This window comes from Coturnix japonica, chromosome 1 (assembly GCF_001577835.2).
Source record: "Coturnix japonica isolate 7356 chromosome 1, Coturnix japonica 2.1, whole genome shotgun sequence".
NCBI lineage: Eukaryota > Metazoa > Chordata > Aves > Galliformes > Phasianidae > Coturnix > Coturnix japonica.
This window is the reverse complement of record NC_029516.1, coordinates 68,439,271-68,510,280: the sequence shown is the minus strand read 5'-3', so window position 1 is coordinate 68,510,280 and position 71,010 is coordinate 68,439,271. Positions and strand designations below refer to the sequence as shown.

The 71,010-nt window shown below is 43.9% G+C and overlaps 3 protein-coding genes across 3 annotated transcripts in view; 2 read left to right on the top strand and 1 right to left on the bottom strand.

Moving 5' to 3' along the window:
* The window catches only part of LOC107318287 (solute carrier family 2, facilitated glucose transporter member 3), a 10,217-nt gene extending 7,039 nt beyond the window's left edge, over positions 1-3,178 (bottom strand). Inside the window, exons 1-2 of the mRNA XM_015871938.1 lie at positions 3,044-3,178; positions 677-772 (exon numbers count right to left, since the gene is read on the bottom strand). Of these exons, the coding sequence (XP_015727424.1) occupies positions 677-772; positions 3,044-3,055 (108 nt within the window). The 5' untranslated portion in view covers positions 3,056-3,178. The remainder of the gene's footprint in view (positions 1-676; positions 773-3,043) is intronic.
* Positions 3,179-33,310: 30,132 nt separating this feature from the next.
* On the top strand, positions 33,311-58,699 carry FOXJ2 (forkhead box J2). The gene is made up of 12 exons (XM_015871844.2): positions 33,311-33,886; positions 34,584-34,711; positions 47,891-48,243; positions 48,765-48,839; positions 50,208-50,276; positions 50,605-50,745; positions 51,195-51,393; positions 52,997-53,317; positions 53,866-53,967; positions 54,412-54,612; positions 55,506-55,604; positions 56,200-58,699. The coding sequence occupies exons 3-12, from the start codon at positions 47,911-47,913 to the stop codon at positions 56,286-56,288; spliced, it is 1,629 nt and encodes a 542-aa protein (XP_015727330.1). The 5' UTR covers positions 33,311-33,886; positions 34,584-34,711; positions 47,891-47,910; the 3' UTR covers positions 56,289-58,699.
* Positions 58,700-61,206: 2,507 nt separating this feature from the next.
* NECAP1 (NECAP endocytosis associated 1) lies at positions 61,207-68,978 on the top strand. The gene is made up of 8 exons (XM_015871879.2): positions 61,207-61,544; positions 63,693-63,793; positions 63,931-64,035; positions 64,414-64,495; positions 65,171-65,279; positions 65,364-65,550; positions 66,591-66,684; positions 66,809-68,978. Exons 1-8 carry the CDS (start codon positions 61,447-61,449, stop codon positions 66,855-66,857), a joined length of 825 nt encoding a protein of 274 aa, XP_015727365.1. The 5' UTR covers positions 61,207-61,446; the 3' UTR covers positions 66,858-68,978.
* The last annotated feature ends 2,032 nt before the right edge of the window (positions 68,979-71,010 follow it).

Genomic DNA, 71,010 nt, shown 5'->3' with positions numbered 1-71,010 from the left:
AGAAAAAACCATCTTAGTTACAAGAAAACTGCATTTCTCATTTTCTTCATCTCTTCTTTTTTTCTGATGGTTTACGCATAAGTTTTTTTTTTTTTTAAACAGACTATGAATTGACACTTAACAGAAAAAAAACCCACAAATGAGCAAGTGAGAAATATAGGGCCCTGAGAGAAACTAAAGCAACTGTAATCCCTACCAACCCCCTCAGCTTATCTCTGTACACTACTCTCTACACGTCTTGTCTGCCCCAGCTGGTTCATTCTGACTCAGAATATCCTTCTTCATCTCATGACCTGGTGCAACAGGCCAGAAGCCTTACTCAATTTGTAAGTTAGCAGCAGAATAGCACATAGCAGAAATTAAAACATGATAACTGAATTGTGTTTCCTCTCCTCTCGTGCCCTAAAGGGGCAGGGGGAAGATAAGGCTTACTAAGAAACAAAATGACAATCCCTGATGCAGTTGACCCCTTTCGTTCAGCTGAATTTTCAGTGAATTTTGATCATTCACTGTGATCTCTCTTCCCCATTAACTTTCCTGTCCTTTGAATGCCTTCTTTCCTTTAATTCAACCACCACAACCAAAACTATTTGCCTGACAGCTCCTGTCCTTTATGCTCTTTTCTTCCCCAACACATTTATACATTTTCCTCCCCAGCTCATTCCCCAACTCTCACCTTCTCTGGAGCATTAATGACACCGGTGTTGTACCCAAACTGAAGAGATCCAATGGCAGCAACAGAAACAGCATAGATTAGCGGAGCAGTAAGTTGCTGAATAAAAAAAAAAAAAAAGAAAATGCAATTATTTAGTTAATTGGGAGTTCACGCTTTCTACATAAGTTTCTCTTCAGCATAAATAGAAGACAACTGGGCCAACTGCAACCAAGAGCCTCCCTCACAGAAAAGGCTGTGCTGCCAGCATTCCTCATTTATTTTTCCTGCCACTGAGCCAATAGCAAATATTCAAAGCAAAGCACAGCTCCTGGAATATAAGTACATGTGAATCTTTCATATATATATTTTTAACTTAATAACTACTCAACACTGTAGAGGAAGCAGCTCTAACCTGCAGAAGTCCTTGGGACTGATAGACTTAACTGTCAGAGAAAAGCATCTGCTATTTCCCAGGGTTTTGTTTTGTTTTGGGGGGTGGGGAGGAGACAGCTGGCTTAAGCTTTGCAGACAAGGAGGTAGGAGGGCGAAAACAACTCCTTTCTGCTGCAGGAGCAATTAAAAGCTTTCAAAGTACAACAAGGCCTTCCAATTATTCTCCTAAGGCTGACAGGGGAGGATGAAGTACTCCATGGGGCCTGCTGCCACAGCTCCTCCAGGCTCTCATTTTCCAATTGGCTCCAGTAGGCTGTCAGTTTTCATGCTACCTGTACCAGACTTTCAGGAATGCAAGTGCTTCTGGCCAGTACAGCCCCACAAAGCTACCAGTTAGGCCTCAATAAGAAGAAAGTAAATTAATGCACCATTTCCCTCAGCTACATCTTTTAAATGTCTTGTGTTAAGGTCTCTTCCTGATAAGGTTAATGCTGGAGAAAAGGGATATATTCATATATTCCTGCATGGAGCAGATGATTCTCATGCTAAGATTCACAGCTGAACATACTCCAAACAAGGCAGGCCTTCTATCTGCCATCATGCAACCATTCCCTTTTTGGTACAAGAAATTCTGGCACAGAACCGACCTTCCAAAGCACCTCGATGTCACAATTAAGACATATTAAGCCCTTTCAAGACTCCAGGACTTATCCCCCTTAGCAGGTATAGCAGCAAAGTTCAGCTATCCACACTTCCAACACAGTATGTGACACAAAAGCATCCTTCCTTCCCCTCAGGGCCCCTGCTTGTAGTAGTCATAGCTGACCCTTTTCCTTTGGATGCAGCAGGAATTATAGGACACTTGCTTTGTGATCTTGCCTACGTGGTCCATACAGAAGCAAGTAATAACAAGGTTAATTCGTTCTCACCACCTCTCATACTCCATTTTCCTGACTAATGCCAGTTATCCAACTCCCATCCAGTCTCACACCGCCTAAGATATCACACGGCCTGAACCAGCCACTCCAGTGTGAGCCCACAGTTTACGTACTGACCATTTGTTAACCGCTAGCACAACACTTCTCAAAATGGAGACGCTCAGAAATAACACCACAGCACCCACCCCATGTAAAAGCCCAAGGTTGAGGCCTATACAGTGCTTAGATGCTCAAACACTCCTCCTCTCTGCCCACCAGCAGCATGAGGACCCAGCAGCAGCATCGAGCTAGCAACCGCTTTACTGGCAGCGACCTCAGCACGTAGCGTAACGTTTAAGGCCAGCTCGAGAAGCGTCTGCCGCTCTCCGCGAGGCTTTTGGTCAGCTCGTTCTCTCCTTGTGTCTCAGCTCTACCACACTCCCCCCATCGCCCGTTAACACAGGGGCGAGCACCAAGAGTAGAAACACCTCGGCGTCCTGCTCCAGGGCAGCGGCTCCGCTCCCTGGATGAGCCCAGACGCACTATAAAACCCAACAGTGCACAGGCCGAGAATCGATAAAGGCTCTCCCCCCGTTCTCTACAGTAGAAAAGGGAAAGGGCTCGTCTCTATTTCCCTCCAGAAACAGAGTGATCGTTTTAACATAAGCCGCAGCGCCGCCGACGAAACGCCTGTTTGAACAGCTCTCATTTTAGCATCACGGACCCGCTGCCGTTAACTCCGGGGCAATGACCACCACCCAGCCAACAAAAGGCACGCCGTGATCGAAGCTAATTAAGCACTAATGGCATCACACGCACCAAAACAGCTCAACGGCATGGCCTGCATCAAACCTTCCCCGATAAGCTCCCCGTCCTTCCATGATAGACAAGAGCCAGCCCCGCCACCGCATCTCCCCTCGCCATAAGCCGACAGCGGAGGTTAACGCTACGGCAATGAACCGCGACCATATTCCCCACACTACAGACGAGAGAGAGCCCAGCACCCCATGAAAACGACCCTCCCGGCACACTCAGGCAGCGGCCCCAGCTCTGCATCAGCTCCGGCCGCATCCCTCACCTTGTCAGCCATCGCCTCCTGCCAACGGCTCCGGTGAACGGCTCCGGCACCCGCACGCAGCCAACAGAGCCCAACCCGCACCCCGCCCACGAACACGCACCGCTACACCGTCTACGTAACAGCGAACCCAGCCCCCCCGGGCATCCGCCTTTTTATGAGCTGCTCTGGGTGGGGGACGGAGGAGGAGCCGGGGGGGGGGGAGTGGCCGAGGTGTGGGGGATGCGAGCCCTCGGTTCACCCCACGTCCAAGAGTTTTGGGGGATGTGCAGGATGGGATTTGGCTGAGGGAAGAGTGAGGGTGCGGGGCGGCTCCTGCGGGTCTGACGCTGCGCAAAGCATCAGCTGATGGTATCACGCACCGCTGGATTTGCGTGGAGAAGGTTGTTTTTGGAGCTAGAGTTAGAAACGCTCGGGCACGGGAACGAACACGAGAGCAAAGCAGAAGCGACGTAGGGTGCCGGTTCGGTCGTATTTTGTGGAGATTTCTGGATGTTTGGGTGGGGGTTTTTTTTGCTTTGTCATTTGTTTTGCTCATAGATATATATTAAATAAATAAATAAATAAATAAGCCATGGGGATAAAGCCTGGGGTGTGTCTTTGCAGCTGCTCTTAGTCCCATATTAGCACTCTCACCAATCGAACTGGCTCCTATGTTATAAATTCATTTGCAGCCCATCCTATAGGTTAAATAAATAAATAAATAAATGGAAACTGCCACGTCTCTACCAGGAGAGCAATGAAGAGCTGTACTTTTAATTCCAGACTATATATATCTGTATATATATGTGTGTGTGTGTGTGTTCTCAAACAACACGCATCTGCACTGAATTCATCAGCTTTCGGGCGCTCTGAGAATGGTAACAGCCCAGACGTGGGGAAGGGCTGTGAGGTTACAGTCAGAGGAAATTGTCATAATGTCATTGCCTTGCAATGGCAACGAAAATTATGCGGGGTGCGCTCATCATTTCACGGGCCTTTTTGTGGTGTTAAAATAATGACGCCACCAGGAGGGGAGGAAAAAAACAACAACAAAAAAAGCGCTGTTGTGTAAAAGGAAGCCTGCAAATTCCTCTTGCTTAGGTTACATGATAAAAGCTCATCTGCACTCCCGCAGAGGAGCACGGAGAGACAATGACGAGAGGGGATAAGACACAATAAAGCCCTGCCCGGATCCTCCTCGGCCCATCACCGGAGCTATTAGCACATCAAAGTCGCATCTCCACATGCCCAGAGGGGCAAAATGGCAGATGGGAAAGGAATTGAGGGCTCAGAGGAAATATCACCTGGCTGGGCCCCTCCCGGGGCTGCCCCATTGTCCAGGTGTGAAGCCCAACGCCCTGAGCCATGTCGGAGCTCCTTTCAGGTCGGGATGGGGACGCACGTTCCGCACGACTTACAATTAGGCAAAGAATCAGAAGTGGAAGAAGGGAATAATCTTGGTCATTTAGGGAGGAACAAGTGTGGGAAAGTGGGAAAATAAGGGGAAAATAAGGGGAAAATAAGGTCTTGTCCCATCTAAACCTCTGGCTGACCAGTGCCTTTCTCTCCACCTCACCAGCACAGTCTGTCACAGAATCACAGAATCACAGAATCACAGAATTACCCGGGTTGGAAGGGACCTCGAGGATCATGTAGTTCCAACCCCCCTGCCTAGCAGGGCCACCAAACATACACATTTACTAGATCAGGTTGCCCAGGGCCCTGTCCAACCTGGTCTTGAACACCTCCAAGGACGGGGCATCCACAACCTCACTGGGCAGCCTGTTCCAGGGCCTAACCACCCTTCTAGTAAAGAACTTTCCCCTAACATCCAACCTAAATCTTCCCTCCTTCAACTTAAAACCATTTCCCCTAGTCCTGCTATTATCAGCCCTTTCGAAGAGTTTACTCCCCTCCTGGGAGTAAGTTCCCTTCAGGTACTGAAAGGCTGCAATGAGGTCACCCCGCAACCTTCTCTTCTCCAGGCTGAACAAACCCAACTCCCTCAGCCTGTCCTCATAGGGGAGGACATAACATGCCATTAAATTGCATTTCTAACTCTTTTCCTAGGTGATGAACACTCCATTTGGGGAGCGTACATGGGAGCTTGAGTACTAGTCACTGCAGTAGGACTGTGGATCAGAGGGGCCCATGTGCCTGTGGTGAAAGGAGCTCAGGTGTGCAGGAAGCTGTAAGGCAATGAGTATAAAGGAGGAGCTGCTCCTTGGAAGGACCAGGAAAGTCTCAGACTGCTGCCAGAGAGGCCATTTGTGCCAGCAGCTGGAGTATGGATGAGGCTTCAGGTCTCAAATGATCAGGTGCCAGCCAAAGGGGAGACTGCGATTCAGGCACGGATTGAGCATCTGTATTTGTATATGTATGTAGGTTGCTCCAAAAGTAATACCTCCTTTCTTTCCATGAAAACTCCCCCCAACAGATACAAAGGGCACAATAACACTATTGGATAGAGCAAATTCTCAGCCACAAAACACGCTTTTTCAACACAGTCACCACAATCAGTTGTGCATTTTCACCTGTGGTGAATGAGCCTTCATGCTGTGCTTGTGAAAATCTGTGCCAGTGGAGGTGATCAGCTGTTGAAACGTACCACCCACTGTGCTCACATCCACTGTTTAGTTTCCATAAATACTCAGCAGGTGTTGATGAATGTCAACAGGTGCAATTTTTTCCCTTGTAGAGGAATTCAGTTCCTTCACATACTCACATACCAGACCGCCCTTCTACTGCCATCTGTCACATGGCAACAAAATGTAAAGGGATATTGGCAGGAAGGTTCAAACTATTCCCATACCAGCAACATCCACCTCTGACAGCATGGGCCAACGTAATAAAATAGGATTTTATTGAATATGCATTACTTTTGGAGCAGCCCTCACATTTATTTCCCACTGGTGGACAAACATGCTACTCAGTTTCAGGGGAATAGTGGGGATGTCAGGTTGAGGTGCTGTTTGTGACCATGTAAATGCTTGGTGTCTGTGGGGCGGTCACATATATAGGTATTTATGTGGTAAATATATCTCTTCATGTACATGTCACTACTGGGAACACAGGCCTGGTTGCATTTGGGACTGAGGAGCTGCGGACCCTTGCTTCTACCAGGCTGTCAGATCTAGCCCTAGCTCCCTAACACCCTCTACTAATCTTTGCTCACATTTATTTTCCTGTTCTCAGCTTATTTTCCACTTAATTGCAAGCATAACGAACTTCACCTTGAATCTGATTACATAGACGTCTCAATCTCTGGCATTAGCTCTGAATATATTCAATTACTGGTTAATCTGTGAAGTTGCTCTATTTGAAGAGAGTCTCAGCGTTTCCAAATTTCAGAGGAAAAAAAACCTGCTCAAATTGCATCACTCCTATTTTCTCCCTGGCCCACATGACTCAGTTGCAAGTGCTGGGAAATCCACATTCAAGATTACATTAATCTAATCATGAAGTTTGATTAAATTAGTTTAAATACATGTTTAGCTTCTAGTCCAACTTAGAAGCAATACAAGTTTAACTAAAAATTACATCTCTGACACAGGATGCAGAATAAACTGGGTGACAGTTTCTTATCTTTATAGAGCTGATGGAGTAAACAGCAGTAAAAAAGAGTCAGAAGCTGAAAATCCATCACAGAGAACCAAATTTCCCTATGAAATGTAGAGAAAATACCCCACCCTCCCATTTCAGTTGTTTTCTTCCAGTTATTCTCCTGGTACTGAAATACTTAGTTTTGAAGTTGGCATCACACTCTGTTCCTCTTAAATATCACTTTTAATTCTGTCCTTTGACACGTATCTACTTCCCACATTGTTTGTATGAAGATCATTTTCATAACTATCATCCTTTGAGTAGCTATGGGGGAAGTATCTTAACGCTTCCTTAGCAGAGATACCTGATACTGCACCAACTAAAACTACACACTTAATATGGTTGGGTTGGGTTTTTGTTTCTTTGTTGTTTTTTTTTTGTTGTTTTGTTTTGTTTTTTTTTTTTTGTTTTGTGTGTGTGTGTGTTGTTGTTTTATGTATGTGAATATAATCATAATATAATAGAATCATCAAGGTTGGAAAAGACCTCCAATTGCCATCTGTTCCAATTGTCCATTTACCACCAATATTTCCCCACTAAACCATGTGCATTAGTACATCTAAATGTTTCTTTAACACCTCCAGAGACTGTGACTCAACCACCACCCTGGGCGGCCCATTCCAGCACCTGACCACTGTTTCAGAGAATAAATTATTCCTAATATCCTATCTGAACTTCCCTTAGCACTTGAGGCCGTTCCCTCTAGTCCTATCTCTACTTAGGCTAGAGAAGAGACCGATCCCACACCTCACCACAACCTGCTTTTCAGATAGTTGTAAAGAGCAAGCGTATTAATTGCATGAAGATGGAGGCCCACTACAGGTTACTAGTTGTCAGGCAGCCATATTTTCAAGGAAAGGGCCAGGCAGAGCTTCATGCTGACTGCCCCAAAGTAGGATACACCAGTATTCTACCCATAGAACAATGTGAAGTGGGGAAGACTTGAGAAGCTTCATTTATTTTAGGTTTGGAACTCTCACATAACTAAAATGGTGCAATAAGTGAGCCTGTTCACTTTATCACAAGGGCTGGAGCTGTAAAGTAGTCCAGCCAGAAGCACCTTGCTTTGGCTTTTTGAGCATAGCAGTGGAGCTCCAACAGGCATGGCTCTCTCTGGCAAACACATTTCATATACACAAGGTCTTGGCTCAGAATGTACAATGAGAAGACATAGGATGCTGAGTGCTAAACAGTATTTTTTATATCATCCATGCCTCCACATCTTATTGGGAAAAGGAACTGATTAGCAGGAACTACTCAACTTAGCATTATTACACTTGCTGTGCAAGCAAGATCCTGGCAAAATAAATTCCACCTTAGCCTAGCAGCTTTGTCACTTCTGCTCAGTATTCAGTCAACTGGGAATGTTCCATTAAATTCTTTCCAGCCTCTTTTTCTCCTTAAGTTACTTACCATCCCTCTTTGTTCTGTATTCAAATTCCAAAGGATTGCGGTGAATCCTCTCATGTTTCTCTCTGTTTTGCCCGGAGAACAAATTCTTCGGAGATAAGAGGAGAATGAACAAGAATTATTATGCATCATTTGCCTTCAGAGATGATTTTGCGTTTTTCTATTGTGTTTCTAACAAATGCGTATTCAAAACAAAGGAGAGAGAAGAGCCTGCAGGGGCCAGGTGCATCCCCCACTAACCGGGAGTAACTTTCATTGTTGATAAGAGCTAAGAAAGGGTGGGAGAAAGAAGGAAAGATAAGAGGGAAAAACAAGATGATGGGTGAGGAATAGGTTGGTCTGGATGTTAAAAGAGTGAGAAGAGAGATAGAGAAGGGAGAGACAGAAGACAAACAGACAAAAAAACAATAAATGAAAATGCATAATAAGGTGAGAAAAAGAGAATTAAACAGATTAGAGGCACATAGCAGGGAAATAAAAGAGGAAATAAAGGAAAAGGCAGCAGCAGACTAGGAGAGAAAAAGGATAATAGCTGAGTTGATAGAAAAGGCAAGCACAAGCAGGCAAATCGTGGAATCACCATTGAGGAGAGCACAGCTTAGCACTCCCATTAATCCAAAGTCTCCTTTAACCTCTGCCTGAGGCTTCTTAAAACCTACCTAACTAACCTAGTCTGCTAATCAAATCATTACAGTCAAAAGCTTCTAATGCTTTAATGATAATTTGCAAAGGGGGAGTAACTTTTCAGGGGGAAAAATAAATAAATAAAATAAAAATAAATTTAAAAAAAGCCTGCAGAAACCAACGTGCAGGAGAGTAAATCATGAGTATCATAGCAATAGGAAAGCATACTAGGTTCAGTAGAGTGGTTGGGTTGGAGATCAAGTTATAAAGGCACCAGAAGAGGAATAGCAGGTGACAGATGAGTAAGTAATGGTTGCATTACTTACTCATTACAACAAGTTCAGTTGAGCCTTCTGCTGAGACCATTCCCTTCTTTTGTTGAGCACTGACCAGCAGCATAATGAGTGGGGCTTTTTTAATTAGTCTTCCCCAAAGTAATCCTTATTTCGTATTCTCAAGAAAATAGTATATTCAGAAGGGGGGAAGGAGAGGTAAGTTATTTCTTAATGAGAGACAGTTTTTCTGTGGAAGACATAAAAAGAAAACCTTTCAAGTCCATGCAGGACACTGAGCGAGCCCAAAAGAGAGATGACAGGAGGTTTGGTGTATTCTTCCTGCTTAAAGAGATGCAACACTGCAATAATACAGATACTATCCAGAAAGCATTTGCTTTCTCACAGCATTTTATGCCTAGCCTAGCCAATCCAGAAGTGCAGTAGATGCCAGGACATGCTGTCTGCTGGCACATAGAGCCAGTCTTGGCCCACGCACCGTGGCATGGGGTGGAGACATTTCAGCAGTGTAAGCCACTTATCTCTTGTCCCCATTTAGGCATACTTTGCACACCCCAACATTAGCAACAGCAAGCTATGCATACAGCCAGCACATACGCAGTATGCAGAGGCAAACCCACCCACTATGCACACACACTCCCCCACAATTACATGCATTAGACAAATACGTATATTAACACAGCAGCTCAGACACAAGCACACTCACATAACTAGGCCCAAGCAAAGCTCCAGATTCACAAATACTACAGCTGGAGACATTTCTCATCATGCCATATATTCTGCTCCCTAGTACATGGCCTGAATCACGTGGTTTTTCCCTGCAGTTCCATGCAGGGTTGTAGCCTGGGGGGGGGAGAGCGGGCACTGTAAAAACTGGCTCAGTCAAATCATGTGTAATTACAGTAGGGAGATTCACAAATAAATAAAGGAAATAAAGCCTTTAACCACTCTGCTCTGCAGCCTTGTTCACCTCACTACTGCTGTTTAAAATTAGCTGCTGTTGAACTGGCAGAGTTCAACTCAGAGAAGACAGGATTGACACAAACTCTCTTCTTTTACTGGGTATGTTTCACGCAGTGGCTAAGCCAGCTAGTGCACAAGGAGATGCTCTGACTTGCCCCATGGCAGTACTATCCCTTCCCCCACCCCATACAGCACCCTGTATTTGCTGCTCAGTGGCAATGAGTAGAAGCAGCAGCCTAAGTATCGTTACCAGCAGGATGGAAAAGGAGGTGATGTGAAGAGTACTCTAAAGCACAACACATTGCTCCTCTCCATGCACAGTGGACCAGGAAGAATAAGGGTAAACCACAACTAGGAAGAGCCACCTTAAATCACCAATCTAGCTCCACATTGCCAGCCACCAGGGAGAAAGTAGAAAGCATCATGGCACACAGTCCTTCCTTTCCACCCCAGCAATTCTGCCCTCCCATCCTGGATACCAGCAGCCTTGGGGTGGGCCTCTCCCTTGCATCGACTGCTTATGCTTCATTTGCCTTCCTTTTTGTTGCAAAACTCAAGCCACCAGCACAGCTGCTGGGCTTGCCCTGGCCCCACACATTTGGAGGAAGGCCTCCTTCCAGAGACAGCCTGTTTTCCTGCACCATGCTACGGTACCACAAAACCAGGACAAGGATAGGGAGCACACCCAAGCCTCCCCCACAGTGTGTGCACAAGGCTGGCTAGAGCAGCTTGGGATGAGCAGGATGCAGCCCCTGCAGGAGGGCTATGTGGTGCCCCAGTGGGTCACAGCCAACTTCCTCACTATCCAGTAATCCTGCCCTTTATTTTGTTCTGCTTATGCAAACCAGTCTGGCTCTTCTATTGCTCCCTCTAGATGCTCCTCACACTGGATGATTCATGCAGTCTGCCTGCCACTACTCACTTCCACTCCTACGCACGCATGTATCTGCTTGCCTGTCGTGTGTCCCCCCCTCCCTCCCCCCCATCTTCTTAAAAGTACCATGGTTACCTTCATCTTTCTGGCTGTGTGGGGGTGCTGAGTACACAACAGCCGCAGGGAGGGGGGGTGGGCAGGGGGTTCTCAGAGGTCTACATCACTCTTGTTTTTCTTTATAAAATATTCTGAGTTCTGACACAGATATTGTTGATATTGTACTACTGCATGGGGGGGCAAACTTGAGGCTGCTTAAGGATCTGTTGGATGAGGTCTCCTGGGAAGCTGTCCTTAGAGACAAAAGAGTGAAGCAAAGCTGGTGACTCTTTAAGGATGCCTTTCCAAGAGCACAAGAGCTCTCTGACCCCCAGTACTGTGGAAAACAGGCAGAGGAGGAAGTAAACCATGGTTCAGCAAGGACGTGCTTGTCAAATTGAGATAAAAGAAGGGCATATACAAGCAGTGGAAACAAGGATGTGTCGCTTAGGAAGAAAACAGGGATACTGTCCAGACATGCAGAGATGAGATTAGGAAAGCCAAGGCACAGATGGAACTGAACCTGACAGGGATGTTAATAAGAGCAAGCAGAGGTTCTACAGGGACATTGGTCAGAAGAGACAGGCCAAAGAGAATGTACCTCCTCTGATAAATGAGAAAGCATAACTGGCTACAAAAGATAGAGAGAAAGCTGAGGTATTCATAGTAGCTCATTGGAGTTCTTTGATTCAGTCTTCAGTGGCAACCAGGATTCTTATATTTCACATATATATTTCACATCTCACTACTTACTGGCTCTATGTCCAGGTAGAGACTGGTGACGAGTGGTGTTCTCCAAGGGTCTGTCTTGGGACCAGTACTCTTTAACATCTTTGTCAGTGACATACGTGATGGAATCTAGGGCACCCTCAGAAAGTTGCTGAGGGTGCACTTAATACCATTCTTTCTCATTTCTCAGGAAGCAGTTCATCCCAAGAAAGATTAAGGCAGGCAAGAATGCTAGGAGGTCTCCATGAATCAACAAGGAGCTCTTGGACTTACTTGGGTGCAAAAAGGAAGTGTATAGGGAGTGGAAGCAGGAACAGGTTACCTGGAAGGACTACAAAGATGCTGTCTGTGCAGTCAGGGATCAGGTTTGGCTGAACTCAGATAGAATTAAATCTAACCAGGAACATAAAGGGGAACAAGGAAAAATTCTACAGGTATATCAGTGATAAAAGGAAGGTCAGGGAAGATGTGGGCCCTCTCCAGAAGGAAACTGGAGATCTGGTCATGAGAGATATGGAGGTAGCTTATGTGCTTCAGTCTTCACTGGAAAGGGCTCTAGCCAAGCCGCTCAAGCTGCAGAAAGCAAAGATAAGAATGGGGAGAAGGAAGATCTGCCCATTCTATGTGAAGATCAGGCTCAAGACTATCTAAAGAATTTGAAGGTGCACAAGTTCATGGCATCTGACAAGACCCATCCACAGGTTCTGAGGGAACTGGTGGATGAAGTTGCCAAACCACAATCCATCATGCTTGGAAGGTCATGGCAATCTGGTGAAGTTCCCAGAGAAGGGGAAATATAACGCCCATTTTCAAGAAGGGACAAAAGGAAGATCTGGGCAACTACAAGCCAGTCAGTCTCACCTCTATGCTGGCAAGATCATGGAGAAGATCACCCTGAAGGCCGTACTGAGGTATAGTGGATATATATATATAGTGGTCTTTCAGTATGTGAAGGGAGCCTACAGGAAAGCTGGGAATTGACTTTTTAGAAGGGTATGTAGTGACTGGAGGAGAGGAGTTAGCTTTAAACTGGAAAGGGGTAGATTTAGACTAGATATTAGAAAGAAATTCTTTACTGTGAGAGTGGCAAGATGCTGGAACAGGTTGCCCAGAGAGAAGGTGGATGCCCCCTCCCTGGAGGCATTCAAGACCAATCTTAATGGGGCTTTGAGCAACCTGGTCTGGAGGGAGGAGTCCCTGCTGATAGCAAGGGAATTGTAACTGGATGATTTTAAAGGTCCCTTCCAATCCAAACAATGCTATGATTTTATTATATGATTCTATGTCACCAAGCCAAGCAATGCAGTTGTTATGGCAGAAGTTAGTGATGCCATCCATAGAGACATGGAGAAACCTGAAACGTGAGTCCATGTGAACCAACTGAGGTTCAACAAAGAAAAGTGCAAGGTTTTGCACTTGGATCAGGGTAATCCCAAGTGTGCACAGAGACTGGGAGAAGAACTGCTTGAGAGTAGCCTTGCCAAGAAGGACTTGGGGATTCTGGTAAGTGAGAAACTTAACATGAGTCAGCAGTGTGTACTTGCAGGCCAGAAGGCCAACTGTATCCTGGGCTGCATCAGAAAAGGAGTGGCTCCCAAAAAGTAAAGATGTGGAGCTTATGGAGATGGTCCAGAGGAGGGCCACAAAGATGATCAGAGGGCTGGAACATCTCTCCTATGAAAACAAGCTGAAGGAGTTGAGTTTGTTGAGTCTGGAGAACGGAAAGCTGCAGAGAGACTTCATTACAGCCTTTAAAGGGAGGTTATAAACAGGAGGGAAATAAACTTTACACACAGGTATGTAGGACAAGGGGGAGTGGTTTCATACTAAAGAAGGGAAGATTTAGATTAGATGTCAGGGGGAAGCTTTTCATTGAGAGAGTAGTGAGGTGCTGGAACAGGCTGCCCAGGGAGGTTGTGAATGCCCTGTCCCTGAAGGTGTTCGAGGCAAGGCTGGGTGAGGCCTTGGGCGACCTCTAATACTTGATCTAGATGTTGGCAACTCTGACTGAGAAGCTTCAGTTCTGAATTCTCTAGAGATAAAACATATTATATGACAACTAGGAGAAAACAAGCTCATAACTGCTCTTTGGCTTTTCCTATGTGATAGCAACAGTTCCACACCATCCACGCTACTTTTTACTACAGGAGCATCACTCTTGAAGTTCAGGGGTTTGGGAAAGGTTGTGCAGGTCTGTATCACATTGGAAACACCATCACATTTGGCTACGACTGCAATGCCTGAACAGACAGCTGGCAGGCAATGTGAATAAGCTGTCCATCCCACAGCTCCAGGTAGGGCTGAGGGGAATCCACCACATTTCTTTCCAGGAGTGAAAGAGCCTGGCCTCAGGTCAGTGCTTCTGCACAGATTTGTTCCAGTTTAATTGACCAGGTGGGAACAGGGTGCATTTTGTTTGCAAGAGATTATACTCCTGAATTAGCTCTCCTGCCAAGTCTCTTATCGTTCTGCAAACAATGTGTTTAAGGGGAAATGGACCTGGGAAAAAAGAGACTGAATGTATAAGGAAGACTGTAGATTCCTCTGCTGATGACACAGATAAGTAGAAGTTGCCATTCCCCAGCTTAGAAAGTAAACTAAAGAAATGAGATGGCATGTTCTTGGATAGCAAGGAGCCATAGTGGACTGTGTGCCGGCCAGACAGTTAACCCCAGCTAGTAAGAGAGCAGCAGCAGTGCTAAGGGAAAAGAGAGGTAAACCACCCACGGGGAAAGATAAAGAAAGACAAAGGGATCCCAACAACCTTTAAAGTTGTTCTCTTCAGCCAGCGGTCTTCGCCCTGAAGTAATGTATTTAAATATCAGTCATCTGCTTGCTACAAAGCCCTGTTCTGGGCTGTGCCGGAGGCCACATTGGCATCCTGTCTCTGTGCCTTGGTTTTACCATGTCGCGTTACCTTCCTCTAGCCAGCTTTTGGTTTCTTCCGCACTTGTGCCTTCCTCCTATCAGCCCGACTTTCATCTTTCTGTACACTCCCGTTCCTTCTGCGGTTACTGCTTCCCCCAGCTCTCCCTATCCTCACTCCTTCCCTCCTCCCTTGTCATAGCTCGCACTCCCTGCCTTTCTCCCACCCTCAGCTCCTGCCTCTGACGGCCCTCGGGGAAGGACGCTGTGGCCGGCTCAAGCGGGGGTGGGGAGCTGCTCTCCTCTGTCCTTGATCGCTGTCACCAGCCTTCGGGAGACAGGCGGTGGGGGGAGCCGGGCGCATCCCGTGCAGGCTCGCACGTCCTCTGCAGGCTGCGAGCCTTGGCGTGGTACAGCCCTGCGCTTGCAGCGCAGTAGAAGGGAGGCTGCAGGGCAGGGTGTTTGGGGGAAAGAGCTAGTGCTACGCCTGGAAGCATCAGAAATGGAATCATCAGGATTCAGGCGGCTGATATGATGAGCAGCGGTTTTTTTTACGCAGCTGGAGCATTTCCTGCGCGCTCAGTCACTCTGCAGAGACATCCCCATCACCTTCCATTCAGAAATACAGTAGTAATTAGGTGGTAGAAATAAAAGAAATGCCAAAAGAAGACCTAGATGAGTCTGAGCATGGGAACTTAGATGGTGGCAGATCATCAAGCTCCAAGGGATCACAGAACAGTATGTAAAGCACTTTAAAATATGTAAGAAATTGCACATTTTGCATCACGTATGCAAATACCCCATTTTGGACCCACTGTAGGACCCCATGGCCTTGATTCCAGGCTAAGATGCCAGAATGCTGAGCACTTCAGCATAAACACGTTCTCAGCACCTTAAATGAAAACAAACCCAGAAGACAATATGATTACTACAGATCCCAAAAAACAATAGTTAGGGGGACTGTAATACAAAAGGGCCTAGAGGAAATCTGTGACTTCCAGAACTCCTGAGGCTCTGTTACTCAGCACTGCTGAGAGCTGTCTCCCTCCAGAGGGGACTTGCAACCTATGTCTTTCTAACACACCCTCCTTACTTTTAAAAGAAAAAGAGGAATTTACTATATTTCCTCACTGAGAGAATAACTCTATGATTAGAGCAATACTGCAGAACCTGAGAACCATTTTAACCTTTTCCACTAACAGATCTTTCTTTCTATATTCAACATAGTCATAACGGATCCAGAAGTTGCTATTGAAGGACAAACCCACTCACCATACTATCATCTTCATAAGGTCTTCGGCTCTTCTTTAGGTCTCATAACTCTGTTTTAGTCCTTGAAATAAACTTATTATTCATCTAACACAATAAATTCAGCCTTGCATGTGGTAAAAAATGGGGTGAAGAAGAGAAGCCAAGATCACCTGCTTTCTGTACCCTTGCTAGGTAAGGTAGGGATCATGCTGCCCCGTGCTTGATTTGTAGCCCTTCTTTATCTTCTTCTTTACAGGGGGATGTGCCCCACTACCTAACCTAGAATTTGCTGTCACTAATTTATTAGGGCCTCCACCACTCCAGTTGCCTCCAGTATAAGAAAGTCTTCATAAGTAAGCTCTTCTAGAATAACACGTGCTGCATTTGATTTGGTGTCTGAAAGCAATGACAGAAATTTGCCTCTAGTGTATGACAGCCACTGTGTGGGTTTTTTCCAGGAACAAGTTTTTCAGGTGTAGTTGCCTTAACACTGTCTATATCTCCCTTTAGGCTCCTAAGACTCTCTACTGAAATCTGATTGCAACATAACAAGCACAGCAATACTCATTTCTATTAGAACAGGCAACTGAACAAAGCAGAGTGAACTGCAGCACTGAAGTGGGCCTGAGAACTTCTCTCTCAAGGAAGGAAGTGGTAGAATACAGACACTTACACTTACTGTCCAATTACATCCAGTGTCCTGTCACTACAGCTACCATGTAAGAATAATATATTTGTGAAAGAAAGAACAAGAATCATAACAATGATGAGAAGGAGAAAGAGAAACAAAGATGGACGGCTGATATAGAAATATTTCTTTTTCTAGCAGGCTATATTGTTTTGACTTTCATAAAGCAGCTGGGTAAAAGTTGCATGACAGTATAAGGGAAGGATACTCTTGCAGAGGTTTTGAGCAAAGTGAAGCAATTAGTGCAGCACTGAGAAATAGGGACAGAACATGGGCAGGACTCTGACTATTCACAGAGGGGCTTTCTCTTCAGTTGTTAAATTACTTCAGTGACTGGCTAACTTGGAGGTTTTCAGAGCTCCTTGGTCAAGAAATATCTCCTAAGTCATACTTAGCAATAGGTACAGGCTTTCTGCAGCTCTTTGTAAAGTCATAAAGGATGAAGGCACCACAGCCATTCACCCTAACCTATGTCAAGTGTTCAGGTTCTCCCGGGAATTTGGGACCCCAAGCCTAACCACCCTTAAGAGGTCTGAAAACTTATCAGATAACACATTCTTCAGCCTTTCAGAAGAATCACTGGATCAGAGAAGGTAGGACAATAAGCCAGTTATATGAGATCCTAAATCCTGAACTGACCTAAAAGTACAGTGAAGCTCAGAATCACTTAAATAATAGATTAATCTGCAACTGATTCCTAGTCAAGTGTTAATGCAAGATTTCTGGAAACATGTTAAACTGTGGGGTGAAATGCAGTGACGTGTGACCACTATTGCAGTGTCCACACAGCAGACTCAAGCCTGTCTGATTCCCATCACATTTTGTGCAAGGCTAAATGTAAGAACTGGAATTACTTCCCCATGGCAGCTACTCCCCTAATTGTTCCAGAGTTTACCCCCAGAGAGCTCAGAATAATGCAGAAACTAACAAATTAAACAACTGCTGACATGTCTTTCAGAGTGTGGAACCAGCCAGGCATGATTATAATACAACAAATTAGTGCTCCGAAAGGGCCCAGTTCAAAACACGATGTCACTGTAGAAAATGCTGTATATAAGCAGAAAGAGTTCGCCATGTCTTGAAGATTAATCTCAAGACCTACACAGATAAGAAAAAAGAATTAGTATCAGTTCCTCTTTGCTGGTATGAGAAACAGGTGAGGAGCATGTTTAGCCCAAGAGAAAATCTACAATAGAATTAAGCCAGACAGAATAGGAAGGAGACCGAGAGTGGTGCTTCACTATCTAGTCACTTCATGATCTTTCTCTGGATTAATAGCAGATACCATGACACCAACAGTTGTTACCTTTGCTAAACAGAGCTGCTACCAATGTATTTTCAGTGTGTTTCACATTCACCCTAGATTCCATGCTCCTTTACTTACTTGATGCCTCTGGCACAAAACAATAATGTGCTGGGAAGCAGAAAAGTTATGGATCATAAACCCAAACTTGCCTGCTGGAAACGTACAAAGCTGATACTATCTATGATTCTGTAATTTTTATCGGTAGAATACATGTCAATTTCTGTCCATCTAGCCCAGATTACAAGAAAGCTCCTTTTAAAGTTGCAGTCCATTTTTTTTCTGTGTGGATGATGTTTAGAAGGCTTTTTTGTTGCTTGTTTGTTTGTTTGTTGCTTAGATGGACTAGAAAATTGATGTTTCAGTAAGACCCCAAATAAGACATTCTTCCTAAGTCAAGGACATTCATTAACTGGTATAATGCACCAAAAGGAGTTTGGGTACAGACACTTCTGTACAACATCAAAATGTTGTGACTACCTATGTGAGCACAAGCATATTCTTACTTTTTACTGAGTGGAATAAGTATTGTTCAGTACTGTTTCCTAAACTGCTTTTAGCAGTAGACAACCTGTCAAAGAGAGGAAGAAATTATCACTGGAGAACATAGCACTGAGGAATATACGTCAAAAAATGCAAGCCATTCTTGCAGGGAAGCAGACCTGCTTCCCTCACAGGCACCTTCAAAGGGCTAAACTACTCATTGGTGGACTGTAGCATAGTAAAAGACCTGTCTTGGCCCCATAACAGAATGGTTACGACATGCTCAAATACTATACATCTTTTTCTGCCTCTAATTTCCAGAAGACAGCAGAGAGTTCAGTTTGGGTCCTCTGTTTTCTGGTGCACACACACACACACACAAGCAAACCAACAAACAAATAAAGGCTATTTAAATTCAAAGAGAGGTGTAGTTCACAATCACACACAGCTCACAGGCAATAAACTGTGCTGACATTTCTTGGCGGACACTAGTTTTTCCAGCCCCACTCTTCTTTTTCCCTCCTCTATCACATGCTCAGCTTGTAAACAGACTTAAAGTCGGACAAAACAAATTAAAATGTCTGAGACAGGTAATTCTATATGGAAAAAAACAACACTGATATGGGGACATCTTCCCCTCCAAATTCCTATCTGAGTCTGACTTGTAAGGCTATTCCTTATGTTCTACTGCAGGTATCCCCAGTGAATTAGCTTACACTTGCTTAGCCATTTTTGCACCTGTACAGTTCTGATATCCTTTATACAGGAAGGCACAATCAAAATAGGAGCAAGTGCATACTTACTTAGTGCCATGTTGAGCAGTGGGAGGAGGACATATGAGGCAAATGTGGATTTTATCAGTGGAGGAGGATCTCACAGTTGCCAGGATCTCAATCTGGCCCCTCTCCAGCTGAAAAGATGCTGCAACACCTGACAGTAATCAATGGCATTCATATACTGTGATCCCCTCACAATAAATTTTACAGTAGATTTGTTTTCAAAGAGAATGAAAGAATGTATGCCACCAGTCCTGTGATACCAAAGTCCTCCTTGGCTTCCGATTTCAACAGACCTGTATTATATCAATTCCTGTATTGAAACACACCGCTGTACTCATATCCACTGTTTGGTCTCCATCAGTCTTGATGAATGTCAGTGGGTGCCTTTTGTTCCACACAGAGGAATTCAGTGACACCCTTTTGCCTCATACACACTCCGGTGTCAGACACCATTTTGTCAGGCTGCCTCTCTGCTGCCATCTGTTGCAACAAAATGTAACACAACATTGGTGGGAAGGTTCAATCTCTACTACCACACTACCAACATCTAACTATTACGTCATGGGTCAACATACTAAAATAGCAGGCATTACTTTCAGAGCAGTACTCATAAAATATATATTACATAGAGAGAAACAAAAACATGAAGCTAGTGGGATATTTGACTTTGTTTTTGTTACATTAGTGCATCAATCTGGCTTGAAGGCACTGGTTGCAATTCTTTGTGAGTTATCAATGTATAAATATGTGTTTTTACAGGCTAAAAACGGCTTGGGGAGCAGGAAATTGATTAGCTAATAAGATCATTTTTATTTTCTATTAAAAAAAAATTGATTTGGAGATAGCACATAGCAGAGTAATTATCCCATTGAAACAGATACCACTTCCCCTCATAAATAAGTATGCCTAGATTCCATGACAACATGAGCAATTGTAGTCAGTAGGGCCTTAGAACAAAGGAACCTTCTTGGCATGTTAATATCTCTCCCAACAAAGTCAGCTTTGATTTGCCATCGCTTAGTGCTTTACTCAGAACACCACATTAACAACTGTAAACAGATATTACCACAAAAGTAGCAATTTATATTCCCAAGAGACAGGTCAGAGTGCCCTTGCCATATGACCCTTAGGTCAGTTGTGCCAGGAAACAGACTCCAGGCTTTCTATTCCTGTGGTCCTGCTACCCTCAGTTCCCCACCTCCACAACAACTGGAATTCCTTCCTCTGTCCTCCTCTACCTTAGCACCTCTGCAGCCTAAACTGAAAGAAAAGTAACGTGATTGAAACATGTAAATGGAACCACCAGCATCCCCTTCTTCCCTCATGTTCATGCATTGCCCCATGCCCATAACAGGTCTCATCTTCAAGTGTCTGTGCTACAGTCTGTACCCAGCACTGCCCAGCTCCTGCAGTTGTCCCTTTGTGCATTACACATATCCCTTGCATTTGCAGGTTTCCTTCCACATAATCTTTTCTCCATCCTCTTTTTCCTTTCCAGCATCATTTTTGTTCAACAACTCCCTTCTCCTCCATTTCCCTGGTTCAATCTATACTGAGATTAAGGTGTGATATTAGTTACACAGGATAACCCAATCATTTTACCAGTCTGAAAAGGACACAGTAGGCCAGTCTTAAATCATGACAAACAGATCAAGTTTGAATCTAAGAGACATTTTAAATCCTAATGTAGGCAAGAAACTTAAGTTTCTTTGCATTTCTCTTAGTTTCTATCAACTTCTGACTCATTCTTTCCAAGAGTCTCTCCTCAGTTTCATCCAGCTGTCCAGTTTCGTCCTTATTTTGATTTTTTCTTTTGCATGTATTTAAGTTACCATTTAATCACTTCTCATTCCAAGTTTATAACTTCTTTCTCAGAGACATAAAAAGAAAAAAAAAAAAGAAGAAAAAAAAAGAAGTACCAACAAAATACTTGCTTTGCAACTTAGACATGGGATAAGGTGAGGCCGGGTTCTGGGAAGAGTGCTGCTAATCGTATAGGAAACAAAAGAGAGATTAGAAAACAATGTTGGATTAAAACATGAAGGTAAAGGTCAGGCTGAGGCCTGACTCCACCTCCTCGGCAGCATCTTCAAGACAAGCGCAGGTGGCAGCATGAAGTGGCAGGTTCTAAGTAGAGAAGCACACTCCAGCATTCCACTCTACCAGCCACTGCCCATGGGGACCCAGAGGAGGTAAAGCTGAGGTTGCGGACCATGTCCATCCCACCCTGAATTACAGGGGAATTCTAACTCATGTAGCCCTTCAGTTTGTGTTACTAGTCACATTTTGATGTAGACTCACCAAATCTATTAACCATGTAGCTTTTTTTTTTTTTTTGTCTTAAAATGCATATCAATATAACACAACTTGCTCATCTCCTTATGGCACTTTGCACTTCCCTGCAGTGGCCTGGATTTTCTCTCTCACTGCTGTTAAAAAGGGGCAGAAGCTAAAACAAAATGATAAGTGAAAGCCCTAAAGGGCTGTATCATTTACAGAACAGCACATAAGCATATGCTCATGATGGGCTGTGGCTAATGTTAAATAACATGAAGAGAGTGATTTGTTTTGCTGCATCCCTTTGTGCTTACAGAAATACTGATGCATGATCTTGGTTTAACACACATGAATTGCTGCTTGGCCTGCTCTGCTTTGGACTGGGACAAGGAGTTGGCACTTGTGTGAGGAAATAGCCTGCTCCTGGACAGGAAGGGCACGGCAGGCAGGACCACTGCCACTCAGCACCAGAGGCTGCAGATGGCATGGATGGTTTATCACAGTGTTTGACTAATGGCTGGTTGCTTGCCAGGGATAAGTGAATGGCATGGCAGAAAGAGCAAATGGGTTCCCATAGCAACAGTCATCTGAGGTTAAAATGCTGACTGAGGCTGCCAGAGAAGATGAGATCTGATGAGAGGCTAAAGCCCGCAGCAGTGATGGAGTGACTCAGTCCATCAGCTCCGGGCTCCTGAGAAGCAAAGGCCCTAGATACACAGAATTACCCAGGGGCTCTCCCAAAGCCTGATCTGTCCTGAATGTCTGTCCTGAATCCACCTCCAGCTATTTCTGTTTCTGGGTCACCAAGAATACATCTGCATAGCCAGCAGAGGTTGATTGCAGTGTGGGCTGGCGTATCTACATTAGTCTTAATCACCAGCAAGGGCAGCACCAGGTAGGCTGCAGAGCATGCTGTGCTGCAGATTCTCAGAGAAAGTTGTGCTTGCCAGTCATCACTTTTTTAATGTCTGAGTAAAGATCTATGTCTGCTATGCCTAGCGACAACAAAATACCCTTTTTTCTTTTTTTTTTTTTTCTCTCAGGTGGGAGTGCAGAATTTGCAACCCTCCTGTAAATCTTCTATCCAGGAAAACAGTTGGATTTCAATGTGCCCCTGCAGAATCCTGCCACGTTAAAATAGATTTCTGTTGCCATCTGGTGGATATCCGAAGAGAACCTGGAAAACAGGGCTGAGTACAGAGTACAGATCACTTCCCTGCTCCTACTGGCAAAACACTATTTCTGATAGAGGTCAGGATGCCACTAGCCATCTTGGCCACCTGGGTGTTGTTGGCTGATGTTCAGGCAAGTGTCAACCAATCCCTCCAGGTCCATTTCCTCTACACAGTCTTCCAGTCCCTCTGCCCTAAACCTGTAGCGCTGCTTGGGGTTGTTGTGGCCAAAGTGCAGGACCTGGCACTTGGTCTTGTTGAACTTCATCATATTTAACATCTTCATTAGTGACCTGGATGATGGAGTAAAGTTCATCCTCAGCAAGTCTGCTGATGATATGAAGTTGGGATACATGGCTGAAATACCAGGTAGGCTGTACTGCCATTCAGCAGAATCTGGATAAACTGGTGGTTGGGTGGAGAGGAACTTAATGAGGTTCAACAAATGCAAGAGTAGATTCCTGCATCTGGGAAGAAATCACCACATGCATCAGTAAAGATTATGGGCTAACTTCCTAGAGAGAAGGACCTAGCGGTCCTGGTGGACAACAGGTTGTCCGTGAGCCAGCAGTGTGCCTTCGTGGTCAAGAAACCCAGTTGTATCCTGAGATGCATTATAAAGATCCTGGCCAGCAGGTCAAGGGAGGTGATCCTCCCCCTCTACCTTGCCCTGGTAAAACCACATCAGGAGTACTGTGCCCAGTACAAAAGACAGGGATCTCCCAGAAAGAATCCAACAGAGAGATACAAAGATGATAAAGGGCCTGGAGCATCTCTCAAACAAGAAAAGTAGGAGATGTCTGAGTCTGTTCAGCCTACACAAGTCTGAGAGGAGATCTGATCAATTGTATAAATATATAAAGTGCAGGAAGTAATGGAATGAGGCCTGACGCTTTTCAGTGGTTTGGAGGAACAGGTTAAGGAGCAACGGCCAAGAACTTCAACATAAAGAACAGTGTGAGTGACAGAGTACTGGAATACCCAGTGAGGTTGTAGAGTCTCCTTCTTTGGAGGTGAAAAGACTCACTTAGATACCTACATGTGCAGCCTTCTGTAGGGAATCTGCTTTAGTAGGAGCATTGGACTTGGTGATCTCTACAGCTCCCTTCCAACTCCTGTAGTTCTGTGATTATCAAAGATGAAGTACAGAAAGAGTAAAATTTCATTAAAAAAAATCTTATGAGCACCTTGAAAACTCACTGAGAATGACTAACGCTGCCATCAAATCAGACTGATGCATTAATTTCACAGAAACAAGGTCCTACTGGTTTTATGTTTCTGTTGCTCATTTTCTTAATGTTTTAATAAAAATATTAAAAAGTTTTGTCCCTTTCCTAAATTTCTTTCAAGACTATTATTACGACTGATATTAAATGTATATGGAGCACTTCTAAGAGTTTTAATCTTTTACTATTAACTCTGATGCCTGCTTCAGGATGCAACAGCATGAACTGCTCATTAGTCTGAGCTCTTGCGATCAGCTTTATATCCTGTCAGCATCTTCACACCATCTCCTTTTGAAGTGGTAGACAGACTGTTAATCAGACTTAGTGGACTTCGGTGTCTCTGTAGTGCAAGGGCTCTTTGAAAAGAGACTTCAGGTAGTTCTGCATTCAGTGTTTCACAGCAGTTTCTGTCCATTCTTACAGGTAGAGTTTTCATAGCTGCCAGTCCTGAGATGTGAAAACATAACTTTCCCTCCTTAGCAACACTGCCTAATGTAGGGACCTAAATTTTAATACACAAAACAGGATTTTCTTTTAAAGACAGCTACTTGATCTGAGTTATTCACCAAAACTAACTGAAACTTAAGAACATAATTCTGTCAATTCAAAACAGGAAGTAGCAGTATCTTTCAGAACTATTTTAACTCCATAGATCTAACAAGAAAAACAGTAAAAATTAATTCAGTCAAGTTGGAAGACAGAATATACTTAAGCAAGTTAACTGCTGAGTAAGAAGGTTATCTTTTAATATATAACTTGTCAGAGGATAATCACTTTGTAATTTGGTTACATACACAATGATATAGCATCTGTAACAGCAGCTCAGCAGGCTTTAGGGCCCAAGCGTTTCCTATTTAGTATCAGTTTGTCTAACTATTGAAATGACTCACTTGCGAGCACTTCTTAATTCTTAATGAAGTAGCATTAAGTAATCCTTGAGATTCAAGAAATTATAATTATCATGGAAACATTTTCTTATGGGAAACTTTTTAGAGGTTTCACATTGAAGGAAAAGCAGTATTAATCAAAAATGCATGTGAAACATTCAGTACATTCACTGACATCCCTGCAATTTCACTCTCCCTGAGAAAGTTCCTCCATCCCCAGCAGCCTGCTGTTCTTGCAGTCTTATGGGGTCATTTAAGGGCTGACTACCATTATGGCAGGATCTCTTTCTCTAGAGATTGCTCCTGTGTGCAGTTTACTGCAAACCTTCAACATCAGTAAGCATTTTCCATTTATCGTGGATTATCGTTCTATCACGATTATCTTTCATATGAAATGTCTGTTTAACCCCTGTTTACCTACTGACTGTGAAATTGTATGATTGTATGCTATTGTTTAAAAATGATAAGAACTGCTTGTAATTGAATCTGCTGTACCGATTCTGTGCCACTTAACATCTGATTATGCCATGAACCATCATGTTGCTATACAAGGACTGCTTTTCTGGCTTGACCTCCCACATCTGTGAACAGTCAGTCTATTAACAGGAGTCTCTCTGCTTTTTGTAGTCTGCTAGAGCAGTGTTATCAACTAAAAATAAGAACAGGCAATGAGGTGGGTAATGAGAGGAAATCTCACCATGAAATTTAGATAATGCAACCTGAATAGCCATGGAGTACTGCATACCTCCCTCCTGTGAAATAGGCAACAGTCCTATTTCACAGTCCTCTGAAATAGGCAACAGAAGATGAGCTGGTTTGCTCGCTATTATTTCAGTTGTTTGTCCTCTGCACTTACAAATAAGCTGAGCTAAAATCTCTAACTGTGGTGTAATGGATTTCCTGGGCTGCTGTGGCAAAAACACCCATTCCAGAACCAGGAGAGGATCCCACAGTGCTATAACCCATAGCATCAATATTGCATATGGATAGTCTCTATGATTTACAACTGCCACTTGTACCAGCTCCTTATCCATTTTGCGGCTAGTGTAGGATGCAGTGATTTTTGAGCTTACATCTGCAAGTGCTTTTTTGGCATCATGAGTCAATTTTCTGGGTGCAGTAACATCAGCATTCCCGGTCAACAAGTGAAACAAAGGATACAGGTCTTCATTTGCCATGCCACAGATATTTTTGATCCAGTTAATGTCTCCTACCAATTGCTGTACATCACTCAGGGTCTGAATTTGATCTTTTATCAGCAACTTCCATGGTGTTACTGTGGCCTGTGTGATTTTCCATCCCACTTATTTCCATGGTGGCTCTTTTTGCCCCTTTTCAGGCACAATTTGTATCCCAATTTCTGTGAGCACTTGCTCCATTTCTTGAATTAGTTTTTCTTTATCTGAATGCTGACATGCTACTAAGATATCATCCATATAATGCTAAATTAAACAGTTTACCCAGCATACTCAGAAAGGAGCCAGAGCTGCAGCCACAAACAACTGATACGCTGTAGGAGAGTTTTTCATACCTTGAGGCAGCACACTCCAATAATACTGTCACATTGGCTCAGCTTTGTTGATAGATGGTATTGAGAAAGCATAGTTAGGTGCGTCTGCTAGGTGCAATGAAATTGTGAAAAAATGGTCTTTAAGATGAATTACTAAGATATCCCAGACTTGCAGAATCATTGTAGGTGATGGTAAACCTGGCTGTAGTGCCCCCATGTCCTCTGTAACTTCATTTACCCTGTTAAGATCATGTAACAAATGCCACTTTATGTTTTTCGTAGGTATTACAAATACTGGAGTGTTCCAGGGGCTAGTTGTTGGCACAATATATCCCTTATCTAGTTGTTCTTGAACTAAGGTGTTAAGAATGACGACCTTTTCCTCTGTTAGCAGCCACCAATCCATCCACATGGGCTTATCTGTTTTCCATGAGAGTTTTAAGGTCATCCTTTCATCAATGGCCACCCCAAAAAAGGTGGATTCCAATGCTGATCTTCCACTGTACATCCATTACTGATAAACACACCCCACTGGGATAGCACAACTTTCCTCAACAGATTCAATGGTACTTTAGCTACATATGGCTGTACTGTGCAACGGGTTCAGCCTGGTCCATCGCAGACTAAAAGCGCTTCACTGCGTGAGACAGAGGGTGATGAGCCTCCAATCCCCAATAACCCACAGGTGGCTGCCAACAAAGGCCAGTCCTTCATCCATTCTGCTTTTGCTATAATAGTTATGTCAGCCCCTGTGTCTATAAGAAAGGATCCCATTCACTCATCTCCTACCTCTGGGTTGAAAAATTTTACTTTCAGGGATGGGTGATAGAGATTAATGTCCATAATCCAGTACAGCTCAGGAACCGCTGTGGAGTCAAAAGTCCCTTGGTATCACAACTGATTATCCAGTGGTGGAACAGCAGACCAAAATGGAATGAGCTGTGCAATTCTGCTACCTTGTGGAATGTTTACAGGTGGATTTGGTGCCCACAACATTATCTCCATTTGTCCTTCAAAGTCTGAGTCTATTATAACAGGCAGCACAAGAACTCCCATTATAGTAGTAGAGGAATGACCAATTAATAGTGCACCTAAACCATGTCCCAGAGGTTCCTTCATAGTAGACAGAACACACTGTACAGATGTATCCCGTAATCTCTACATCTGTCCTGAGGTTCACACCAGCAGTGTGAACTTCCTGAAGTGCTGGTGGAGCTGCCATCCAGGCACCCTGGGATGACGCTATTTGTGTCTTGGCGTGGCAAGTCAGTGCTTTGCAGCACATTTCCCAGCCCCTCATGAGGGGAACCATTTTGATGGTATTTCGAAAAACATTTTTCTGTGCTGTGTCCTTCCTTTTTACAGCGTGCACATATCTTTCTCTGTCCTGTCTTGGGTCTTGTTTGTGTAAGAAATTCCTTTTTCTACACTGAGCTCTATGATGACCTTGTTTCCCGCAGTTGTAACAATTTTGGCCTATACACAGAGCTGCTGCAAAAGCATCAGCTGACATTGACATAGAGTGCTCTGTTGATCCGACTGCATTACAAGCTTCAATCATATCAACTCTAGTAGCATTTCAAGGTACATTTACAATCAACATTAGCATTTTCAACTACTAATTTTGTAAGAATGGCATCTTTTGCTTCATCATCAGATATCTGTTTATTCAAAGCGTCTCTGAGCCTATCAATAAACTGCATGTATGGCTCTCCATTGCTTTGTTTAACTTGTGTAAAAGACTGCATTTTCTTTCCCTCTTCCAGCAAACGTAACAACTCCTTAAGAGCAAAATGTGCTGAAGTATGCAGCGCATCTACCAGCAATTGTGCCAGCTCCCGTAGGTCACTAAATGAAGGTGTTCCTCACTAAATGAAGGTGTTCCTAACATTTCACCTGCCCCTACATGCTGTAGTTGGTCTCCTTCAGGTCTGCTTAAAGTACATAGCACCTCAGTAGTACACAAATGCTACCACTGATCTCTCCATAACAATTTTTGCATGGGTGTTACTAACAACCCTACTAGCTGTTCACAGTCCCATGGGGTCCATATCACAGCCCCAAAGATATTCTCCAGTGAAGTCTGTGTAAAAGGAGTAGAAAGGCCATGACCTGTAATTGCTTTCCTTACTTCTTTAATCAGGTCCCAATGAAACAGAGACCAGGCATGTTTGTTAGGCCTTACTGATAATGATAAAGCTTGAAGGGGTAGAACCTCACCTTCAGCAGTTGCTGCCTGCTGAACTTGTTGCCATCTATTCTGCAGATCTCGTGATCCACCCAGATACTGCTTTTTCTGATATCCCTTCTCTCTAGGCTTGCTGTTCTTCACAGCTGTGGCCCCCAAAGCATTCAGTGGCCAGGTGTCATCACAGGGAAGAAATGAATCAGGTTCATTTTCACCAGAATCAGTCTTTTCCAGCCACACTGGCTGCAAACAGCTCAGTTTGAGAAGAAGTCACTATTATAAGGGATTTGGGTTTACAGTCTCTGTGACCTGGGGCAAAGGTAATGATGGTGCAGTAGGCTTTGATTGCTCCTGCTAGCCTTTACTTGATAACTGCTCATCTAATACTTTTCCTGCAGCAGATGCAACCATTTGCTCAGCTCATAAAGCAAGGATGCTCATGTAAAATGTGCCACACAGGTCCTACTTCTACTGCTTGCTGATCCCCTTTGCCTATAGCCCAGCTCTCTGCCATGCTTCAGGATCACATGCAGTAGCAGTGGCAGCCTTTATAAGTTCAACAGCCCATAGAACAACCTGCTCCAAACCACATTAAAGCGCAATTGTAGCTGACAGGACAGCGGGCCGCTTGGTTCGATTAGACCACACACTTCCTCCCGCCCCATCGTGGCAGTGACATGCGCACCGAGGCTCATGGATGGCGGCCGCCCTCTCCACGCATGCACCGCTCTTGTCACGAAGGACGAGCGGACCCGCCTCAGGTCGCACAGCGAACGGGAAGCCATGAGCCGCAGGCAGGAAGTGACCCCGCTGCGCAATACAAACAGCCCCGTACTGATGGCGCACCGCCCGGCTCTGTTCGGACGGCGGCGCGGCCCTTTGTGTGTCATCCGATCGATGAGCTGGAGCAGAGCGATAACAGCTCCCTGCCTTCCTGCCCGGCCTTCCCTCGGGCCGTGACCGGCTGACAAAGCAAATTGCTCGGCCCTTGATGGATGAACGCGGGGGCCAATCAGAGGGAGAGCTGCGGGTTTGCCTTACCCCGCCTCCCTCCGCTCAGCTACGGCACCGAGGCGCTAACGGAGGGTGCGGGTAAAGGCACGGCGCCGGGTGCCCACAGCGGCTGCCTCCCCTCCGCCGCTCCCGGGCTCGGTGACACCCCGCGGGCGGTGCGTTCTCGCCCGTGGCTGCTGCCCGTGGGATGCGACACGGGGCGGGGCTGCACGACTGCGGCGCGGAGAGCGGTGGCGCCTCTCGCTCTTAAGGTGGCACCAGTGTGAGGTGGTGTCGCCATCCCACCGCGGGTTGTCAGAGCGTGACATCACAGAATCACAGTTAGCAAGGTTGGAAAAGACCTAGAAGATCATCTAGTCCAACCATCACCAATACTTCCCGGCTAAATCATATTCCTCAACACAACATTCAGACATTTCTTGAACACTCCCATGGTCGGTGACTCCACCACCTCCCTGGGCAGTGCATTCCAATGTCTGACTACCCTTTCTGAGAAGAAAACATGTATTTAAAGCGCTTGATTCTAAACCCCTGGCTCTTAATTGCTTAAGACCCAACATTTTTTCCTTAAAAAAACAAAAGGTGTACATGTCATTTCTACAAAATGCTATGGAAAAGGTTCAAGATAGCAAGGTAACACTAGCTGTAAAAGTATATTCCTATTTATATTTACATACCAAAATACCAGAACTTCTATTAAGGCGTGGTTTTGAAAAAGGAAACAGCCCTCAGGGATGTTAGAATGCTGTTCTGCTAGATGGCATGTTATGCATTACTAGATTGCTGAGGTGTGTGCTTGTTACTGGTTGTAAATGGAAGGAATGGAAATCTAGCCACGATGGGAAAGATAATTCCTTTCCAAATATCCTAAGTTTCATTGTTGTAATTGCAAAGAACCAAAGCCACCTCCTGTACTTTCACAGACATCAGAAGTGCCAACCATCCCTGATCCATCTGTCAAGATTTATAGTGATATAATAGAATCATAGAATGGCATGGGTGGAAAAGGACCATAATGATCATCTAGTTTTAAACCCCCCTGCCATGGGCAGGGACACCAACCAAGCCCAGGCTACACAGAGCTACATCCAGCCTGGCCTTGAATGTCTCCATGGACATGGCATCCACAACCTTCTCAGGCAACCTGTTCCAGTGCATCACCACCCTCTGTATGAAAAACCTCCTCCTAATATCTAACCTAAACCTCTCCTAGCTTAGTTTAAAACCATTCCTCCCCGTTCTATCACTGTCCACCCTCAGATACAGTCTTTCCCCTTCCTGCTTATATGTTCCCTTCAAATATTAGAAAGCCACAATGAGGTCTCCCCAGAGCCTTCTCTAAGCTAAACAAGCCCAGTTCCCTCAACCTTTATTCACAGAAGAGGTGCTTCAGCCCTCTGATCATCTTAATGGTGCTCCTCTGAACCGATTCCAAGAACTCTGTGTCTTTCTTGTGTTGGGGGCCCCTGGCCTGGACACAGTACTGTAGATGGGGCCTCACAAGAGCTGAGTAGAGGGAAACAATCACCTCCCTCTCCCTGCTGACTTCTCCTCTTTTAATGCAGCCCGGGATATAGTTGGCTGTCCAGGCTGCAAGCACACACGGCTGGCTCATGTCCAGCTTCTCATTTACCAGGACCCCCAAGACCTTCTCCACAGGGCTGCTCTCAAGGAGATCTTCCCCCAGTTTGTGTAAATAGCTGGAATTGTCCTGTCCCAAGTGCAGCACCTGAACTTGGCTTTTGAATCTTATTAAGTTTTCATGGGCTCACTTCTCCAGCCTGTCTATGTCCCTCTGGATGGCTTCTCTTCTATCCAGTGTATCAACTGCACCGCTCAGCTTGGTGTCATCTGCAAACTTGCTGAGGATGCACTTGATGCCATCATCTATGTCACTGATGAAGATGTTGAAGAGCACTGATCCCAAGACCAACTCTTGAGGAACACTGCTTGTGACTGGCCTCCACCCTGACACAGAAGCATTAATCATAACCCTGTGGCTGTGGCCAGCTAACCATTTCTTAATCCACTGGACAGTCTATCCTTCAAATCTCCAATTGAGAGAGAAGGATGCAGTAAGGGACCATGTCAAAGCATTTGCAGAAGTCCAGATAGATGACATCCGTCACCTTTCCCCTGTCCACGGATGCCATCAGTCCATCATATAAGGCCACCAGATTGGTCAGACACAATCTGCCCTTGGTGAAGCTATGCTGGCTGTCTCAGATTGCCTCTTTCTCTCGTATGTGCCTTAACATAGATTCTAGGAGGATCTGCTCCATGATTGTCCCAGGCACAGAAGTGAGCCTCAGCTTGTAGTTCCCTGGGTCTTCCTTTCTTCTCTCATCAGGGCTTCCCAGCAAAACAGTGCTTCTGTCTTGTCTCTTGAGTAATGAGGAGCCAATGTACAATATGGACATAGATCCTATATAGAGGAGGACTGTAGGGCTTGGTATGGAAATAGCAGAGTGTAATGAATAACACCTAGCTCTAAGAGGTGTCCTAAGGAATGGATGCCCAACCTTTTGGCTTATCTGGGCCGCACTGAGTGAAAAATTTTCTTGGACTGCATGTATGTAGGTTGTTCTCATATTTATTGCCATGGAAACTGTGAAAGATAAAATGAGCTCAGTAACTCTGCTTGATAGAGCAAATTTGCAGTTACAAAACAATATTTTCCAACATACCATCATTAACCATGCATTTGCAGCAGCAATGAATGAGAACTTGCATGCCATGCTCATCAAAACCTGCGCCAGTAGAGGTGACCCACTGTTGCCTCTGCTGAAATGCACCACCTACTGTCTCACTGTGCTCACATTCACTGTTTGGTCTCCATTAACTTTCAACATCAATGAATGTCAATGAGTGCTTTTATTTCCACATGGAGGAATTCAATGACATACTTCTGCTTCATACACACTTCCATGTCAGACGCCATTCTGTCAAACTTCCCTTGTGCTTCCATCTGTTGCATGGCAACAGAATCTAAAGGAATATTGTTAGGATAGTTCAGCCACTACTGCCGTTCTGCCAACATCCACCTCTGACATCGTGGGCCAACATAATAAAATAGGAGGCATTACTTCTGGAAGCAGTATGTCTCACAGCAGTCCCTCTACCATTGAACAGTTCTCATATTGCAGTTCAAGGAAGATAAAATCTACTCAGAAAATGCAGTGTTTCCCCTACTCATGCTTAATGTCTCCATGCCTTATAGCAGAGTCAGCGTTCAGAGAAATGCAAATATGAAACTAGCCATGGAAAGAAGAGATTATAAAATACAGTGAATCTTTCACGTAAGGCATGGAACCTGAGTCTGCTACATGTTTGTACGTTTCAGATGTCTGAGTGGTAGTGGTCTGCCTACATCACTGGCCTTTGATTAAGGGGGATCCCATACAATGGCTGTTCTTTCTCCCACATGTATTGTGGAGTATTTGCCCTATTATATGATTTACTTCACTGGAAAGTCTCCTTTAATTTTCTAGAATAATGGGCAGTTGTCTTACTCTGTGTCTCCAAAATGAGCTTTTCTGCCAAAAAGATGCTGGGGAGTGGCCCACCCCAGGCAGCAGGTCATTTGCCAGAGGTGTGGGGGCTGTGAAGGCGAGTGGCTGGTGACTGTTTAGAAGCAGTGTCAGGTGGGTGGGATGAGTCGTGTCCTAAAGCTGGAGCAGATGAACACTGTCTGGGTGAGTGACAGTTATGCAGGGGCCTCAACAGCTGTCCCAGCAGGCTGGGAGATGCAACAAGAAGTAGTGTCAGTGTCCCAAGGGCCTATAGGGTCCAAAAACCTACAGGTATCTCTGGGGCAAAGCAAGGCCCTGGGGTGGAACGGCGATGTTGGAGTAGTTTGGGTTGCCAGCGGGTGCCCGTGTCCCTGTCCTGTGAGCGTGCATCCAGGCTTCTCGGGCCAAACTATGCACACAGTTCTCCACGGACACCGAGTGTGGGCGCGCACACAGCGGCCGCAGCAGCCCCAGCCCGGCGCCTCCTTAACCCGGGGAGGCGGGGGTGGCAGCGGCTGAGGGGAGCTGAGGGAGGCGGAGCGGAGGCCGGGGAGGAGTCGGGGCCTGCAGTGGAGCCGCAGCCCGGAGCAGCAGCTGCGGGAGCGGTGGGGCCTGGAGAGACTCAGCGCCATTCGGCTGGGGCCCCCCGGAGCCCGGGGAGCCCTCTGGGGACGAAGCTGAGGCGCAGCAGAAGGCGGCGGAGGCAATTGCTCTGTTTCGCGAGCCGCTGTGGCCTCCCGTGGTAGCCGGGCCCGGGCAAGAGGAGCTGGGGCCTGGGGGGAAGCCAGGGACGGCCTCCGGGCAGCCGGGGTGGGGGAACACCCCCGTATTCCGCTGGGGTGGGGGAGAGACTGCCCGCCTGCTCCATCCGTAGCCGGGAGGGAAGCACCTGGTCGGGCAGCCCTGCTCGCAGCCGGAGCACCCGGTGGGCCCTTGTCGAGGGTGGACCTGCCGGCCCCTTCCACGTTAACTAGCTAAGGGGAACCTAGCAGTGGCTCCCAACCCCGCTAACTAGCTGAGGGTGGGCACAGGGCACAGCTGCAAATCCCGATAGAGAAGCAAATCTACTCTAACCTCGAAGTGGAAGAGAACCTCCTGGAGATCCTTTGATACCTATGTAAGTGAGAGGGATCCTCATTTCCCCAGTTTTTGAGGTTTGCAAGAATAACCGTGACTACCTACTCCCCCTTACTTCGGAGCTGCTGGGTGAGGGGATTCTTTCCTCAAGAGAGGAGCCAGCCCTTAATAGCCTCTTCCCTAGATCAGATAGTAAGCAGGGAGCCTCTACAGAAGAATCTTCAAATGCTCAAGGGAGGCAGTTTCCAAAATAGAAATAAGCAGGAGCTCCAGATAATTACCAGATAATTTTAATTATTTACATCTGGTCAGTAGACGGCAGAGAAAGTAAAACAAGGGAGAGAAAGCACAACCAGATTTGGATACTCCTTTTTCCCCTTGCTGTCTGCCACTGTTTTTACACAGTTTTTGCTGATATTGTCTACAGAACTGACAAAAATTCTTTCAGAGAAAAAGATCTGCCCACCCTTAAGGACAAGGTGCGCCTACAGGAAAAAGAAGAGAGACTTCCAGGTAGGGAGATTATTTAAGATCAATATCCCCAGCCTGGCAGCCAGTGAGGAAAAGACAAGGCTTTCTCCCCAGGGAGACAGTAGTTAGCTGCCAAAAGTGAGAGGATCTCCATCCAGGGATAAAAACAGCAGTTTCAGGGGAGTGAAGATCCCGAGCAGATTGTTTTAATACTCAAGATTCTGGTTTCGTTCACAATCCCCTTGCTCTCAAAATATTTCTTGAAGAAGCTCTTGGAATAGCTGTCAACAAGACTCTCTGAGGATGGCTCTCAGAGAAGAAGTGTGAAGAACAGCACCCCCAGAAATCAACAGTGAAGATAATCTGCCTCCCTCTGAAAAATCTTCCAGACAAAGTGAGTGACTACATTGTATTGCCTCCTATTTGTATCTGACCTTCTCTTTTAAGTGTTATCCTTATTTCCAATGTCTCTTTTCTCACTGTATCTGCTATTATTATTTTTTATTATTATTATTTTTTATTATTATTATTTTTTATTATTATTATTTTTTCCTCTCCTTTCTGAACTTCTCTCAAGCCTTTTTGTGTGGGTTTTTCTCATTTGGCAATCTTTTACACTACATGGAATTGATCTGATTCTTTCATTGTTTAGTCTTCTTGGATACCTTAACCCTAATCAATTGTAAGAAACCTTTGTCCTCTCCCTTACACTTGTTGGCAATGCTGTATTCATCCTAGGCCTTTAATCATCACCAGCCATTTAGGTGTCTTTGAGAAGGGTGATGTTTTTAAACAACACAAGACATTCTGTAGACAGGAATGGTGAGTAGTAGTACTGGTGTTCAAGGTTGTGCTCATGGGGTTGGAGCATCAGTTCTCCATCTGTGTACTACAATGTGGATTACTATGGGAATGAAGTAAATATGGGCTGCAAACTACTATGCTTGGAAGCTGGACATACAGATCTCAGAGGTAGTACTTTGGGATACTTGTCCTATTGTACCTAGAGACTGCAGGATGAGTTCTGGTATGATTGCCCTTGAGAGTGGGTTCTGTTGGGCTTGGGGCCTAGGAATAATGCTAGTGGAACCTGATCTGAAAGCCAAACCAAGCCATTCTGTAGTCTTCCTGTGTGTTTTATGCTGTGTTTGGGAGCTAGGAATGTGAATGGTAATGCTGATGCTGTGGTGAGCCAAGCAGGTTGCTTTCTGTAGATGAAACAGTTAATTTCAGTCTCAAATTAATATTCTGACACTGAAGTGATTTCCTAAAAAAAAAACAAGTTTAAGAGAATATTCATCTCAAATGAAACCACAGCAGATTCCTGTGGGAGAAGAATTGAGTCTAAGGGTATCTCACCTGAGATATTTATGTTTGTGTTCTGCAGTGAGGAAATCCAAGATCAAAGGGCACTTGACCAGGACAGGACAGGAACCCTTTCAGAATCTATTTGGGATCACCGTGGTTAACAGGGAGTCCATGAAGAAAGAACTTGGTGTAATTTGTCAGTAAGATCAAACTGAAAATGCCTCCAGGTTCATCCAAAGTGATTCCCAATCTATGCTAAAAATTTTGACAGTTATCCTTAGCTTGAGAAGATGCCCCTTTCTGAGGGAGGACTGAATCAAGAAGCGTATGTATATTTTGTGGATATTGTTAGATGCTCTCCTACCTGTTGTCCTGCAGTTATGCAATCAACCTGTTTTGAGTACAGTGTTATCTAGTGCAAGGAAAGAGATAACTAGGGCATTTTTGGCCTTTGTACATTGAGGGGGGGGGGGGGATTAACAGACTTGTCATACTCTGGAGGTTAATTTACCTTGCTCTACATTCATCATCACAGTAATGACTTGAAGTTTTTCAAGTGCTTTTGGCTCTGATGGGTGCCAGAGCACTTTACAGAATGTATATGTGCCAGACTTAGGAAAATTTGCTCTCTCAATGATTATTTTTTTTTTCTTGTATATAAAATGCTTTTTTTCTCTCTTGGTTATGATGTTAAAGATTTTTTTATTTTCTGTCAGAGCTTTAATTATTCATGACAGACATCCAGGGTTGAAAGTCATATGCATTATTATAATTGTTTGCTATTTATTTGTTAATTGCTGACAGGGCATTCAGTGCTGACTCACATACACAAACTTAAGACAATCTCTGCAATGAAAATTTCACAGTCTAAAAGACAACAGTACTGAAGTCAGGATATACTGATACATTCAAAGAAGGAGGTGATTTTTAGAGAACATAGATTTTGACAGTGTTGGTATATGCATCAGATGTTTATCACTGCCTTAAATGTAGCTTTTTCTGAGGTGGAGTACTGCAGCTTTTCTGCGTCATTTATTTTTTTTACAAAAGTATCTAAAAGAAAAATGATTAATATGGTTTATTGAAATAGAAGTGCAAGGTACTGTACAGAAGCATTTGTCTGAAAGTGCTATGTCATTGAGAGTTTACATTAAGAATATTAAACATGAACACATAGATTAGACTTCTAAAGCCAACGCTTAGATACATAAGTAATAGATACATAGTAAATTCTCATGTGTAAGTGCTTCAGCAGAAGCAACGAAGATATCAGTATTTTAGTACGGAGACTTTTAGATGTGTGTATGGATTTGTACATATAAATTTGATCATTCATATATCCAAAAGTTGACTTTATAGTGGAAGCAGTATAGTTCTGCCCAGTGTGCGCTCTATCTGTCTTTGAGAACTGAGTGTATGTCAGGTCCTAAGATAAAAATGAAATAAGAAAGTCTGGAGAGTTGTGGGGAAAGGATTACATTACTGAAGGGTTAGAAAGTTGCATTAATATTTTAGTATGTATTCTGTAAGTTCCTTGGATTTTGTCTTGAAAGTGTGTAGGGTCAAATCAGAAGTCAGAGAGCTTCAACTGAAACAGAATAAACAGTTTAAGGGGTTTTAATAATACTTCCCTATCCAATAGGATTTTGACAAATGCAGTACTTTTTTTTTTCTTTCCCCCCTCCCCCAAAAAATAGATCTTAATGCTGCTTGTGTCTCTGGAGCAGTTTTTTTCTTTATCTAGAGGTGCTGGTATCTTTGCATCCTCCCCTAAATGTCAGCTGACCTTTATGTAGTGGGAAATTCAGTCTGTGTCACAGTTTGGATCTTTGGCCCTTCAAGTGTCAGAAGGGAAATATGATTAATGGCAACTGTGATATGGACAGTTGTCCCTCAAGAGCAAGGCTGAGATGATTATCTCATTTTACACAGTTGTCAGACAGGAATTGCATCTCTGTCATTAGCAACCAAAAGATGAAATGCTTTTGGACTCATTTTCCCATTTGCTTTTCCCAGTCTTAACTGTAACTGGTGGTGTTGAGATAGAACTCTGTGTTTTGTAGTACTCAATTTGCAGAAACTGTTGCTTTATGATGCGTTGAAATTAAGACTTTAATTTAAAAAGGAAATCTTTCTAGCACTTCTGGTCTGGAAGACATCTTTGAAAATGAGACTTGTGTCCAGGTTAATGGACAGCCTAGTATTGCTACCTATTCTGCTGTTGATATGTCCTGCTTTCTTCTAAAGGATATATGATGAATGTTAAAATCTCCTGTGTACTTCTCTCTCCTTAGTTTTTCATATTACAGTGCAGCCTGTGTTACTGAGAGGAGGCAAAGAATGCTGCCATGTGTTTTCACAGTTAACGAATTGGAAAATGTTCAGTTTACGTTTGAAAAGAAACATGGAATATTGAAACGTTCTCAGTATTTCCGAAGGCCTTGCAACAGACTTCAGGACCCATTTACTGTGGTGGCCTGTAGTGTTTTACCAATATTTGGGTTGTTTTATCCTTCTGTCTTTGACTGGTCTTGTCCCCTACCCCATCCTAAAACAAACGCTAGAGTTAGTATCTCAGAGGTAGAAGGTGTATGGATTTTGCAAGCTGCTGACCGCTGCGAACCCTTTCCCAAACCTCATTGCTGGCTTCTTTTCATCATGCCGTAGTCAGATTTTTCTTCAGCATTAAGGCCCAGCATGCTTTCACCCTTCCTACTTCTTTAATCTCATTTCCTCCTGCACCCCACAGTTCCTCCCAGTTCTCTCTGTCCCGCTCTTTGTATCTTATTTTCCTTACTGTCCCTTTGTCATTCTGTCCCGTGGTTCCATAAACCAAAAATGCATCTTGTCTCTTTATAAAGCAAGCATTTCTAAGATGCTTTATTGTCAGCAGTTCTTTCTTTACCTATTTTGTAGGCCTTATTTCTACACCTGCATTTTGACCTGTTTGGCTTTAATTAGATAATATACTTGTGGACACAAAGCATTGTGGGTGGTTAGTTGGTTTTTGTTTGTTTCTTTGTCAGCAGCTAAGTCAAGAAGCCTGCTTTTATACAAATACGAAATAAAAGGAATTTTCTTCCTCTGAAGATATGCCGGTCATTCATGCTGGAGAATGACTCTTTGTATTAGACCTGTTGGTTCTCCCGCCTTATCTTCTCCACTTCCTCAAGAATAACTAGTTTTTAGCTGGTTAGAATGGAAAAGCCCTTGCATTTACAATCCTTGAATGCTCCCAGCATATCAGGATCTTGGTTTTGAATTGAGGTAGAATAGAAACTGAGTAATGAGGGAGAGATGAGGAGTGAGAACTTTTATATCTTGAGGAAAAAGTATTTGCTTTTTTTTTTTTTAAACATCTCCAATTCAGAATTTTTTATGCTCCTTACTGTGTAAAGGCTGTGGGTGATTATAGTGGAAATATGTATTAACTGTTTAAAGTTCAAATTTGAACAACTGGGAAAGATTCTAAACTTTTTGCGGTGACAGAGGCATGAAGTTTCAGAATTCTCAGTTTCTCCTCCTAGTAGGAAAAAACAGTTTCCCTCTCTATCAGGAACTTGCAGAGAAAATGAACAAAACTTTTAAAAGCAATTTCAGAGCTGCTTATTTTATCTCTACCTGAAAGCAGGCAAGATTTGAATGTGGGGAACTGGTCTGGGAGACCTACATTCTTTGCATGGTTCTGGTGCTCCTTTGCTGGCTGACCTTGGGCTGTGCTCTTCTCCTTGCAGGATTTATTCATATAAGAATTGGGTATCGATCATTTTTAATAGTTCCGAAGTATTAGAAACACTTCATAAATGTGGGTGTTATTTTCAGTAGTGTTCTTCCTGTTAATTTCCTTAATTACAGTGTGAAATTGAACTCAAAGACTCTGTATGCTGCTTTCCTTGGCATTAAGAAGCAGTGAAAGTATGATGCTTAACTCATTTTTGTTTCATGGAAGGACCTAAACCGCCAGAACTAAAGGGTGACAGATCCTGTACTATGTCTGTAGCCCAGATCTGTTTTTAAAGTTGAGTTCAGTATAGGTATCTTGACTCCCTTTAAGTGTCTCCTAAGATCTCTAATTTCCTTTTCTTGGCCAGATCTCAGAGTCTCTATTTCATCTTCATCCTTCTTGGCTTCCCTGCTGTTTTTGACACTTGATCATGCCCAGTCTTGAAATCTTGTCCTCCCTTGACTTTTGTGTTTGTATTTTACTAGTTTCCCTGTAACTATTCTAGTCATTCATTCAGTTATTTCTGCGCTAGGCTATTTACCTTATTCCATTTTGTTTTCATAAGTTAGACATAAAAACCCAGATCTGGCGTGTTCTCCTTGCTTTTCTTCCTGCCAGTGATATTATATTATGTATCTCAGTATACCACCTTAATGTCTTTTTTTATTTTATTTTACTTTATTTTATTTATTTTATTTTTTTGGATAAAGCAATTTGCTGTTAGTTTAAAACTACTGAGGCTGTATGGGAACTGTTGAATCACAGCCTGAACCTTTGATTGACCACCTGAGGCAAGCACTGAGTCAGCTGTGGGAGCACAGGTGAAGGCAGTTCAGCTGTGTGACCAGAAGGGGTGGAGCCTGGCTGCACCTCTTCTAGACCCCATTTAAGGGCTGATTGCCACTGGCAAGTGATCTCTTTCTGTAGATTGCTCTTGGTGTTTTCCCTGCAAGCCTACATAGATCTCCATTTTCTATTTATTTCTGATTATCCCTTTCCAATGCGATAATCTTTCTAGCTTTACAATCTGTGGATATCAATCTGATAACACCTTTCTGTATGTTTGTTGACTGTACAACTATACAGAGGCTAAGATGGAACTCCGGAAATCTCCCTTAAGATTTCCCTTTATTTCTTGCTTTCTTTTTTTGTGAGCCTCTGTAACTGAACCACAGCTGGGCACATGCTTTCTCTGAGTTACACTCTTCTTGTATAGGACAGGGTCTCATCCTCTAGTTTTACGGCCTTGATCTGCTGCTTCTTTCTTACTCTCATTGGGTAACCCTTCATGCTTTTCTCTTTTTTTGCTGTCTCAGTTAATTAAACCTGTTCTTGCTGGCCTCTGAACAACTGTTACCAGCCTTGAGTCTTGTCAAAAAGACAATTGCTGAAGTAAATTTCTTGGCCTTTTTTCTCAACAAGTTGCCATCTCTCTTTTCCTCTCTGTTCAGCCCATTGGCAAGCACTTACCACATCAGCTTTTTATACCTATTCTGAGGGGCTTTCCAGATATGTCTCTCCTCTGTCGGCTGCAGTCTTTTACTGTATTGTCAATTTCCTCTCCAGCAATGCAGGCATGATACTTTGCTTTTCCATTTCTTCCATGATCATCCCTTCGCATTCTTCCTTAGTTGACTCATACCTTGATACATGTAGGAAAATTGCCAGCCACTAGAGGTCAGGATTATTGGATACCACTTGTTGACATACTGAAAAATTACTAAAAAGGGTGTAATGGTAGTAGGTAATTTTGGGGCTATCTGTAGTGTGTACCTTCTGGCCAGGTTGTATTTGGCTAATCTACACTTGATACCAATTGTCTTTGTGAATTCAATACACTTTTACTGCTTAGTGGCCATTGCCACAAGTGGAACAGAATGGGTTGTGGTTGTTGTCAGCAACTGTTGCAAAATTAATATGGAATAGTGTTATTTTTTTAAGTTGTTCAGTTTTTGTGGAAGATATCTAACTACTTGCAATCTGACTTGCCGTTTTTGTATGCCTGGCTGGCATTCATTTAACCCAGGGTGCCCTCTTATGTATAAAGTTCTTGTGTTCAAACAAGGTGCTGCCACGAGGCTGGGGTAAATACCTTCTCTTAAATACAGTTTATCTACAATTGACTTCTGTTTTTCCAAGGGGAAATTTCATTCTAGATACGTGGTTTTAAATCTGAGTTATTCAAGAAACAATAACCAATACCTTCCTCAGCATAGGGCTGATTGACGTCAATGTTATTCACTGCCAACTATTTATCTTGCCTACCTAAAATATTGCATAGTGGGTCTGAAGGAGGAGGGATGCTGTAGAGATTCTGCTGTGGTGATGTTTTTTTTTTTTAATGCTTCAGTGTACCTGGTTTGCTTTGTGCTTCAAATCTGTTATTTTGGGTAATGTTATAATGGGAAATTGGGTTTAAAATTAGAATAAATCATTTGCGGTGGTCTTATTACAAATGAAGCAGCTTTCAGCTCAGAAGTATTTTAGGTATACCAGTATTCTTAATATCATTTGCTATTTCTTTTGACAGGCATTACATATCCCCTACTCTCACTTGCACAGCAGCATAAATAAGGACTCTAGTCATAATTTTGAACACATTTTCACACTGAGGTTTCTCTGAATTTCTACAGAACGTTTATTTAACAAACAACAAAAATCCTTTTACTAGTTCATCTTATTGCCCTGGCAGATTATAATACTAACTATACTTGATTTTAGCCTTACATGCATGTAAAGACTCTGTCTTCCTTGACATCAGGATGCTTTGAATATTGGCCATAATGCCATCTATTAATAAGCTTAAACATGTAGTTTGAGTTTTGTAAACTGGATTTATGCAGAACTAGTACACAGTGCTTTCGGAATTGGATCCTGACGTACTTCTGGCACAGGGGTCTTGGTGATCCTAAATTCAGAATGCATTACTTATGCACCTTTCATAAAGTGAAACGTGCTGTTATGACATTTATGTCATTAGAATCTGTTAAAAGAAACTTGTATTTTTTTCTCCTCCTGGACTTAGCATGAAACTCATTTTGTTGAGATTTGTTTGCTAAAGGAAAACCATATCTCTAAAACAATATGATTATAACAGAACCATTAGTTCAGTGATATGTAGTGGGCAATACAGAAACAAAAAGATTTTGTCTCCCTCTAATGTTTCAGTACCATCTTAGTGTAGTGTTGTATCGTTTAGCAAATTTCCTGCTCAGAATGTCTTTGTTACTGTATTATCTGTGTTCTTTTACATGCATTAAACATTGAAAGCTTTTTGATCTTGCACGTTAAATAGTTACGTATTGAGTCAGATGACTAAAATTATGATTCATATTCATATGAATTGTCATATTCATATATATACATGTATATGTGCATATGAATATATATATGTGAATTAATATATATGCTGTGCTTTTAGATTACTTCCTTTGGTTGAAGTATTTAAGCATATATTTTTTTCCTTTGGTTCATGACCACTGAACTGCATATGCTGTATTGCCATCTCTCCAATCCATTAATTTATTGGGAATAAATTATTAGTATATTAGTTTAACTCTTCTGTTACTGTGGAGGTTTGTTTGTTTTTTCCCTCTTCTCTCCTTTTTCTATTGGTATTAGAGTACAGGTTTCTTGCATTTGTAATTTGCACGAGTACTTCCAAATGGTCTTTTCCCATCAAAGCAGAAGCTGTCTATTTTTCCATGTATTCTTGTGTGTTACCTTCTTTCTTAATTTCTGAGGCAGTTTACTTTAATGGACATCCTTCTTGCTATTCTGTTTCAGCAAAGTACTCAGCTGCTGCTTTTTTTGCCTGTTTATTAGCTCAGTACACCAGAAGCTGGTTTTCTCTCTGGCTGTACCAGATGGATATTGTCATTTAGATCACTGGATCTCTGCTTTAGACACCTAAATACAAGTGACCTTATTTTTACAGGTGTTCTTCAGCAATATGTCTCACTACTTAGTTGTCTGTTCTGCGTATCTTCCTTCTCAAAGTTTATGTTCAGAAATTGGAGTCTCCTTTGAATGTTTTGACAGTAGTGTTTCATTGGGTTCGAATAGCAGGAGGAAGAAAAAGCAACGGGGAAAATAAATACAGGGAAATAAATTTACAAGTCTAGTATAGAACATGAATGTTCTGTAGGTTGTACACAATGTAGTTTCACTTGTTTTACTTTCCTACCTCAGTTGTAATTGATTCTGAATGGACGGTCTTACAGAATATTTTTGGTTGGAAGTGTTTATGGACTGCATTGAGTATGAACCTTAGAGTGCTGTTCCTTTAGATCCTTTTCAGTTCTGATATGTAAGTAATAGTGTTACTGGGTAAGAGCTGACTGTTAAGCATTCACAAAGCAGCAAGGTAGACAAAGTGCGGATTTTCTCAGTCAGCAGCAGGTATAGTGTGATGTGATAGACCAAAAGATGGCTTACGTTCTCAGTGTGAGGTTTAATTTACTACTAGCGAATATTCAAAATAAGGCAGTAGCTTTACTGAAAAGCTGTAGTGAAGTATTATTGATCTAAAGGGAATTAGTAGTTATTAACAGGTAGGCAGTGCTAGGATTTTCTTTAATATACTTCCATTATAAATCAGACAGATTCTTGTGTGTTTAACTATAGATTTGAATTGGTACTTGGGTGGCACGTTTGCATCTCCAGTCTGTCTTAAATTTGGGCTGTACTGGAATTAGTACTTGAGAAATGAAGACTCCAGTCAATTTCCAGCTGTTGATGGTGTTTACAACTGCCAACCTTATTGAAGGTTATTAAAATCAGCCAGTGCATAAACAAATACCATTTAGTTCTGTACATGTAAAGTGTTTCTATTGATCCATTAAGTAGTGTCCAGCTGGTATACTGCCTGATTAGGTGAATGAGATATGTAGCAGACATTACACTAAGTGTAATGTGATAGTAAGTATTCTTTTAAATAACAGTGTGGCACATTAAACCAAATTATTTTTGTAATGATTATGTTCTGGAATTGCCTTCCACAGAGGAAATTTTTTTTTTTGTACATTTGCAACTCCATTTTCATTCAACATAAATACATTTTTCAAATGGAATGTATAGAGTTGCAATCAGATATTCAACTCTAAAATCTGATTGTGTCTTTTTACCAGAATTTTATGAGAGAAATATCCTTTGATTCACAGTCATTCTTTATTCATGCCATCGCTGTTGGCAGTACGTGCATTTGTGAGCAGCTGCTGTCAAGGATGAAGCACGAGAGAAGTAAAATTTGATGGAAGAAAATCTCTAATGAGCACCTTGAGAACTCGCAAAATGGTTGCAACCACTGCCATCAAATGGGGCTGGTGCTTTGGTTTCACAAAAACAAGGTCCAATATCCCACTAGTTTTAATTTTGTTGCTCTCTCTCTTTTTTTTTTAACCATTTTAATAAAAAATATCAAACATTAAAATATTTTGTTGCTTATATAAACTATAGCTATATAATATATTTTGGAACAGTTCTCATAAAATATATAATAAAAGTGGTGCCTCCTTTTTTGTTTTGTTGGCCTGTGATGGCAGAGGAACTTCTAAATTATTATTTAAGCTTTGAGGATTTTGTTTTCTTGTCAAATTGTTTTATAAACCAGGGAATGAAAAGAATTGGAGTTTTAGTGTGGATGTAATAGGACCCAGATTTAACCTGATTGTCTCCTTGAAAAAGCTGTACTTGGAGGCCACAATGAGGTCTCTCTGAAGCTTTCTCCAATCTAAGCTAGCCCAGCTCTCAACCTTTTTTCATGGGAGAGGTGCTTCAGCCCTCTGATCTCTATCACCCTCCTCTAGACCTCCACGGCTTCCCATCCTTCTTGCGCTGATGGCCCCAGTCTTCAGGAGGGCAGAGTAGAGGGAAACAGTCTCCCTTGCCCTTCTGGCCACCCTACTTTTGGTGCAACCCAGGGTAGATACAGTTGGCCCTCCAAGCTGCAAGCACGTGTTATTGTCTTGTGTCGAGCTTTTTGCCCACCAGGACCCTCAAGTCCTTTTCCATTGGGCTGCTCTGAGTTCTCCAGGTCTGTGCATGTATTTGTGATTGTCGTGACCCAAGTGTAATACCTTGCACTTAGCCTTGGTGAGCCTCATTTCTTTCTCATATGCTTACTTTTCAAGCCTGATCTGGTCCTTTCAAATAACATCCTTTACATCTTGTTACAGATACTGTAGTGCTGCAATTTAACTTCTCAGTCTGTGCTTGCATTGGAGTGTGAATTATAACATTAGCTGTGCAGTTAGGATTTGTTTTCTGAGCCCAGAAAACTTCTGGTGGAAGACAAGTTGATGATGAGCCAGCAGTGTGCCCTGGTGGCCAAGAAAGCCAGTGGGATCCTGGGATGCAATAAAGGGAGTGTAATCAGCAGGACAAGGGAGGCGATTCTCCCTTCTACTCTGCACTGGTGAGGCCTCATCTGGAATATTGTGTCTAGTTCTGAGCACCACTAATACAAAAAAAGACAGGGATCTAGTCACCTCTAGACATATTAAAGACCTGCATGGATGTCTAACTTTGCAGTCTGCTGTAGGGGGAATGGACTTGATGATCTCTAGAGGTCTCTTCCAGCCCATGCAGTTCTGTGATTCCTCTTTTCTCAGCACTTGTGAGGCTGCATCCAGTTCTGGGATCCCCAGTATAGGAAGGACATGGGCACAGGGGAGAGGGTCTAACAAAGAGCCACCAAGATGATGAAGGGTGCTTCTTATATGTAGAAGCTGAGAGAGCTGGGGCTGTTCAACCTGGAGAAGGTTTGGGGGATCTCATCAGTGTCTCTAAATACCTGAAGGTTGAGTTCAGAGATGACAGAGCCCGGCTCTTCTTGGAGCTGCCTGGGCGTGATTTTGGGCACCCTACTGTGGTAGTTTGGAGCAGATGGACTCAGCCCTGCTAACCTCAGACATTCTATAATTCTATATAACGCATGTGGTTGTAGGGGAAGAATGAGGAGCTGCTGGGTCCATCCACACTGTGTTATTGACAAATATCTATTTTTAGAACTAATATCTATTTGTTACTCGTGCAGATGGGTGTCTCCCTGTTCCATTGATTTGCTGAGTGATGGGCTGGGTGGGAGGTGTTGTGTAAAGAATCTTTCAGAAGTGGAATATGTTGATATTAGTCTTCTCTCTCCTAGATGTGTGTACACAGGTAATTTGTTACGTGATGGTGTACTTAAGTGTATGCATGTGCTTAGGAATTTAACTTCTGTGTGTACAAGCATGCAGTGCTATGTATAGTATTGTCCAGTTCTCTAAGAAGGTTAATTTCCAAAGTGGAAGATGCAAAACTTGCAGCCTTTTAAGACTTTATTCTGCTGTTTATTTAAAGATGATGTGCAGAACAGTGCAGATTTGGGCTGTGAAAACTAACTCAGTCCAAACCTGAAGGGATAGCTCCTCACATAGCAATGCAGCCAATTGCAAGTAAGAATAATGACATTTATGATGCCATGACTACTACAAAAGACAGCATACAAGCTTGTGTACTGAGTGTGCAAACATATACATGTTTGTACTATTAAATATTTTCTTCTTGTAAAAATAATTAAAATAGAAAGTGCTGGATACAAGTGCTAGTCATGTTGGACAGATGCATCTTATTTTATGAGGGAAACGTGTAATATTTATGAGAGGACAAGATCATGAGTCCGTTTCTGTCTTGTGCATGAGTTTGGATAAGGAAGTTTTTCTTGTGTCTCAGATTTGGGGAAAACAGTTTCTTGTTATATTGTGAATTCAATAATAATGATAGGTATATTTAAGACAAATTGGTTGTAGTAGGCAAAAGTTTAACAATTACAAGCTTAATATAGTCTGCATCTACCTCAACACGGTAGATGTAATTATCTATATATAGTATTATGCATAATCTTGGTGTTTTAAATGATATACATAATCCTGACTGCAAGGAATAGTATTAATTATAATGTTGCCTGATGTAAAAAACAAAACAAACAAACAAAAAACACCAAAAAATAGTTTTGGTCTTAGAGAGAAATTAATTTCTCCCAAATTAAGATGGTCACAATCCTGACTTCTCCAGAAGAACTTAATTAAATCATTAGATTCATCGTTGTTTGGATATGGTGTGAAGGAGTGTTACGATTCTCCTCTTACCTGATGCAGAAAACCTGCTGGATTATAACGTAAGGTCTCAAAGCTGTGTTGCATAGATAGTAAAGGAGTGAATGTGATACAGCTGCAGAAGATGGTCCTCTTCCTGTATATAAATCTTGGTTGTTCAACTGGGAACAGTTGTGATGCTGTGGATAAGGCTGTACAAGCACTTATCATCAGCACTTTCCTAGCTATTATCAGCAAGGACGGCCCTCCAGAGGATGCGGAGGTAGGCCTTTTTTTTGAGGATTGTATTTGGCTGTTAATAAGGTATATCAAACAGGATGGTCTTCACTCTGGTGTTTTCTAATAGGGGAAGAAGCAGAAGAGGAACGCAAATGTGTGTTTCTGTTCTTATGGTTCATCTTGATTGTATCCCTAGAGATCCCTTTCTCCTTCTGTCTCCTTACAGATACAGCTGCTTCCAGTATCATGGCCTCTGACCTGGAAAGCAGCCTCACATCCATAGACTGGCTCCCACAACTTACTTTAAGAGCTACTATTGAAAAACTAGGGGGTTCCTCGCAAGCAGGACCTCCAGGGGCTGCCCGAAAGTGTCCTCCGGGCTCACCAACAGATCCCAATGCTACTCTCAGTAAGGATGAGGCTGCAGTGCATCAAGATGGCAAGCCACGTTACAGCTATGCCACCCTGATCACATATGCAATCAACTCATCCCCTGCCAAGAAGATGACACTTAGTGAGATTTACCGTTGGATCTGTGACAACTTTCCCTACTACAAAAATGCTGGTATTGGTTGGAAGGTAAGGACTTTCATAGCTAAAGTGCTCTTTTCTGTCTAATAAATGGACTTTATTTTCTTTTTTTTTGGTGCCAAATATGCTCACTGAGCAAAATAAAAAGAAACAGATGTGAAAATAAGATGACCAGAGAAGAAATGAACTGAGATGGAAGTCCCATTTTCTCTGGGATTTTTGTTGTATGTATGTGGCAGCCCTGTAAGTAGGACCCTGGGGAAAGGAGGGGGCAAAAAACAGTAAGAGAAAAATCACCACCCACAAAACCCATATCACTACCAACCTCTGCATAACACTGATGGTATTTTTATAATACCTTCTGTATAGGCATAGATGGTTCGGCTGAATGTTACTCAGCCTGATATATTTCTCTGATTTCCTCAGCTTCTGTTCTGCCCTACTGTGGGTATATGTAGTGCATTTGAGTACAAACCACCCTTTAGTTTTCTTCACCCCTTCTTGAACATACACAGAAAGCTTTACCTTTTTGTTATAGCACTTACCTTTGTCTCTCAATCTCTCTCCAGAACTCAATTCGTCATAACCTCTCTCTGAATAAGTGTTTTCGGAAAGTGCCTCGACCAAGGGATGATCCGGGGAAGGTAAGAAATCTGGGTGCTCCTGGCCAAACCATTTAAAGCTGCATGGAATGAGCAAGAATTGCCCTTTCTAACTCAACATTGGAATTTGAAACCTGAAGTATAGGCAGAAAGGGAAGCAGTAGTAAATTTTATTGCTGTGCTTGACTATAGAAGCATTTGTTTAAAGGGAACTTGTAGAGGGTCATCTTCTCCATATCACGATATTCACTTCAAAGTGGAAGAAGGAGTAAATAGGGTCCAGTTGTCAGTTTTGTTTCTTCTTGATATTATGTGTAAAACGTGGGTCTAGTCCAACCTGTTTTATTGTGAAAGATTTTAGTGTCTGGTGGTGAATGGTGAGATTATGACATAGAATCATAGAATTACCCAGGTTGGAAAAGACCTTGAAGATCATCAAGTCCAACTGCAGCCTAACCAGTACCCTAACTCTAAAAACCCTACACTAAATCATATCCCTGAGTAACATGACATCATGGAGGTAAGATCTGGGGAACTGAGAGCAGGATGGCTGCTTATTTAGGACTGCAAAACATTTGGTGCTGGGGAGAAATGGTCATGATCAGGTAGTTCAAATCTGTAGAAATCTGTTACTAGAAGAGTTCAAGAGTTTAATTACTTGTTGGCTTAGTAAGAGCTGGTAAAACTCTGTTAGTATGTATCAGTTGTAAAGGGGAATTGTTGGCAATACCAAGTGGTGGCGCACAGATGTTGTTAACTTTAATCTAACCAACAAGCAGAAGGTGACGGTGAGAAATAATGTATTTAGACACAAATTTAACTTTTCATTTTTTCACTCTTTTCTCCGGTTCTCTGAAGTTACCAGAAGGGGTCACTCATGCAGCCTTTTTCAGGCTGTGTTTGAAGGACAAGATGATGCTCAGTTGCCATCTAAAATTAGAAGTAATATGTTTCTCTGAAGATCACCGCAAAAATACTATTGATTATGTGGTTTATTTCAGGGACTCCTGACTGACTTCAGTGTATGTTTGCACGTTCTCATTGATATATTGGTGAAGTGTCAGAAGTATTGAAAAGGGGTTCCTTGTAGTTGTTTGTGCTCAGTCTGAACACTGAGTTGGTCCAATAAAAATGATGTGCTGTGAGGGGATACTGAAGGGGAAGTTAAAGGCCCCAAAGTGTTGGTCTGCCTTGGATCGAAACATCTTTTGCTCTTGGAGCGATCGAAGTGGACAGAATCATTGTTCAATACAACACAGTGCCATCTCTTCTATTTCTTAGCTGTCTGTTATTCAGTGTGGTTCTGTTATTTAGTTGGTGCTGCATTGTTTGAGTCAGTAACCTGCTGCTGTAGGAAGCTCTCTGCTTCAATAACACAGTCATTCATTCACTAGTGGCTCTTTTTTCCAGGGCTCTTATTGGACAATAGATACGTGTCCGGATATATCTCGCAAGAGGCGGCATCCTCCTGATGATGACGTGAGTGTTACTGTTTTCTGACAACATGGAGCAGGAGTGCATGTTCCATTCTTGTTCCAAGGAGTTCTTCCAGCACTAGATGGGAGGGTAGCAAATATAGATGAGGAGGATTAATGCGTATACTGCGCTCATTGGCCATTGTTGCTGCTGTTCAGCAGCAAAATTAATTATATTTAAGTTAATTATCTTGTCTTTTCAGCGACTAAGGCCTAGTTCTCCTGTTTTTTAAGCCATGAGCTACAGTGGTGGAACTGGCTTCCCATTTCAGTTTCACTTCTTCATCTGTTATTTCATCTGGGCTCTTACTGTCTTTCTTCCCTATCCACAGATACCACAAGACTCCCCAGAGCAAGAGGCAAGTAAGAGCCCCCGAGGGGCTGTTCCAGTCAGCACAGAAGCCTCTTTGCCACCTGAGACTACCCCTCAGCTGTCACTCCAGAGCACTACCCCCATTGCCAACTACAGTCAGGTGAGAAGTGGAGAATAGAAACCTTAAGAAGAGTGAAAGAAGGGGAAGGGGGAGGGGTGCTTGAATGGAAAAGTGGCATGGTGAGAAAAGAGGGAATAGTGAAAAATAGTGAGGAGGAGGAAAAAAATAAAAAGGGAAGAAGTTAAAATTGATCAGACAGAAAATAGTGGAGGAAGCGATATTTAAGAAAGGGCTGGATGGGGATAAGGGTAAAGGCATAATGGTATTAGCTGAAGAATATGCCAATATGCTGTAGGGTGAGGGTGTGATGGTTAACTGTCCTCAAGGGAAATAGCTTTTGGGAAAGATCTGCTTGCTGCAAGATGAGCTATGTATATGATATGAGATAGAACACACACTGCTACCTGTATGTAGTTTCTGGGTTCTGCCAAGTTAAAAAATACAGTATAAAATGAAGGCCTAATTTCTGTCATATGTGGTTCTTCTAGCAATCTGCAGGGCCTGTGGATGTTGCCTCTACTGTAGCAGGGGGACAGGGCCGTGAAGGGGCTGATGTACCTCCCCCACTGTACAGTGCCAACCATGACTTCAAGTTCTCCTACTCCGAGATCAACTTTCAGGATCTTAGCTGGTCCTTCCGAAATCTCTACAAATCCATGCTGGAGAAATCATCTTCCTCTCAGCACGGTGAGTAACCATAAGGACCACGTGAAGTGGACAGATAGATGCTTACACCATCTTGTCCACTCATCTATCCTTGGTGTGTCTCAGATCTTTCTTCTTTTAGGAGCAAAGTTTCTTTGGTGTGCTGTACTTAGTTCTGCCAGAGGCAAATAAGAAATCTGTGTGTCCTTTTTTTTTATTGCACCTCACTCAGAATGAAAGGGATAATGATTTAAAAATAGCATGTCTTAATACAGAAGCAAATATTTAAATGGTAGAAGCGTAGACTTGAAGAATAGCTTGTCTAAGAAATATTGACAATCTGTCGAGCTGGAAGCTGTAAGAGGAGGAGGATTGTTGTCTTCATCTCCCATTGTTGTCTTCATCTTTAAACATTCTTCTAAATACTAGCCTGGTGTAGAAAGGAATATGTGGTTAGATGAGACTTTTGCCTATGCTCTCAGCCAGCTTATAGCGCAGGCAGAGTTTGTTGCTGTAGGAAAAGCCTCCTGAACTTGTAACTTCAGTGAGATAACAAGCTTTCATCAAGTTGGTGCTTGACTGGCAGGAATCTGTTGTGTGAGGTGCTGTAGAATAAGAAGGCTACACAAATGCAGAGGAGAGCCTTGCCTCACTCTGTGCCTCTGTTTCTAAAAATGAAGCAATGATCTGCTTTTCAGTTCGACAGCTGTAAGGTCATCTAGGAAAACTTGCAGTTTTTGAGGAAATTGTGTTAGTAACTTTGAGTCGGGATATTGGCCTTTTGGAGTCAGAAGAATATTGATCCTTTTGCTCCCCTGCATTTAGTAGGTCTAAGGGTTGATTTTGACTCCTGTAAAAAACCGAGGCTTTCTTTTACATAATACATAATGAACGGGTAGCTCAGGTTATAGACATAATACCTTTCACTGCGATTTTTCTTAGAATTTCCGTAACGTAAGGAGAAAACCAGGGAAACAGATGTAAGAGATGTTCAGAGCTCCTGTTATGGGGAAGAATGTAGAACATATGATGCTCTTGCATGTAGGGGATACCTGTAATGGAAGTGGATAGAAATAATAACACCTAAAAAGTCAGGAAGAATTAAGGTATTAAAGGAGTCCTGACGTGTGCTGTGCTCTGTGTATCAAAGCAGTAGGAAGCAATGACCACTAATGATTTGTGTGAGGAAAAAATGTGAAGGTCTCAGATGAAACTGTTTGTAAGGTAGAATCCGAAGGGAGCTTTTGGAAACAACAGGTCAGATTTATCAGCCTCCATTTTCTAAATGTTTTGTTGCTGAAGTTTGCTTAGTGGTCATTTCTAGGAAAACAATGTGCATAAAATTTCCAGAAAGCATACGTTACTTGATAGATATAGATGAAGTTCATGGAGGCATAGACATGCTTAAATGCTAAGGAGTTAAATTCTGCTGGGTCTTTGTAGAGCCTTTTAGTTTTGATGGAACTTGGAAGAAAGTAAAAACTTAACTGTGCAGGTGCTAATTATTGGCAGCCTCTAGAGGGCACTTCAAAAGCTTCTTAAATAGCACTGCTCATCCTCAGTGTGACTTTAGAGATGGTTCATTTAAGTAGAGGTCTGATCTAGGCAGCTCTTAAAGTTTCCTCCTCTTTCTTTCATCCCACAGGTTTCTCCTCTCTCCTTAGTGACATGCAGCCCTCCAACCACAACTACTACATGTACCAGCAGCAGCAGCAGGGCCCCTCAGCAGTGGGTGCCGCTCCACCACTCCACACTCCAACTCCAGAGGGTTGCCCATCCCAAGGAGGAAAGCAGCAGGGTGGTGAAAGTTATGGCCCTCCACCAGTGATGTCCATGCACCCTCCCCCAATGCAGCACGGAGGCTACCATCAGCATCAACATCACCCGCACTCTCACCCACAGCAGCAGCCACATCAGCACCAGCAGCAGCAGCAGTCACAGGCTTCAATCAACAATGCTGGCTTTGGTGAGTCGGGGCTGATGGAAAGAACAGAGAAATGGAGCAGTGGGGATCCCTTAGAAATTCCACAAGTGAGCTTCCCCTAAGAGTTACGTGAAAAAAAGGATGATAGCCAGTTATTATTGAAATCTGTGAAAGAAACTGCCTTCTAAGGGATACAGTTGTGCTAGGTTTGAGATTCTGTTTAGGGATGCAGGAGAATTTCAGAAGCTAAATGAAAAGGGAGGCAGTACCGCTGGTCTTCTAAGGGCAAAAAGATTTCTATCTACTACAGAATCACAGAATTGTAGGGGTTGGAAGGGACCTCTAGAGATCATCGAGTCCAACCCCCCTGCCAAAGCAGGCTCCCTACACCACGTCGCACAGGTAGGCGTCCAGGCGGGTCTTGAGTATCTCCAGAGAAGGAGACTCTACAACCCCCCTGGGCAGCCTGTTCCAGTGCTCCGTCACCCTCAACAGAATTAATATCGTTGAAGAGGCCAGTTATCTTGTAGTAAGGGATGGAGCAAAAGAGTGTTCTGTATTGGAATAATCTTTTTTCCATTTCATTACAGCATTTCCCCCTGATTGGTGCTCCAGCATTGATTCCCTGAAGGAGAGCTTCAAGATGGTAAACCGGCTGAACTGGTCTAGCATTGAGCATTCCCAATTCTCAGGTCAGTATTGGCCTAGTGACGAGGTCTAGTGACTCAGTGACCAGGGGCTATAGTTGAGAGTGCAGATGTTTTTTTTTTTTCAACCTCACTTCAGCAAGTCTCAGTGACTCAGCCGTTCCATTTGTATGACGCATCCTACTTCATAGATCCTGTTAAAGACCCTAAAGCACTTGAACACTAATAGGAATTTGGGGCAAGAGGAATTAATTAATAAAAGGATGTCAGAAAGTGAATGAGGATTTTTCCCTCCCGCTTCTCCTTTCTTTACCCAGATCAGTGAGACAATACCTTAAAAAGGAAGCTCTCCGTTATTCCAGTGACTGATCATAAGTAATGAAGTTGAGTTTGTGGGGAGAAGGTGGGACTTAGGGCTGAAGATAAAAAGTTTAACAGGGGTGACTGCAGTTTAGTTGCTGTTTTCGACACTGTCCTTCTCCTTTGCAGAGTTGATGGAGAGTCTGCGCCAAGCTGAGCGGAAGAACTGGACACTGGATCAACACCACATTGCCAATCTCTGTGACTCTCTTAATCACTTCCTTACCCAGACTGGTCAGCTCCCTCATCTGGTTGGCCCACAGCAGCCCCCTCGAATCTCTGATTCTTGTGCCCTGAACAGTGGCAAACAGGAGCAATCCATGAATCAAGGTAATTTGGAGGGGAACTAAAATGCTATGTTAGTGAAGGACCAGTTTTCTACATTTTATAAACTTCTTGCTACCTTGTAGTTAGTGTAGCACCAAGCAGCTCTATCAGAAGCTGTTTATACAAACTATATTCAGTCCCTTGCTTTGTTCAGCATAGAGAAGAGGATGCTGAGGTGAGATGTCATCTTGGTCTGGCCATGCTTCCTCATGAGAGGGAGTGGAGGGGCTGGTGCTGGTCTCCTCCCTCTGTTGACCGGCGATAGGACCTAAGGGATCAGCCTAAAGCTGAGACAGAGCAGACTCAGGTTGGTTGTCAGGAAAGATCACTGAGAAGGTGATCAGGCACTGGAACAGGATCCCCAGGGAAGTGATGGTGGCACTGAGCTTGCAGACAGTGCTTCCAGTCATATGGTCTGATTTTTGGGTGGTTCTGTGTGGAGCCGGGAGTTAGACTCAGTGATCTTTGTGGGTCCCTTCCAACTCAGGATATTAGGTGGCAGTAGCTGTTAAACAGACAGCTTATGTGCCTGTATTGGAGAAAGACTGACTGGACAAGGAATAGAAGAGTCCAGAGATGATCCTGGTGCAGCTGTGGTGTGTGTCATCCAGTATTTGAACTAAATGACTTCATAGTAAACAGTGAAAAATAAATAAATAGTGAGCCATCTTCTGACATTTCTAGGTGAAAAGTTTAGTTTAAAATAACAGGTGAAACTCCTGCAGGTGCCAAGAACAAGATCCTCAACCAAGTTACAGCTTTTGGTTAGGACCAGGCAACCGAACATCTCAGTATTCTGTGTGTTTGACTGAGTTGCTCTGTGGCTGAGATGCAAACCAGTCAGGGCTAAGGCAGCTGACCAGACCATTAACAGTTTGTTTCATTTCATACTACAGTGAACTCCTATGGTCAGCCCCAGCCTCCCCATCTCTTCTCCGGTCCATCTCCGATGTACCAGATATCTACCCAGGACTCTCCAGGATATAATCGCCCAGGTACGAAGTAACAGTAAGGCATATTATAGCTCTGAATATTTAAGAACTGGCTCTGAAGCCCTCTGCATTTCTCCCAAAACACTCACTGGATTGCAGTGAAGTGCTTAGGGTAGAGAGAGTGCTTGGACTGCTGGGGACCCTTCATTAGGGCTGTGCACTATTAGCTCTATAAGCTCTATATTGGCTATATTAGCTCTAATAGGTTCACATAACTTCACATAAATGGTCTTCTAGCTCCATGTCACCATCAGCTGGTTGGACAAAGGCAAAATTACCTTAGAAGCTTCTGTTATTGGTGTTTCTTTGTATTTTATTAGCAGTCAGCTGTGAGAAAAGCTCAGCTTCCTGAAGCTTTAACCTCAGTAGAAGCTGCTCTAGAGAATTTCATAGCACGCTACCAACAGACATTGGTAGTGCTGTCTGACATGGGGGAATTCATGGCAGTAGTGTTATTGCATCTACTGTTAGAACAGAGAAGCCCACTGTGCCCTTCATGCTTTCTTTTGGCCAAATGCCCACTGTGGAAAAGTATGACTTTTTTTTTTTTTCCTAACTGTTCTTTTTCTTTCTTTTTTTTTAACTGTTTTTTCCTCAGCTCATCATCTGGTCCCTCGGCCTTCAGGGCCTCCTCCAGGCACCAATGAGGAAATCCCTGATGATTTCGACTGGGACTTGATCACTTAGCGAGTTACAGACTGAAGAGCCCGTCCTTTGTGAAGGACGCAGGAGGGGAGGGGGACATGGGGTGAATGGTGCCACACCACCGTCTCCAGCCTTCCTACCTTGCCTGTATATAGATATATATTCTCTATCTCTGCCAGAGAAGCCACCGCAAGATGCTGCCGAAGATAATCTTTCATTGCGTCCTGTTTTATCTTTTTTTTTTCTTCTTTTGTTTATTATTATTGTTGTTGTTGTTATTATTATTATTATCAATAATTGAGCACAGCCCTTCCCCTCCTCTGGTGGCCTCGGATGCATCAGATCAAATCTTGTTGTGTGGTGCCCTGTATTGGGCGGAAAGACAGGTCCTTGCTGCCACAAAAAGACCTCAGAAAGCTGAATCCTTGTGTGCATCTTCTCCTGCCTCTGTCATTTTGCATTTAGCAATCCCTCTTTCCCTTCAAAGCGGACAGTAAATGTGTTGTATTGGCTACTGAGTGAGAGTCTGGTAGAGCCCTGTAGTTAAAAGCTGTAAAGGTCAGGAGGCTCAGGGGACACAGCGGAGAGGTGATTTCAGCTCAGTGAACTGTTTCACACCAGCAGGAAAAGTAAGAAAAGAAATAGGGATCCCAAGTGCAAACAGGATAATCTCTTTAAGTTGGTAGAGCTAAGCGGAGCCGGGAGGGAAATCCTGAGTTTGGAGAAAGGGGAATGTAGTAAAAATGATGTTTCAGCAGAGATATTGGGTTTCAGAATGCAGTGCCTCGTAGTGAGGACCAAAAGTGGTTTTGAGAAGATCCTGACTGCTCTGCCCTTTGCAGTCTCCAAGCAAGTGAAGCCTACATACTCATCAGGTGAAAGAAGCAGTCGAGGGTGTTGTGATCCAGCAAATTCTGTTTTCCAGAGATTCTAATTTCACCTCTGCCCCTTCAGGCCTTTCTTCAAAGTATGCAGTGAGGCTCTTAACTTGCATATGCAGACTTAAAAGTTTTCTCACACTGTCAGTATTTGCTCAGTTCTTACTTGGCCTTCTGCCCCTCGTACCTTTATGGAGACTGTCCTTGTCTATGGCAGCAGTGTCAATTCTCAGTCAGTGGTTCCCACTTTGTGAATGAGTTAATGGTGGAAAGAGGAAGCTGCTGGTCAGAATGGAGGTGAAGCAGGGGATTTCTGGTCAAGGAGCTCAGACTCTCTGGTTGAGTGAGAGGCTCTTAGAAGTGATTTAAGAGCTGCATTAGAAGAGGGGATGAAGTAGAGCCGAACAGCCAAAGAGTATTGTATGGAAGGAGGGGGGTGGGTCGCTCAGACTCCTTGCGGTTCAGCTGAGGAAGATGATGGAATAGAATGTAAATCCCAGTTCATGGTTTCTGTCAGCAAATTAGGAAAGCAAAAGAGATGCAGGAATTAGTGTTGAAATTCCTCCTCCCCTAAGCTGTGTCCTGAGTTAGCTTTCATTTTGTTTTTTTTTCCCTGACATGGCTGTGTTCTGTCAAACCTCTTGTTTCATGTTAGTGTTTCGTAAAGCCGACCCCAACCCTTATTCCCTGTTTATCAGTGAAAGGAACAAGACAGACATAAAACGTCGTGGTGGCTTTGACGTACCTGGGGAAGAGGAGGTAAAAAAACCTCTGCTCTGACTGTGGGGAACTAAAATTGCTTTTAAAATTTGCTGTAGGGATAAATCAATTGGATCTTTGTCACAGAAGTGGACAGTCTCATTGTATTGGGGAGGGGGGGGCAGTGGGATGTGGTTTTTGTTTTGTTTTTTTTTGTTTTGTTTTTGTTTTTTTTTTTTCTTTTTTAAATGTGTGTATTGAGGGGGAGTTCATCAGTGAGTATCTCCAAGAGAAACGAGGAATCCCAGAGCCAACTAAAGCGTGGAATTGGCTGTTATCTGTGCTGCCTCAGGATGGTGATGGTACAACTTGGAAGCGCGTGCCATTGGGTTTCTGTGGAACGTGGCACCATAGATGGCTTCTGGTTGGTGCCAGTCAGTGCTTTGCAGAGCATATCGCTGAGCCAGCCCTGTGGAAATCTGCAACCACTGGAAGAAAAAAAGAAAGATAGCTCCTTCTGAGTATGAAAGTCCCCACAATTTGCATATTTATCTTATCTACATATTGATTTGCTCCTTGTTTGCATATGTAAATACACGCCGGTCAGTGTGCAAATTAGCCTGGTTCCTCTGCCTCTGAAATACATGTGCATCGTCAATGCGTGGGAAGGTATTGGGTTGGCTACGTGGAGCTCCACACTGGTACCAGCTGCAGGGAGCGAAGGGATGCAAACGTGCCATGGAGAGTTCCTGCAGGCCCTGCCACAGTGGCATCGGCCACGGTGCTTTGGGTCAAGGAGAGAGGGGCGTGGTCTCACAAGTTTATTTTTGTGCATGCTTTCTTAATAAAAAGAAAAAGTGAATGTTTATGGTTTAACTCCTTTGGTGCCAGCATTGCATTTCTTTTGACCGCGTCTAACAGGTGGGCTCAATTCCTGCTTACAGCTTACCTTAAAAAGGAAGTTTGGGTGTGGACGTTAATAATTAACAGCATCCACCTATGTGCACATTGCAGGTGAGACTTTTTAGGTTGTCAGCAGAGACTCAGAAGTCCTTCAGTGCACCTTTGAACTTGCATTGTGGCCAGAAAGGCTGTGAAAACTGCACCACAACTTAGCTGTTTTTTCATAGCATTGATTGACCTTGCTCCTTAAACCACTTTGTTAGAGCACTTAGAGGTTTCCCAGGGAGTCATTTACCACTGTAGACACTGTAAAATCAAGAAAACGGCGAGGAAGATCAAATAGCTTTACAAGGAGGTCATTGTTGGGTTGTATGGGCAAGTTACTATTAGGTAGATCTATGAGATTCCAATAGTCTGATGTCAGGATAGGCAGCAGAATTTAACACAGAGTTCCCACCTACAGTACAAAAGAGGGGAGCTGCTGTGATTATCTTCGTTGGTGATGATGATGAAGATAAGAAGGGAGCCAATGGATTCTGGTGTGTAATATACAGCATCCTGTTCATCTGAACTGCTATTAACCAGGAGTGGAAGCATTCTATAGTTAGAAAACAGAGAACAAATTAGTAGGCAATATATACCAGTCTTTCTAGATTCTTATCTGTACTGAAGTATCTCTTGAGTTAGGAAACAATACTGAGCTGGATGTTTACAAAGGCATCACTCTATGCTAGTTTGCACTGAAGACTTCCTTCTCTTACTTGCTGAGTGCGGGACTAAATCTATTGTATCATCAAACCAAAATTACCACATCTATATAATCAATACCTTTCTCGTATAACATATAGTCTAAATGTGGAGCGAGTGATGCATGGCAAAATCAGGGCAGAAGGCAGCAAAACTGCTACGTTGGACTTCTGGGGAATGGACTTTGAACTATTCAGGACACTGGTACGGAGGATCCCTTGGGATTCAGTCCTGAAGGGTGAAGAGGTCCAGGGGGGCTGGATGCTCCTCAAGAAGGAAGTGTTAAAGGCACAGAGTAGGCTGTCCCCTGTGCTGTGCTCTACGAAACCCTGCAGGGCGTGAATGAAAGGCCTAGAGATGGCAGACACAGTGACCTGAAGATACTGCAGATGACACAAACCTCCCTGCTTAGGATCCAAATTACGGGCACCAATAACCAGATAAGACACCAAATTGGCAATGAAAATAATCTGCTCCCTGCCTCTGAGAACCTAGAACCAGGTACCCATAGAATAGAATGGCATTGGAAGGTGCAAGAAGGACAAAAGTTGTGTGGCCTACTTGCTACCCTAAGGGAGATTGTTGGTGGTCAAAGGCTTTCTAATACCCCAGCAATGGGTACATAATCTGCAGACGTTGTGGTCAACACTCTGGATTTCACCACTAAGGGGACCTTAATCATGTCCCTCCAGCAAATCAGGACTCCCCCTTCCCAGACACCAAGGTGAGACTGATAGGCCTGTAGCTACCAGGATCATCTTTCCGGCCCTTTTTGAAGATGGGCATCACATTTTTGAAGACAGGCATCATACTTGAGGCATTCTGGAGGAAAGTAGTTGCTGTTTTTGTTTGTTTGCTTGCTTGTTTCGCCCCTTATTTCTGTCCTTACTGCTGTTGTGTTTGAGTGAATCCTTGCTTGCTGTGGTCTGGGAACTTGTTGCTCTGCTGTGCTTTGGAAATTGTTTGGAAAGCACTGTTGTGCTTTCCATCATATTAAAATAGTTAATAATATATATAAGTAATGTAACATTTTAATGTTTAATATTTCTATCATGAAGGTAAGAAAAAAAGGAGAGGAACAAAACCATAGAACTAAGGGGATTTTAGATTTTATAGCATCAGTCTGGTTTGATGTAGTGGTTGTAACTCTTTGTGAGGTCTCAGTGCCGAGTGTTTTTACAAAGCAGTCCCACAACTACACAGCGTATGACCAACCATTCTCACTTGCAGTTCATGTTTTAATGTAACACTGCAGAGAAGAAAAATCTAAGGGAAGAAAAAGGAACTAGAACCATCTCTCTAAGTGTGTGAAAAGCCAATTCTGCTTCAGCATGACCCAATCTATGGCATCTCAGCGTTCAGCACGGCATCATCATCTTGCTGGCGGTCCTTCCCCGTGACTAATGCGGATAGAAAGCTGCTTCCCGACCTTCCTCGCAGCCTGGACTCCGTGTGGGAAGCCCGTCCGCTCCTCCTGACACAACCGTGGCCCCGGGGCAACCTCTGCTTCCACAGCACTTCAGTCCCGGAGCCAACAGATCGCCCCCACAACGGCACACAGCCCTTAGCCCGGCTCTTCCCACTCTGGACAAACTTCATTCTGCGCCGGTCCGGAACCTGAGCTCATCGTAAGGCGCTCGGTTTCCGCAGAGCGCCCGCACCAAACATGGCCACGCCAAACCCTGCGAGAGGGGCGGGGGCAGTGACGGCACTGCCAAGCCCCAAGATGGCGCCGGCTCCTATTGCAGTTCAGAACCCATTCCAAGATGGCCGCCCCCTGCGGAGCGTTCTGCTGCCAGGATCCAAGATGCCTTCCTTCCCCCCCACGCCTTCGACGTGGCCTGATTCCGTTCAGGCCTCAGCAGCGCCCTCCAGACGGTGTGTGACCTCATCAAAGATGGCTGTTGGAAGAGCCCCCTCGTATTAGATTCTTATCCCTCAGTCCTCGTTAGAGCCTGAAGTTCGTCTGTGACATGGCGGCGGCTGAGCTGGAGTACGAGTCTGTCCTCTGCGTGAAGCCTGATGTCAACGTGTACCGCATCCCGCCGCGGACATCCAACCGCGGATACAGGTCAGAGGGTGCCGTGGTGCCGGGCCGGGCTGTGCACGGATCCCGTACCGCCGTGTCGCTTCAAGGGTGGCTCCGTGACCGCCCTGGTGTGGCCCAGCCCTTGCTGCCCACTCAGTGGGCTGGGGAGAGAACGAGGAAGGGCCAGTGATCACATCAGGGTGGCAGGGTGCTGCTGCAGCCGGTGTGTGAGGAAAGATGGGTGTCAGGATGGAGCCCGGTGCTTTGTGCCCCCATGGAAGCAGGGGGCAGCAGCCGGCTTTGCTTTTTGCCTCCTAACCGAGATCAGGGATATCGGATTTTATAATCGCTGGGACAGAGAAGGGGGGAAGCCATAAGCAGATCTGTGGAGTAAAAAGCTACTTTCATGTGTGAACTTGGGGTCGTACCATTACTGTTGTCCTGGTAATAGATGTGCATCCTTCCCCACCCCCTCCTCTTGTTGTCTCTGCAAAGCTGGCACAGCTAATGCAGCATGTGGCTCCGGTGTTCACAGAAGCGATCAGCTGGTGTGATCCCTTCTGAGTGAATAAGCAGGGAATTGAAAAGCGGGTTCTTGTCGGTGCTAGTGCCTGCTGAGCTGCTCTCTAGTTGCAAGGAGATCAGAAGTACTTTCTGAGGTCATAGCACCTCTAGTTCTGCTGATTTCAGCTACAGACAATGTACTGAATTACACTGATAATTTTTAATTGCATCGTGTGCTGTCTGCCTTAGCCCGGGAGCATTCCCTCCTGTACTGTGGAGGAATGGGAACAGCCTAGCACATCATATGCAGGACATAAGAACATGTTAGTGATTTGCTATGCTTTTTTCTAAGGGGAGTCAACTTTAGCTCTCAGTTTGAACTGTTCCCTGAAACATGAGTTAGATATTGTAGAATCACAGAATCCTTAGAGTTAGAAAGAATCCTTAATGGTATAGTTCAGCTCCCTTGCAATGAACAGGGGCCTGCAAAGCTAAATCAGGTTGCCAAGGGCCTGATCTAGTCTTGCCTTGAAATTCTGCAGGGACAGGGCATCTACCACATCTCTAGACAGCATGTTACAGTGCCTCACCAGTCTCGCTGTAAAATACTTTTTCCTTTTGTCCAGCTAAATCTATCCTCTTTGAGCTTGAAGCCATTTCCCCTTGTTCTGTCACCACAGACCCTGCTAAAGACTCTATCCCCTTTCCTGTAGCTCCCCTTTAGATATTGAAAGGCTGCTATCAGGTCACCTGTGAGCCTTCTCCAGCCCCAGCTCTCTCAGCCTGTCCTCTAGGAGAGGCATTCCATCCCTTGGATCATTTTTGTTGCCCTCCTCTGGACAGACTCCAGCAGGTCTTTGCCTCTCCTGTACTGAGGACTCCAAATCTGGATGCAGTATTCCAAGTGAGGCTTTCCCAGTGCAGAGTAGAGGGGCCAGGATCACCTTTCTTGACCAGTTGGCCATACTTCTTTTGATGCAGCCCAGGATACAGTTGGCTTTCTGAGCTGTGAGACTACATTGCTGGCTAATGTCCAGCTTGCCACCCACCAGTACCCCCAGGTTGTTGTGGCAGGGCTGTGCGCAATCCTTTCATCCCCCAGCTTATATTGGTAGCGAGAGCTGCTTCACCTCAGGTGCAGGGTTCTCCTGGGCCCACTGCTCAGGACTATCTGGGTCCCTCCAGATGACATTCTGTCCCTCTGGATGGGATAATCAAGTGTTGAACTTTACCTTTTGATATTTTACCCAGTATATGTAACCTAGAAGCCTCTAGATTCAGAGGTACTTGATGTTATTTTACAACAATGGGGTAGAATAATGGATTGGCTTTTCTTTATGCTAGGTCTTCCTAGAAAATACTCATAAACTGTTTTTTAGTCCCTTCTGGATTTACTGTTCCAAGTGAGTTTTTGGGCTTCAGTCTTTTCTCTTATGGAAGCTTATAATGGTAGAGATGAGCTGATGTTCTCTGCTTGTTGTCTGTTTCCCTTTATATGGAGGAAGGACAGACCTATCTGAGTTATGTTTGTAGACTGGCAGCAGTAGAGAGGTGCTGAGATCTCGTGTGTTGTTTGAATAGAGAAGGCAGCCTCATGTGTTGAAGGTTTGGGAACAGAAACTTTAGCTGAGCTGGTTGGGCTGAAGGGCTGAGATGCAGTCAGTGAACAGCTGCTTTTCTTTTCAGGGCATCTGACTGGAAATTGGACCATCCAGATTGGACGGGAAGACTTCGTGTCACCTCCAAAGGCAAAACTGCATATGTAAAACTAGAGGATAAGGTTTCAGGTAAGTGGAGTAATGTGGCTTGTTGAAATTGTGACAGTGGTTACTGATTATGAGCCTGCCCATAGCTGTGTATGACAGTTCTGGACATGCTTTAGAAAAATGTTTGCTTTCCTCAGTACTTCATTCTTTGTTTGTAGGGGAGCTCTTTGCCCAGGCTCCCATAGACCAATATCCTGGCATTGCAGTGGAGACTGTGACAGATTCCAGCCGTTATTTTGTGATTCGGATTCAGGATGGGACTGGTGAGTTGAGTCATGTATGCTAAGTGCCAGGGGTGGAGGACACTCAACCCAGTGAAGCTGTGTGTATGTGTGGTGGTTTGAGATAGTGATTGGAACACTGAAAAGGTCGGGTCAAATGCCCGGAAGGATGGGAAGGAAAGGTTGATGCAGAAGGGTTCTCTACATTGCAGAGTCCGGGGGCTGGGGAGGAGCATTTGGTTTCTGAGGGTACCACATGGCAGGAGTGCATCCTGTAGGCTAGGAACAGTGACATTCTGTGAGATGCTGATTTCAGCAGTAGATCAATTGGAAGGAGGTAGCACAGAGCGGTTGTTGGAGTGAATGAACACGGGCCCATTCACAGTGCATTTCCAATGACTCCTTCTGTCTCCTTGCTAGGACGAAGTGCTTTTATAGGCATCGGTTTCACAGATCGTGGTGATGCCTTTGACTTCAATGTGTCTTTGCAGGATCACTTCAAGTGAGTTGTGCTTTTCTGGAATGCTATTTTTTCCTCTGGCCCCTGGAATGTGTTGGGTGGTGGTGCTCATTCACTTAGCAGAGGTTTCCTTGGGAAGGACATGAAGCCCTGCTCTGGCACCATTAGGAATGCTTGAATGTATTGCCAACTGTCATGTGAGCTGGGAGTCCTTCAGGGTCTAATCTGGAAGCAATAGGTTTGTTTGGGTTTGAAGAGACTTTTAAGACCATCTAGCTCCAGTCTCCCTGCTGTAGGCAGGAACGCTTCCCACTAGACCAGGTTGCTCAAAGCCCTATCCAAGCTGGCCTTGAACAGCTCCAGGGAGGGAGCATCCTGGGCACCTCCTGTTCCAGTATCTCACTGTACTCACAGTGAGGAATGTCTTCCTGATATCTAATCTGAAGCTACTCTTTTCCTCATCCCGTTGCTGTATGCTCTTCTTTCCTACATACCCTCCTCAGCTTTCCTTCTGGCCCCTGAGTCTTATTCTTAAATCCTATGACACTACAGACAGTCTCTTGGGTTTGTCGTTTTTTGAGCTTTTTGCTGTACTACGCTGGGAGTGGAGGGGTATCTGGTTTGAAAAGGCAAGATAGTTACTTGTCAGGTTGTGGAAAAGAATCACTCTGCTCCTATTTGCCACAGTCTCTTATCTTTCTTCTGTCTTCTTTTTAGGTGGGTGAAGCAGGAAACTGAGATCTCCAAGGAGACCCTGGATGCTGACACACGTCCTAAATTGGATTTAGGGTTTAAGGAAGGGCAGACCATCAAACTGAGCATTGGGGTAAGGAGCCCAGTCAACCCTGTCTCTTTTTCTGGATATTCCAGTAGATAACCTTCCTCACTTGTCCTCTCATTTTTTATATAGAACATGACAACAAAGAAAGGAGGAGCAGCCAAGCCTCGTGTGTCTGGATCAGGGGGCTTAAGTCTGCTGCCACCCCCACCAGGAGGCAAAACTGCAGCCCCTTCGGTCCCTCCTGCTTCTTCCACATCAATTGCCAACCATGTCACACCACCACCCGTACCGAAATCCAGTAACGTGAGCAGTGCAGGTAAATGTTAACATAGAGCAAACAACCTATCAAATGTTAGCAGGCACAAAGAGAGAGAGCAGAGGCCTGTGTCAGGGAAGGGATGTTCAAGTTCATTGTAATATCAACAGAGCAGTTAAAAAAAAACACCGATGAAACTTGATGCACCCTGAGGTCTTTTCCCTCTTTGACCTGAGGATCTCTGTGTTTGTTTAATAATGTTAGCCCCTCGAATAGCATTGTAGCTGTTCTCCTTGCAAAAGGAGAAAACAAATGAAGTGGCCGAAATGACCTGGACAGGTAGATATGGAATTTAAGTACTTGGATTCTTCTGAACTTGTATGTGCTTTAGGGGCACTGGCAGAGCTGTATGGAATGTTCAGAAAAGGAGTGCTCAGTTGCTTGCTTTTTGTAGGGAAATACAAATAGCCCATGGTTGTTGAAAGGTGCAGGAAAAGCACTTCCAGAAAGGCTTTAAACAGGGAAGGAGGTAGCTTTTAGTATGAAGACCAGAAGGTACAAAATATAGTGAGACTGGGCTGTAACAAAGAGGTTGCTGTGTCTTCTGGATGCCGAATTAAATGCATGACCACAACGTAGCACTATTTCTGAATTCATAGATCTATACAGACCTGAGTGAGAAGAAAGCACAAGCTTCTGAATAGGGCTGGGCTGCAGTGTGTCATTTGTACTGATAGCAACTGTTATGATTGCTGTGCTTGTACTGAGTCTAAACCTTAGGTCCCCTCGGAGGAGATAATATGTTATAAACCTGCCAGTTGATAAGCTAGATGGAGGCCTAGTGGTTCCTGAAGACAAAATAACCCTATAGCAGGAGCTGGAGCCTCAGTGAACCTTTGACAAAAAGGGCTGCTGTTAACACAGACTAGGCCCTTAAAAATTCTCTCTTCTTCTGAAGAGCTGGAGTCCATTCAAAGGTTCTGTGCTACTGCATCCAGTAGTTTGTATAACGTGACAGTTTAAATGCCTGCAGGTTGTTTTTGTTTCTTTTTTCCTACTAACTTGACAGATTTCAGATTTTTCCTTTTCTTCTCTCTCAGGTATTCTATTAGACTTAGATGCTCCCGCATATGCATCCAAGACACCAACGTCAACTGCCACAGACGTCTGGGGAGACTTCAACACTGCATCCAGGTAAACTGTGATGGAGGGGACTGTGCACAGGAAGGGTGACATTCTAATGTGTGCTGAAGGAGCAGTGAGTTAACAGGCTTTCTTAGGGGTACACGTTTGATTTTTCTTTCTTTCTTTCTTTCAGTGGTGTTCCTAATCAGGCTCCTCAGCAGTCCAACTGGGTCCAGTTCTGAATGGTGAAAGCAGTGGAATGGTATAAACTGAGGACCAAGAACCTAGAGGCACAAATGGAGTCACAGGGGGCACAAACCTCTCCAGTCTACAATCAAAAACAAGTCAGGACAATTCTTTTTTTTCTTTCTTTCTTTTTTTTTTTTCTTTTTAAAGCCAGATCTTTATTTCAGTCAGAACTTGCTGTTTTTGATTCCTGCAGTGAAACCCACTGAACCTGAAGAGAATATCCTGACTCCTCACAAGGTGAGCAAAGGGAAGAGAGCCTCATCTCTTTTACTCACTTGGCTGTTGCATGGTACATCCTAGTTCTTCTCTATTTTTCCATACAAGGAAAGCAAGAATCCTAAGGAAAGTGCACACAGGAGGAGTCTGGGTAGATGTCTCTGGGTTCTTCATTCTTGATATTTTTTGGTTACAGACTGCTTTCGGCATCCGCTTTCAATAGCGACTTGAATTGCTGCAGCTCGGCCTTCAGTGCTGAAGGCTGTGAATTTCAAACGGAAGCTGTAAGCTATCATGTTTCTCCTGAGTCTTAACACAAAATGCAACTTGATTAATTATGTCTGTAGTGAGGAGTGAGTCTTGCCACGCATGCAGTGCATTTCCTTTTGTTGGTGCATTTCTTGGTAGTACTGGATGTTCCTTTGCTCCTATGGGAGGAATTGTGCAAGTCCTCGAGTAGACTTGCTGCCCCTATGATTTAGCTGCGGCTGGACACCCCATCATTAGGCTCTGTGCTTTGCTTGTGGATTCACTGGAGGAATTTCTCACTTTCTCCTTTTTTTCCCCACTTCCTTCAGGAAAATAAAACCTCATTGTCAGTGAGCTGTTTAAATGGAAATAGCTTTGGAGAAAAAAAAAGAAAAAAGCCTGGTTTTGTAATTAGGTAGTTACTTGTGCTAGATGTCAATCTAGTTATCCCACTACTCAGCATTTCATGTTCCTGTGACACACTACTGAGCCCTGACCTTTATTTGTCAAGTGATACTTGTAACAGTGAGAAGTTAACAGCAAGTATTACATTTTCAGGCCACAGTAAGGACCATGGTGGGACAGGCTGTTAATTTCTGGTAAAGAGACAGTCACTCTCCTGTTTTCATCTCTTATCATTTAGGCAAGAAATGGATGGTAGACCCAATCTTGAGCTGTGACAGCCAAGGTAACCCACCTAAGTTCCTTGTGGATTTTCTTTTTAGGAAAGTTCTTGAAGGCCCTTTGTACATTATTTCATTTCCAGCAGCTGTGGATGTGATTTGGGGTGCAAATCTGCTGGTAAATTTGGGAAAGCCTGCCGGCAGGCTAAGACCTCCCAAGCCCCTCCATGCTAACTGCCAAGCCAGAACACTAGCCAGGATGATGGCCACAATGACTAGAACGCTAGCACTTGGGTGCTTCACTAGAAGGCTTCTTCCCATTTTCAACACCAAACCAGCTCAACATCAACACTTCTGTAACTGGGATATGCAAGTAAATAGTACCCTTTGGGATCAAGATTTTCTGGTGAGGATGTTAAGAGAGAGAGTAGTTAGTTGTTTGCACTTGCAAAGCTCTTTATCCTTTTACTACATTGAGGGCATTCTGGGGACTGTGTTTCACTGAGACCATCACTCTTGGAAGTAAAACTATTTTTGAAAATAGCTCTGCACTTGTGGTAGTGGGGACAAGACTGCTCTTAGATGTGTTTTAAGCACTCATTCAGCCCTGTTAACCTGGCTTTCTTGGTGTTCCCCTGTTCTTTCCTTCCTTTCGCCCTCCCCCCACCTCCCAAGTCACTTCTGCAGTCTTAGTATACTTAAGCTCCTTGCCTGCTCAGAATCTGTGGGTAGCTATAATACGCTAGCTAAGCGATGGACTCCACTGGTTGGCTTCCCCCCCCCCTTCCCATAGCATTGACAGGTCCTGTCATTTCAACTACATATCAGTTCTCCAAACCAAGGATGTTCATAGCACCAGTTAAAACTAATTAGGAGCCTCTTCCATGTTGTCTTAGTATTCTGGAGATAATGTATGATGTATTTGAAAAAAAAAAAAAAAAAAGCAAAAATTAAAGATATGTATATAAAGCATAAAATGTATTGGTGAAATGATGATAATTAAAGAAGTAATGCTGGGGAAAAGAATATCATGAGTCTGAGTTGTCAGATTGTTGTTTTGGAGGTACTGCAGAGAGATGTTTGTCTCCAACAAGATCCCACTTGCTTACTTGTTCTTCTGCAAGCACATTACTACCTGCAAACTGGGCAAGAGCAGCTCTAGAAACGGATCAAGTTCAGCCTCCAGGCAAAGAAGCGTGAGCATGGAAGGATGTAACCATGATCTATGACTGTTCCAAGTGGTGTGTGGGGGGTGGGGGGTAAGTTGGGTAGGGGTAGGGGAGGTGGAGGCAGGGGGTAAGGAAACAATCTGGAAAATAGACTTGACTAAAGGGATTTTTATATTTCTTGATAAGAGTGTGGATAAAACTAGCAAGTGAGAGAACTCTTCTAGTTTAGGTTGGATGTTAAGAAGTAGTTTGTTGCTCAAAGGGTGGTAAGGCACTGAAACAGATTGCCTAGAGAAGTTAGGGCTGCCCCATCCCTGGAAGCGTTCAAGGCCAGGCTGAATAGAGCTCTGTCCAGCCTGATCTAGAGGACAGCAACTCTGCCTGTGGCAGGGTGGTCACAATTGGATGGTCATTACGGTCCCTTCACATCCTATGCTATGCTGGACTATGAGTCCAGGAATGTATGCTTGGGGCCCTAACATTTTTCTAGCTGTAGCGTGGTCAAGACTACTCACTGCTTGTGCTCCAGACCCTGTACCAGCTCCACTGCCTTTCTCTGGACACACTCCAAGGCTTTCACTGGCTGGGTGGATGGGGAGAGAGCAATGGATGTAGTCTACCTTGATTTTCAGCAAAGCATTTGATACTGTCTCCCACAACATCCTTATAACAAAGCTGAGGAGGTGTGGAATAGATGATTGGACAGTGAGGTAAGTTGAGAACCAGTTGTTTTAGATCACTTCCAAAGTGAGCAGCAACAGAAAGAGGTGACGGTGCCTTCTACTGAGATAAGGAGCATACTTGTAAAGGTATTCATCAAGATTTAGTTTAGAACGTGATACAGAAGGAAGTGGCTCACCCTTTCCAAAGGCTTGTGGAGTCTTGGGAAGGGCACAGTCTCCAGGTAGACATGCCACTCCCTTAGCTGCTAACCCTTAAATGAAGGTGAGGAGGTGTGGGACCTGGTCCACCCCTTCTGGTCACTCCAGAGTACTGCTTGCACCTGTACTCCCTTGGTTAGACACACCTTCTCACCTGGTGCTCAATCATTGGTTCAGACTGTGAACTAGCAATTCCCATACACAAGGTAATAGCTCCGTTTGTGCTAATAGTCAAGAAAATCACATTGCAGGATGTAGTAGTTGCTGAAAGTCAGCTTAATTTTCCAATGCTGTTATCTATAGCTGTGTGTCCGTATCCAGGCTTTAGCCCCTGAACGTTCACTGAAGTTGCCTCTGAGCACAGGAAGCTCAATCAGCAGCTGTGACTGCAGCGCTTGAGTACAGAGCTGTGTTTGTCCATTTGTGACTGAGGTCAACTGTTTGCATCACTTGTGTCTGGGGCAGGTTAACAAAATAATGTGCAATAGCCTGGCCTCTTCCAAGCATTATAGAATGGCAGTGCTAATGCATGACATGGTGGAGGCAACTGGTTTTTCTAGGAGACAGGATTTTTAATCCTTGAAGCAGTCTGAAGAGACATTCATTGGTATCTGTTATCAAGAATACGGTGACTCTTGGGTTGGCTGCCTGTGGTGATTTCCACTGGGCAAGGGATGCTGATGTCTGAAGGAGGCACGCCAGGGGGTGCCCCATGGCATGGGGCTAGAGATTAGGCATGTTAGACAACATGTCTGGCCCAGAGAGTTAGGGGCTCATTAATATCTAAAGCTGAAGTGAATACCATGCATACACCTGCAAAGTATGTTTTGAAACCACTGCTGCATACTCGGATGAGATGTCTGATACAGAGGTTTGAAAGGCTGTGGGGTGTGCGAGAACTGACAGCAGTCTTTCAGCTCAGAAAGGGCAGCAGACATACCTGTTGTGCAAGGGCCAGCATAGTGTGCTGGAGTTCCTTCCTGGTCTTAAAGTGCTAAATACACAAAT

Excerpts from the sequence above, each read along its gene's own strand:
- FOXJ2 (XM_015871844.2), top strand. The coding sequence starts at position 47,911 with ATGGCCTCTGACCTGGAAAGCAGCCTCACATCCATAGACTGGCTCCCA. Across the intron at positions 48,244-48,764 it reads ATGCTGGTATTGGTTGGAAG|AACTCAATTCGTCATAACCT; the intron begins GTAAGGACTTTC and ends ATCTCTCTCCAG. Across the intron at positions 53,318-53,865 it reads AATCAACAATGCTGGCTTTG|CATTTCCCCCTGATTGGTGC; the intron begins GTGAGTCGGGGC and ends ATTTCATTACAG.
- NECAP1 (XM_015871879.2), top strand. The coding sequence starts at position 61,447 with ATGGCGGCGGCTGAGCTGGAGTACGAGTCTGTCCTCTGCGTGAAGCCT. Across the intron at positions 64,036-64,413 it reads TCGGATTCAGGATGGGACTG|GACGAAGTGCTTTTATAGGC; the intron begins GTGAGTTGAGTC and ends TCTCCTTGCTAG. Across the intron at positions 64,496-65,170 it reads TCTTTGCAGGATCACTTCAA|GTGGGTGAAGCAGGAAACTG; the intron begins GTGAGTTGTGCT and ends TCTTCTTTTTAG.